General features: G+C 50.5%; 2 protein-coding genes and 1 pseudogene across 2 annotated transcripts; 1 reads left to right on the top strand and 2 right to left on the bottom strand.

Moving 5' to 3' along the window:
• Positions 1 to 14258: 14258 nt before the first annotated feature.
• LOC149744106 (sodium- and chloride-dependent creatine transporter 1-like) lies at positions 14259 to 17981 on the bottom strand. The gene is made up of 10 exons (XM_089903904.1): positions 17958 to 17981; positions 16548 to 16651; positions 16335 to 16459; positions 15594 to 15706; positions 15324 to 15461; positions 15142 to 15244; positions 14950 to 15050; positions 14543 to 14860; positions 14331 to 14423; positions 14259 to 14288 (listed from the first exon to the last, which is right to left on the bottom strand). Exons 1-10 carry the CDS (start codon positions 17979 to 17981, stop codon positions 14259 to 14261), a joined length of 1149 nt encoding a protein of 382 aa, XP_089760030.1.
• Positions 17982 to 35593: 17612 nt separating this feature from the next.
• LOC149744105 (sodium- and chloride-dependent creatine transporter 1-like) lies at positions 35594 to 39366 on the top strand. Its single transcript, XM_089903903.1, has 10 exons — positions 35594 to 35814; positions 35906 to 36050; positions 36863 to 36966; positions 37055 to 37179; positions 37808 to 37920; positions 38052 to 38189; positions 38269 to 38371; positions 38463 to 38983; positions 39091 to 39183; positions 39226 to 39366. The coding sequence occupies exons 1-10, from the start codon at positions 35594 to 35596 to the stop codon at positions 39364 to 39366; spliced, it is 1704 nt and encodes a 567-aa protein (XP_089760029.1).
• Positions 39367 to 41823: 2457 nt separating this feature from the next.
• Positions 41824 to 50233, bottom strand: LOC149744104 (olfactory receptor 10V1-like; annotated as a pseudogene).
• Between the last annotated feature and the right edge of the window lie 20399 nt (positions 50234 to 70632).

The raw sequence follows: 70632 nt of genomic DNA, 5'->3' as shown, positions 1-70632 counted from the left end.
AAAACACTCTTAGAAATCAGTACATAAAAGACAAACAATCCAATAGGGAATTGTACAAATGACGAGAACATGGCATTCATGGAATAAGAATTATAAACAGCCAAATTGGTACTTGATATGATCTTATTAATGTAAAAAAATATTGTAAATGCAGGTTAGCATATCCTAGGAAAAAATCTGGACGAATACACATAAAACTGCTCATAGTGGTTAGTGCAGACACATTATGAGAAAAAAATGTATTTATTCATTCATTTATTTATTTATTTTTGGCTGCCTTTGGTCTTTGTTGCTGCCCTTTGCGCAAGCAGGGACCACTCTTCTTTGCGGTTCACGGGCTTATTGCGGTGGCTTCTCTTGTTGCAGAGCACGGGCTCTAGGTGCGTGGGCTCAGTACTTGTGACTCATGAGCTCTAGAGCGCAGGTTCAGCAGTTGTGGCACACGGGCTTAGTTGTTCCGCGGCTTGTGGGATCTTCCCATACCAGGACTCGAACTGGTGTCCCCTGCATTGGCAGGGGGACTCTCAACCACTGTGTCACCAGGGAAGCCCCCTATGAGAAATTTTAACTTTCTAAGAGTGCACCTTTCTGTAAAGCATAAATGATTTTATTTATTTTATTAAATTTTTTTTAACCATTTAAAAAATTGAAGTATAGTTCATTTACAGTGTTAGTTTCAGGTGTATAGCAAAGTGATTCCATTACACACACACACATATTGTTTTATATATATATATATATATATATATATATATATATAGTCTTTTTCAGATTCTTTTCCACTATAGGTTATTACAAGATATTGAATATAGTTCCCTGTGCTATAGAGTAGGTCCTTGTTGTTTATCTGTTTTATATATAGTAGTGTGTATATGTTAATCTCAAACTCCTAATTTATCTCTCCCCCTCTCCCTCTGCTATCCTCTTTGGTAACCGTAAGTTTGTTTTTTATGGCTGTGAGTCCATTTCCGTTTTCTAAATAAGTTCATTTATATCATATTTTTAAAGACTCCACATATAAGTGATATCATATGATATTTGTCTTTCTCTGTGTTACTTCATTTAGTATGCTAATCTGTAGGTCCTTCCATGTTGCTGCAAATGGCACTGTTTCATTTTTTATGGCTGAGCAATATTCCATTGTATATATTCCCACATCTTCTTTATCTGTTTATCTGTCAATGGGCATTTAGGTTGTTTCCATGTCTTGGCTACTGTGAACAGCGCTGCTCTGAACATAGGGGTGCATGTATCTTATTGAAGTATACTTTTGCCTGGACATATGCCCAGGAGTGGGATTGCTGGATCATATGGTAGTTCGATTTTTAGTTTTTTAAGGAACGTCCTTACTGTTCTGCATAGTGGCTGCACCAATTTACATGCCCACCAACAGTGTAGGAGGCTTCCTTTTTCTCCACACCCTCTCCAGCATTTATTATTTGTAGACTTTTTTTTTTTTTTTTTTCCTGCATTGGGTCTCCATTGCCATGCGTGGGCTTTCTCTAGTTGCGGCTGTCGGGGGCTACGGTTCGTTGTGGTGCGCAGGCTTCTCATTGCGGTGGCTTCTCTTGTTGCGGAGCACAGGCTCTAGGTGCACAGGCTTCAGTAGTTGTGGCGCGTGGGCCCAGCTGCTCCATGGCCTGTGGGATCTTCCCGGACCAGGGCTCGAACCCGCGTCCCCTGCACTGGCAGGCGGATTCTTAACCACTGCGCCACCAGGGAAGTCCCCCCAGCAATGTTTTAACCAGTCCCGCCCCTGCCTTCTGGTGTCTCTGTTTGAGAGAACCACTGGCTTCAAGTACGACCTCTTCATTTCCTAGTGGCTTTCAACTCTTGCCCCAGAGCAGGAATGAGAGAAGCAGCAGACACAGACACAGACAGCTTTTCAGACGCTTCGTGACTGTAGGGTCCCAACATGAGAATGAGAGAGAAAGCGATTCACTCCAGTCCTAGGGAAAGAGGCTTTCCCCTCCCCCTCCTTGCTGGTCCCCAAGGCTGAAGTCACATCTCTGTCGTGTGACTCGCACTTTCACTTCCCACATGAGGGTTTTCGTGCCTTCATGCCGTTCGATTCTAAAAACAGTGCAGGGTCCTGGAAGCAGCGCCCACCTCTGCTCCTGTGAGGACATACGCTTGCCGTGCTCCGGTCACAGAGCAGACACACGAGAGGCCTGAGGCCACCTCCACCGAGGGCTTTGAAGGCCGCAGCCAAGGTCCTATCGACTCCAATCAGTGGACTCCAGACAATTTTGCTCACTTCCCTGCAAAAGAATTTTGTGAAACTATGACAGACACACACACACACACACACGCACACACATTTTTAAGATAGCATCGGAAATTGTTCATAAGTTTAAATAGTGGCAAAGATGTGATTTCTGGCTTACTGTGAATATTCACAATTTAAAGCTACCCCTCCCTGCCTGTGCCTTGGGAGGCCTTCATTTACCCCTAGCAGGGTGCCTGCCTACCAGGGTTTGAACGGCAGTCATGAAGACCACGCAGCTTTTCAGAAGCCACTGATGGGCCTGGTTCCACAGGAAGCTGGCGCCGTGTGCTGGGGCGTGGAATGGGCTAGTCCTTACAGAAGGTGGTGGCTTCTCGTTGCCATCGGGGCTGACTCTGGCCTCATGGAGTGGCGCTGTGTGAGCAGACTGAGCCGTCTGGAGGACTAAGGAGAGCAGCCTCTACGCACGCAAAAGTATCCTGTACCATTGAGATACTGGCAACATCGTCCCCGGGGAAAAGGCCCCAACATGCTCTTCACTGAGAACTCCATAGATGGCATCTATTTCCAAAAACGGCATTGCAGCCCCCAGGGCATGAGATGGAATTGCCATGAACTGCCTTTGTGAGATGGGCTGAGCAGCTCAGTGATGGGAGTAGAGAACATCAGAAGGAGAGCCCCTTCCTGCTCTGCCTTTGAGCCAAACTTTGTTTTCCTGAGATTAAACCTGCTTTGGGATGAACACAGTGAGATTTTCACCAGCCCTCTCTTGTCAAATCGTAACCTGTTTGCCTGATTTCAACAGTGCTCTGGCCAACCACGATGTCTTCACTTACCTGAAGTTTGGATTTCTAGTTCAGCTGGGAAATGGAAAGAACTGTAGTCTCTGTTCTGTGCGTGCTTTCCTTTAGACGAAAGCCGGTAGGCTCAATCATCTGTGCCTTGAGGAGCTTGATAGTAAGGCGTTAAAACAGCCTTGAGGACCTAAGAGCTGTAGATATCAGGAGTCAATGGTAGGTCCTTCCGGGACAGGACGCTTGATCAGGAACGCCCTTGCACTTCTGCAGAGCAGGCACCGACCGCAGCAGAGAATGAACATGTGGGCAGAGGTGAGTCCTTCTTTCCCAGGGGTGTAGTCTAAATTTTCACTCTTTCCATAGCTGTCAACATTTCCTGACTAGTTGGTCCCCAGATTCTGAGGTCCACCTGGGACAGGGGCAAAGGACGTCCCTCTGGGCACAAACTTGCCAGGGACTCTGGAGTCCTCTGCCTCTGAGTTCCCTTGTAGCCTGTGGCCGGCCTCCCATTGCCCAGCGGCTCAGGGCTGCAGTGAAGTCAGCATAGGTCATAAGAAAGTCCCGTCCTCTTGCTTGGGACACACAAAGGACAAGCATACCTGGCACATCTTCAGCTAGACCCACCCTCTAGGGAGAGAGCGGCACGTCCCCGAGTCACATGGCTCACAGTACGGCTCAGGAAAGGAATCCCAACTTTCCGATCTGCAGTCCGGGTTGGGGGTCACCTGTGCTGGCCCTTGTTAAGCAGAGAGAGATTTAGGAAACACAAAAGGATCTTGGCAAGAGAACCTCAGGGGAAACAATTAGAGGTGTATGCCAACCACATTACTGACGTGAGCAGCCTCTGTGATCCTTGACCACACACCAGCATTAATAGACTGAGAGCCATCATTTGCTGTATACCTCCTCTGTGCCAGGATGTATGGACGAATTTAGAGACTAATAGGGGACCAAACACAGACACGTGAAGCAGACAAGAGTCAAGCATTAGTCTGCTTACAGTGGAAACTGAGGCCAGACCTGACTGTGAGGTGGACCTGAGCTGGGGCCAGGCAGACCACCCGAGGCCCAACTCAACTCCACCCCTTCCCGGCTGGGTGGCTGCGGGGAAGCTAAGATGCTTCATCTCCCTCAGCTTTAGATTTGTCCTCTTCAACATGGAGCAAGTGATAGTGAGGGTGGTGAGGCCGGAGCCCAAGACGACTGCAGCACAGACGTTCTTTTTCTATCCTAGGGCAGTAGCCAGTCGGTCGGTTGGGCACAGTCCCCTCAGAAAGCCACTCCGTGGCAGTGCCCAGCTCTTGCCCTGACATCATCAGATGCGACCAGTATCAGGTGGACTTCTCCCCAGAAGGCTGCGTCCCCCTCCTCCGGCTGCCGAACCTCCAGCCCTGACCCTTCTCAGTCAGTGGGTGCAATTCCCCAAGGAGCTCTGCTCTCCTGCGCCCCTCGGCCCCCCATCATTTGTCGTTCCAGGAGAAATATGGACAGAGGACTTAGATCCATGTCAAGTCACGATTTGCCCAGAACGTCTAATTTTTCTGTGTTTTGTTGTATCGATGTTAAGATATCTTTATTAATCGTTCTGACCCAGAAGTCATACAGTTTCTCTATTCTGGGAAGGTGGCAGCAGAGGTGGTAACATCATTTTTGAATCTTCACAAAATCCTCATCTACTCTCCCAGCCCCGAAAGAGAAAGAGAAAGAGATACAGGAAACGATAGCAAACCCAAAAACCCAGGGTAACGTCCACAACAAAACTAGGTGACAAGGTATTCCCACAAACTCCAAAATCTGGGTTGGCTGAGACCAACCCATCCCGGCTCCAAGGTCTGTGGACGCTTATCCCCCGAGGGAAGGAAGCAGATGGGGGGAAATCAGGGGCACGGGGTGCCTGGTGGTCCTAGAAATCCGATGCTTACCTACCTACAGGTAATTTCAACTGTGGAACTCTTTGTGGTTGCCAAAATACAAGGCAGGAAAATAAAGAGAACCCATCAATCTGTCACTAAGAAGATTAAGAGGTACAAACTACTATGTACAAAATAAATAAGCTGCAAGGATATACTGTACAGTACAGGCAATGGAGCCAATATTTTATAATAACGATAGGTGGATTATAACCTTTAAAAACTGTGAATCACTATGCTGTGCACCTTGAAACTTATATAATACTGTACGTCAACTATACCTCAGTAAATCAAAACAACCATGAAGAGACTGTTAAGGGAAAAACAATCAACCAGATTGCTTCATCATCACGTCCTAACCGAATACAAGCACGTGGTTCCACGAAGAGGCCTAGTGTCCCGACCCACTGCCCGTAAGGTGAGGAAGCGGGAGCGGAGTTCCCTCCCTGAGAAATGAAGGGAATTCTGAGGCTCCCCACTCAGGACTGCATGCCTGCCTCCTTGGCAGCACAATTTCTAAGAAACTTAAATACAAATATGAGCACTTAAGTTGAGAATTTGGGGGAGTGAAGAAGGGCCAATAAATAGCATACCTCTTCCCTGCCGGAGTTCTGAACCCCTTGAGAAATACAAGAAAATTCCCAGCAGATGGGGAAGCAAAGCCTCTACACTGGTAAAGGCTGGTTTGTGAATACAGCTAATTCCCTATACCCCACACAGTTAGACTCAGAACAACCCATTGGAGGGAGTGGAAAGGGAAGGAGAAAGAGACCAAATACTCCACACTGAGAACCTCTGACAAACTCCCCCTGGTGAGGAAACGTGGACCTCTGGACGCTGCTCACCAACAGTGTATTTCACTGCATCTCCATGTGGCATCTCTTTCCTCGAGGAAACCAGGGGAGACACACAGAGTCTGTGATTGTGAGTGGTGTGGCAGCTGCGCTGACACTGCCTTAGAACATCTAGGAATTTGCAGAGGCGGCAGCCCCAGTTACTTAGGGCCCTTTTGACGTGCCTTTCTTCCAAAGTGCTGAATTTATGTTTAAAACCTCTTACTTGCCGTCCCTCCCTTCGGACCCCACGTGCCGGTAATGCTGGCACTAAGGTGGGCATGCGCATTAGCTGGAGGAAGACAGCATATCCTCAGCCCCGCGCTGCCGCCACATCAGGTCACTCATCGACGCTGGAGAGTTGCACGGTGCTTCTCTCCATTAGATGGCAGAAGAGCTTTTGTATTAGAAACTGGGGCCAAGAGGAGAAACAGGCCAGGGAGGAGGGAGAAGAAGGTGGAAAAGTGCCGTAGGCCCACCTTGGACTGTTGGCAGCCCCTCTGGGGTCATGATTAGAGGCAGAGACGACTGGAATGATTCAAGGGGAATTGTGTGTAATTCTGAGTACCCAGAGGGCTCTTGGGGGTCCTGTTTCCGGTTGCAGAGTGTGGCAGAATGCTGCGGGGCAGGCCTTGTCCCACTGCCGCCTGCAGGCCAGCACCGAGCTAGCCCTCCGAGGCTTTGGCCCGGGCAGGGCTATCCTCCAAAGGACGGCGGTGGAAAGGGGGTTTACTCTGAGCAAGCCTGTGGGCCGTGGAAGTGAAACCAAAGGAAGGCCCAGAGTGGCTGCAGGGGGAAGACTGGCTTTATGAATGTAGGCGAGACGTCGTTGGGGTCCTGCCTTACGAGGATGCGGGGCACGGTGCAGGTTGGACATCGGGCTGCACCTAGACCAGAACCGGGGAGATGAAAGTATTAGACAGAAGCCTGGGTCAGCTGAGTAGTAGCTTTCTCAAGCTTCCATAACCCTCAGTCCCCACTTCGTTCAATGAAGCTACTTTGATGACTCAGAGTTTGCAGATTAAAAATGGAATCCCCGATGGCCCTGATTAAGTCCCCTTGTAGACTCTCAGCTTTGGGGGCTGGGAGGCTTAGAAGCTCACCGATCTCGGGCTCCACTGCCCACTCTGCACTCCTCTCTAGCAAGGCCTGATGGCTTGATTCAAACCCAAGCAAACCTGTGCATTTCCTGCCTCTAAAATCAGCCTGAGGCCCATTCGCATACTGGTGACGGCACAGTGGGCCCGCAATTTCAGCAGATCTGAGTTAAACGACATTGTCAAGATCTAGACTGTTTTTTTCTTTTTCTTTTTCTTTTTTCTTTTTTTTTGGCAAGGAAAACCTGAGTAATTGAGTTTGGGCTTGGGTTCAGCTGTGTGACCTAGGGAAGGGCCTCCCCTCGGTGGGGTGGACCACAGGGACGGCCTCCTTCCCCACCTCTCCTCTAGGGCCAACGTAGCAGCTCCTCTAAGGACACTCCCTTCCTTCCAGCCATCAGACAGTGCTTCCGAGGGCTCGCTCCCCGTGGTCCGGACAGGCGGGAAAGCCACCGGCCAGGCTGCGGGAAGCTGTGCCACCGGGTCCAGGCCACTCGGCGCTGCCGCTGCTTCCCTGAAGATGGGCTTTCCTCCTCCTCGGGCTTCTCCCCGGTTTTCCGCTTCACGCGCTGACCTGTGCCTCCCAGGTAACAAAACCACATCTCTTCTCCGGGGCCGTTCCAGGCACGCGAGAAAAGAGCAGGAAGGATGCACGAGCCGTACTCACGCGGGGCCGCTGCTCCGCGCTCCACTCGGGGCTATGCTTTGGACCGTGGCGTGTGGTAAGAAACAAATAGAAACCACTGCAACACCGAAGTAATGAAAGACTGATTCAAGTCTCAGTTATTTTAATTATGTTTTATTTACTTTTGTGTATAGGTTTTATCTGTTATCGTGTGTTTGTTGTATTATTTCATTATACTTAATGACATTACAGTGCATCCATACTGTAGAATGCGGCAGTTGAAAGACTGAAGTATGATTCCCTTTGTCATAAAGCAGAAACTAACACACCATTGTAAAGCAACTGTACTCCAATAAAGATGTTAAAAAAAAGAAAAAGAAAAAAAGATTGACGTAAACCAGCTATGTGCTGACTGAAAACCTCTCCCGGACACATTATGCGGTGAAAACACTAAGGGCAGTCAGTTTATATGTGTAATATGATCCCATTTCAGCTTTTTTAATGTGTGACTGTGGTGAATGTTTATATACATACACGTGTGAGTGTGGGAATATGTGCATATATGCGTGCAGGTGTGTGTGAATGTATGCGCGCAGGTGGGTACTGTGTGTGTCCATACACGTGTGCACTGTGTGTGTCCATACACGTGTGCAGATGTGTGCGTACATGTGATCGTGTTTATGCTTGCGTGTGTAAGGTGTGTGCATGCCTGTTCCTGTGTACACGTGTGGGAGCGTGTGTGTGTGCGTATGCCCATTCGTGTGAGTGTGTGCGTGAAGTGTTTGCGTTTGTACGCACCGGACAAAGCAGGGAAGGAAGTGAGCCCCCCCGGCTGAGAGCGATGCTCTCTGGGAGAGCAGGGGGAGAAAGTCACACTGACTTTCACTTCTCGCTTTTCAACCGTTTGGATCATGTGTCTTTGAAAGTCTTTGACTTTCATCTTTGTGTTTTCAGTATTTTCAAGGTTTAGGGCCCAAATGAAACAAAGCAATCCCCACATGTCCGCAGCCCCGTCATGGGAAAAAAGAGAGGAAGTGATCAGCTGTGGCCAAGCCAGAGCCGAGGGTCCGAGTCCAAGGAAGAGAAACAAGAACCCGGAAAGGATGGCCTCACTCAGACCGCTGGCAGAGCAGGGCACTTAGTGTGATTTCCAGGCGGAGCTGGTGGCAGGGCTGGGAGCAGGGAAGGCGTCATCCGGGGAAGACGTCGTGACCATCGGCTCTGCGGTAACGAGTGGGCAAACGGCCCTCCAGGGACCCGTGCTGCTCAGAGACTCTAGGCGCCCATTTGGTCAGTGAACACCCAAAGAATAGTCAGTGTGACATGCAAGGGGCTGGAAAACTGGAAGCACAAACTCCGTCTGGGCCAAGCAAAACCATCAGCAGAATGGGTTTTCAGGTTTCAGTGAACACACTTCGAGTCTCACACTTTGGCCCCGGTCCAAATGGTACCTAAGTGAGCTCCTGTCCTTGAGGTGACAACTCCATTTCCACGAGGCGCTGAAAATGAAGAGAACCCATCTCAGTGACCTCAACAGGTCACTCCTGTTGAGTCTCGATGTGTTAGATCTCTAGACTCTTTAGCAATCTTCTCCTCTCCTCTGCTGTGAGAAAGGGATGCACAGGAAGGAATCGAAGCCTAGGCATAAGGCCTCCTACTTGTATCTTTGGTCCTACCGGGGAAGAGAGAAGCAAACGTGTCCCCCAAAGTCTGGGAAGGTGCCGACTATGTCCTAGTTCTGTCCTGCTTCCTCCCACCCTGGACGATCATGACCTCAGCATCCCCAATACGTCAAAGGTTCCCTGCTTTCACTTAACCATTAACTCAAGCATACGTGTTGGGCGCCTACTCAACGTCTGACTCTGCCCTAACTGCAGAGGATGCAGAAACGAGCAACAGACTTTTAGTCAACAGATCTTCACCAATAATACTAATATGTACCAGCCACTGTTTGAGAGCCTAAATAAGAAATCATTCTTGCCATCAGGGAGCCCACAGGCTTTTGGGGTAGCCAGAGAGAGAATCCGCCTGACTCAGCCCAGGGCTCAGAAGAGGTGTCTAGAGCAGGGTGACACGTAAGCCGGGGTCTCCCTGCGACTCAGCGGAGCTGAAACAGGGGAGGCTGCAGGAACCCTGGGAGTTTGGTGGGGAGGGGCGGTGGCGAGGGAGGGACAACATAGCCAACGCACAGAGTCAAAGTGTCTTTAAGACCAACTCGCCGGACCTTCCATCCCACGGGAATTCCCCACGGCGTCAATGACCCCGCCGGCCCGGCCTCTGTTCCAACCTAAGTAACATCACGCTCAGCACCCAACCCCTACCCTGAGGCCGCTCTTCAAAACGTAGTCAGAAGGAGGACTTTCGTTAGGGTCTGTTAAAGACAACTTCACTCATCTCGGCTCGTTTCTGTAATAACTCAACAGGTGAACTAAAGTGACGTCACCATCAGAGCGAGCACTCCGCCGCTCTCACTGAACAGAAGGCAGAATTCAAAAGGCTCACAGAATGGGGACAATGGCCATCTGTGGAGAGGGCTCCAGGGTCTCCCATGACTTAGAGAATTGCTAGAAAGCTGCCTTTTCCGGCCCAGGAGCTCGACAGAGGAGAACGCAGGATGGCCCCACTGCAGAAGCAGCACACCTTGAGCTCTGAATTCATTGTCTTGGGCTTTGGGGACCTGGCTGAATTACAAATCTCCATGTTTGGACTGTTTCTAATCATGCATCTTGTCACCCTAGCAGGGCACACGACTCTTGCGCTCATCACCCTCTTTGACTCCGCGTATTTCCTCCTTCGCAACCTGTCCACCATTGAAATCGGCTATATATGGGCCATCGTCCCCAGCATGCTGGCCAGTTTCCTGTCCGGGAGCCAGCGGATGCCCTTCCTGGGCTGAGCCCTGCAAATGCATCTCTTCAGTGCCCTGGGCAGGGCAGAGTGTTTCCTCGTGGCTGCGATGGCCTACGACCGCTTTGTGGCCGTCTGCAAGCCCCTGCATTACACAGTCATCATAGCCAGGACCCTGTGTCTGCAGATGCTGGCTCTGGCGTGAGTCAGCGGACTTGCGCTCTCCTTCACCCTCCCCACACTGATATCCCTCTTCCCCTTTGGTCAGTCTCATGAGATCAGTCACTTCTTCTGTGACATCCCCGCTGTGCTACTCCTGGCCTGCGCGGACGCACGCGGGCCAGTGAGGTCGCGGTCTTCCGCGTCTGCCTGCTCATCCTGTTGGTTCCCTTCCTGCTGACCCTGCTCTCCTGCGGGTTCATTATCGCTGCCGTCCTCAGAATCCACGTGGCTGAGGGCAGGAGCAAGGCCTTCTCCGCCTGTGCTGGGCACCTGCTGGTCTCCCTTCTGCACTACGGCTGCACGATATTCATCTACATTCGCCCCAAGTCATGCTACGCCCCAGAACAGGACAAAACTGTGTCCTTAATCTACACCAGTGTCACTCCCGTGCTCCACCCTATGATCTATAGTCTGAGGAGCAAGGAAGTCGAGGGGGCCCTCAAGAGACTCCTGGAGAGCCACGAGCAGACGAGGCCGGCGGTCCAATGCAAGGGGAGGGGGAAGAGGGGCTCCACGTGCCAGAGCCCAGTCGGTCATGTCCGTGCAGCCCTCGCAGCCCCACGCCTCCTCCCGAGGGCTGTGCTGTGGTTCTGCGGGCGCCTGGACCTTACCGGTAACCCCCTTTCCCGCCGTCACACGTGGAACAAACCCTGACGCTTTCCGAGATGGAGCAGCTCTGGGGGGGGTCAGTGAACGTTTCACGGCCCCTTCACGGACGATGACACCCAGACCCTGGAGCACCGTCAGACACTTCTCCGGCCAAAGAGCTAGAAGTACAAGGAGCGAGCTCCCAAGTCCAAATGAGGTAAAGGCAAGGGGGCAAAGGCAGAGCCAGCCCAGGGGCTGTACCCCACTCCACCCTCCTCCTGCGCGCCCTCCTCTCCGCCGCGTTTCCCGACCTACCCCGCTTCCAGCCTCTGGGCCAGCTGGCCCCTCCTCATGGTGCCATGGGTTCAAGGGCCGCTCACTCCTGGCGGCCTTGGGGAGTGCCCGTGCGCTCACTCATTACCTAGGGCTGAAGTGCTTTGCTCTCTCCCTGACTGGCCGAGAGGCTCCTTGAAGGCAAGAACTGTGATTAACCTGCCGCCCCGGCACCGCGCACATAACAGGTGTTCAATCAGCACTAATTGGACGCTGACCCCCCCCCGCCTCCCCCCCCCCCCGTGAGCTCTGGCATAGGAACAGCTTCAGACTCTGGCTGCTAATGGAAGGGAAGCCTTCAATATCCTGCTGAGCCTCCGAGATTCAGGGACTCAGGTCCGGCATTATGATCCCAAGGAAGTGTTTGCTGACCCCACGTCCACCCCACAGGCTGGGCGAGGTGCCCTGGATCCCTGCATCCTAGCACTTAGCAGCAAATAATTCTTGAATGAGTGAATGAGCACCTTGTGGGTACCAGGCACTGCCCATGGCACTGGGGATACGACAAAGCATAAGGCACAAAAGAGCTCACAAATGAGGCTGGCGAGTTGAGCACCTTATTTAAAAGACTAAAATAAAATGAATTATTTAGAAAATATACAATGGTTACGAGCTCTTCTTTCCTAGGCAGGAGTCATTCACCCAGCACCAAGCCTAGAACACCCACATGCTGTTTAAAAGGGTCAGGAAGGAAAGGGTCTGGGTCCTTGATGACCCTTCATTGGAAAACTCAACCACAACCATCATCACCTCCCTCTAGCCTTCGTGTTCGGTCAACAGTACACTTCCTCATAGTTTAAACCCCCAAAACCTTCCTCACCAAACCCCAACCTTGCCTACTCTCCTCAATTCATGTCTCCTACCACCTCCCTCATCATTCCTAGACGATGACCCCACCTCCTGCCACAGAGGGGCCCTCAGAGCCACCAGAGGGGCACTCCTCAATGGGAGTGGCAGATCTTGGAGGGCAGGAACCATGTGGGTAATTTTCCCTCGTGTCCAGCCCTACTTGCTCTCTGGCCTGCGCCCTCAGACCTAGGAAAGGGCAGAGCCTGGAGGGGCAGGAGGCGGTGCCATCATGAGGTCCTTGCAGGGAACCCAGATGGCGACTCCAGGTTGATCAAAGTGAAGGTGGGGTGATCGCTAGCTTCAGCGTATGTGGAGAGAGAACTGACGTGAAAGTCAGAGAGACAGCGGCCGAAACACCAGTAGCCGCTTGTTGCCGACCACATCCCGTTGCAACCCTACGCGGGCCCTGTGCTTCAGGGCCATGTGATACCCTTACGAGAGGGGTGCACGGGCACCCCTGTATTTGGACAAGCTTCGAGGGGTGCCTCTTCTTTTATCTCTTCAAGAGATATTATTTTCACTACTCTCACCCCTAAACCCTTCCTTATTTTCAAAATAAACTAGTGAAACGTTGGCAAGTGTTGAAGCCGGGTGAAAGGTAGGCGGATTTTTAAAAACACTATCCTCTCTCCTTGTGCGTACATGTGAAATGTCCGCAATAAAGACGCTAGAAAAGTCAAGGTACTGACCGGTCTCCCACCCTCGCCATTTATCTAAACTTCGCTCTTCCTTTAAGGCACAGCTCAGATGCCTCTGAGCCCCCGACCCCTTTTTAATGACCGCCTCGGTCGAGTTCGCACTTAAGGCAAGGGAATGCTGCTGACAGGAGAGCAGCCTCGGGTTCCCATCCACCACGGCCTTGCCGTGTGTGCACAGCACCGACCCACGTGTTCCTGTGCACGTGTGCACCCACACAAACGTGCACACACACAAGGCCCTGGGTGAGCAAGGGTGCAGAGACAGGGGGGTCCATCACTCCCAGGAGGTGGGGTGGGAGTCTGGCGGCACAGGGGGCCCCAGGGAGGAGGGAGACCCTCTCCTGGGTGCCGTGGGACAGGACGTGGGTCTGTGTGGTTGGGGCGTGATCCTGGGTGACATGACGATAACCCACTGACCCGCCCAGGGAGGAGGGGTTCCCAGAGAGCAGGCGCACAGCAGTCCGTCAGGTAAGAGATGACGCCCCCTTGGCGAAGAAATAGAGATCTATGTCTATAACCTATGTACTCACGCACACATGCACTCAAGCTCACACAACTGCTATTGGTGGCAGTTGGCTCAGGAACTGAAGGTTCCCTTGCTGGCTGGCTCTCTAAGCTTCTAGAGTAGGGACGGGGAGAGGGGTCTAGCCCAGCTGATATATTCGCCTTGGTTCCCCTGCCCCCCCTCGCCTGCCCCCTCTGCTCTCCAGTCCCCCTGTTCCCCGAGCTGCCACTGCTGTCCCTGGGGTGAGGGGCCACCCAAGGGTGTGCTGGGCACAGCCTGGAGAGAGGCAGGCAGGGCCTGGTAGGGTCAGGTGAGACGTGACGGTAGCGGGCACTGGAGGGCGGGCGGCAGGGCTTGGGAAGCAGCGTGGGCACCAGCTTGGTTAAGGGTGGTGGGGGAGGCATCTATTTTTGGTGGGTTGTGATATTTTTGGCATTTTATTAAAAATGGAAAAAGTTATTTTAGTTATAAGCAATCTGGTGCTTCCTCCCCTCCCCCCCCCAGGCAGACCCCCATAGGTGTCAGGGAAAGGCAAGCCCCCTGGGAGGTGGGGGGCTAGAGCAGTGGCTGCTATGGCTACGAGAGGGTGAGCTGGTGATGTGAGCCGGGGCACCTGTCACATGACGCTCTCCACCACCACCACCTTGCTGCTCTCAGACACTGGGGTCAGGGTGGTCAGGCCCCTGACATCCGAGTCCTGAGCTCTGTACTCCAAGTGGTGGAGGCCCTAGACGGGCTGCGTCAGGTGCTGCCGGCGCTGTGGGAGAGAGGGACACGTTGGGTCCCTGGGGAGGGGCACCTGCTTGTCCCTGGCCTCTCTCCGCTTCCCGCCACCTGCCACCAACTTGGGGCCCGGGGCCGTGCCCCTCCTGACCAGGCCCCGCTCCCTACGCTAGGGAAATAGGGGTTCAGTGGAGGGCCGAGTGGCTGCTAGAACAGAGGCTAGGGACAGGCCTCTCCTCCGCCGCCACCACCGAGCGAGGCCCTGGAGGGCCAACTCTCCTCCCGTACACCCCCCTCCGAGCTGGCCCAGAGGCTCTGGCACAACGGTCTGTCCCTCCCGGCGGGTGGGAGAAGGGGCAGGGCGCTCTGGACATCACGTCTCCACCCAACGGGAGGGAGGGATGGTGTGCGGGAGACGGGGCGCGGGGAACTGACCTCAGCCACGGTCCCCTTGGCCCTGAGGAGGCAGCCCAGGAGGTGGAGGGGCACACACAGCATGGAGGAGAGCGCGAAGCCCCAGCCCATGGCCTCGCCCCACCACGGGTACACGTAGGTGTTGTTGTAGACCAGCGGCTTGTAGTACACCGTGTGGAAGATGAAGACGCCCTGCGGGCGAGAAGCCTCGCGCTCAGCCGGCAGCCACCACTGCGAGCCCTCAGTGTCCCTCGCCCTGCCCAGCCTCTCCCGGCCCTTACCATGCACACCAGCGGGGTGAAGAAAGACCAGCACCATTTCATCCAGGGGCAAGGTCGGTACCCGATCATGCAGGCCACGTCGTCCATGAAGCGGTCGGCTCCTGGGGTCACGTGAGGCCGGAGGGCCAGGGCTAGAGACGCACAACCCCTGACCGCACCGCACCCCCGGCTTGCCTGTCGGCCCAGACCTACCGTACACCCAGGCGATCACCGCGCACTCCCAGAAGGCCTGCCAGAGCAGGGTGGTGCCGCTGGCTGAGTAGTAGTCAAACAGCTGGAAGACATACATCCCGCCCTGGGGATGGAGCCAGGTCAGGGAAGGTGGCAGCCGGCAGCCTGAGGCCAGGGGCATCCCTCACCCTGCCGCCACTCACATCGGTCACCATGGAGAGATCAATGACAAAGCAGAGGGCGCAGCAGAGGGCCACGGAGATCTCTCTTTGGAAACGGAAGTAGTAGGAGGCCGGGAGGAGGTCCAGCAGGCCGGTGATGAAGCCTTCCACACCTACAAACTGTGGCCGGGCAACTCAGGCCGTGCCCCTCCCCACCCACCTGCCATCTCCCGTCGCCCAGTGTGCCCTCTGCTCGCCAGCCCCCCTCCCCCCTACCTCCCAGTCCCCTCTCTTGCGTCCCCCCTCTCAAACCTGGCTGTCAAGGCCAAGCAGCAGCAGCATGAAGAAGAACAGAGCAGCCCAGAGCGGGGCCACAGGCATCAGCGTGACGGCCCGGGGATAGGCGATGAAAGCCAGGCCAGGCCCTGAGGGGGAAGGGGCAGGGTGTGGACACCTGGAGCCCCCCCACCCACGTCCTGTCCCCCTCCACACTGCACCACGGCACCAGAGGAGTGGACGATGCCAGGGCACCCTGTGGCCAAGGGCCTTTCGACTTCTGTCAAGACACTGCCGGGCCACTCAAGCCCTCGTGTTTGTGTGTGTGTGTGGGTGTGCGCGCGCATGTGCGCACCATACCAGGGGCTGGAAGGTTCCCGCAAGCCCTTGGTAGACCTGTACCCATAAGAGTGGCACGTCTGGCTCAGCCTTCTGTGCCTGGGTTCCGGCAGCTACTGTGGTCGCAGATCACCACTGACCCAGAAAAGGCCGACCTTTCCCTCTACAACACTCAGGCAAGTGTGAGGACATACCCCGAGGCCCCTGGATACAGACGGATGGGGGCTCGGGGCTCCACGTGGCCTGGCCTGAGGTGGCTGGACAGCTGTGCCTCGCAGCTGCTCAGCCAGGCCTCCTGGCCCAGAGTGATGGGACAAATTGAGTTTGAATTGTTCTCATTTCTCAGAACGTCATTCTGTGTGCGTTCGCGTACACGGTCCGTTACGACAGCAGCTACCGCTGCTCCGGAGGCCGGGCTGGGGCTTGGGGCGTCTTTACCTGATTCCGCCACCTTGGAGATGTGCACGCCCTGCTCTGTGGCCATGAAGCCCAGGATGGAGAAGACCACGAAGCCAGCAAAGAAGCTGGTCCCGCTGTTTATGAGTGCGAGGATGATGGCATCCCTGGGGGCAGAGGGGACCGTGTGGGCTGGTGAGACTGCCTGCTGGCCACGGGCAGGCAGGGCAGGGGTGGCAGGGCTGTAGTGCCTACTTGTAGCAGTTGTTGTTGAAGCGATTGTAGCCGCCCAGGGCCGTGAGGGCCCCCAGGCCAATGGCGTAAGAAAAGAAAATCTGGGTCCCGGCATCTATCCATACCTGGAGATGAGCGAGGGGAGAGCAGGTGTGAGGAGCCACGGCGAGCACAGGTCAGCTGCAGAGGGAGGGAGAAGCAGGGCCCTCCCCTGGCGGGGAGCAAGGCCGCAGCCCGCAGGCAGGTCCCACGCCTCCCGTGCCGACTCCAGGTCCTGGTCTGCAGAGAGGCGGGGGTCCTTGGTGCCGGGGATTAGAACTCAGCTAGCCAGAGACACAGGCAAGATCAAGACGACAGCAAAGGCCTCTGCCTCCCACGCAAGCAGCGCCAAGCGGCTGCTCTGCGGACCCTGCCGGAACGCTCCCGCCCTCCAGAGACCTGGCCGTGTCCCGCGTGTCCCGCAACCACCGGCAGGCTGTCTTATAGTGTGTCTGTTGACACAGTTGTCCCCACAACCTGACAGGGAGCCCCTGAGGGAGGGATGGGTCCACGCTCCCCGCTGGGTCCCCGAGGGCAGACAGGCAGGTGAGAGAGACAGACCGAGAAGGTCAAAAGCTGACACAGAGCCAGAACCGAGAGAAACTGGAAGGGAGGGAAGGCGAGCCAGGGAAGGCGAGCCACGGATGCCCCCCACCCCAGGGAAGGGGCAGCCGCTGCCGGGGCCACTCCACCTCCACTCGGGAGGGAAGGCTGCCGGGCCTGGAGGCGCAGGGTGGAGAGGACTCTCCAGTCAGGGGGTGGGGATCAAGTGGTCCGGACTGAAGTCCCTGCCCCTCCTCGGGCTCTGGCCCTGGTGCCGTCTCCTCCCGTGGCAGCAGTGGTCGCTGGCAGACACCCACACCCCACAGGCAGTGCTGTCCCCGGGCTTGCCGTCACCCCGGCTGTACCTTTTCTGATGACTTGACTCCTCTCAAGACAAAGACGTAGACCAGCACTCAGCAGGCCAGCAGACACAGGGTCTCCTCCCAGCTGAGGGTCCCTGGAACCTCTAGGCCCCCGGAGACCCTCAAGACTTTGTTCCTGAGGGAGGGAATGCCAATGAGGGCTGTGCCAGCAAAGGGCCAGGAGACTGCCGGTGGTCCTGGGGTGGCGCCCCCAGCCCCTCCTCCCCTCCCCTCCCACCTCCGTCCCCCCACCGCCACAGCCCTTCCGGCCACCCGGTCTCCCCCATGCACCTGGCCAGCCCGGGCCAAGCTTGCAGCCTGAACTAGCTGCAGTCTTTGGCCCCGGAGCCTTGGAGCCCCTGGCGGCCCGGCCCCACGCCGTCCCCAGCGGGCCCAGCAGCAGCCCCGCGCTTCCCTCCCCAGGCGGGCAGGCACCGCCCGCTCTGCATCCCTGGCCTCATCCCCGCAGGGCTGGGCCCCGACTCACGCACGCGTGCACACGAACAGACATGCAGACATGAGCTACGTGTGGGAGACCAGAGGGCTGGCTGGGCCTGGCCCAGAGGTGCCCGACTCCCTTCCAGAACTCGATGACAGGGACCTGCGCTCAGCACGCTGGTCACACGTGAAGTTGGCCAGGTTGGCACTGACACAGACTTCGAAGTGCACGGGGCTCGCCGTTCTCAGAGGACTTAGGAGATGGGGGTGGGGATCTGTTTGCTCATGCGCACTGGGAAGCTCCAGCCACACCACGCCGAGGAGCATCACCCGGAGGCCTCATGGCTAAGCCGCTTACGGGGAGCCTGGGCCCGAGGTAGGCCGGTTAGAGGGACCGGAAGATGTGGGTTTCTGTCTGCGCAGGCTCATTGGGGTTACACAGCTTTCTGGGGTGCGGAGCTTCGTAAGGGGGCGACCATTGGCTGGAAAGCCTGCAGGCTCTGTCGGTGGGAACCAATCACGAGTCAGGAGGCGTTACCAAGGGTCTGTTTGCGCAGGCGCTCTAGGAATCCCCACCTGAGTGGCCGTTAGAAGGTTGGTTTTGTGAGGGACCGTTTTTTTCTTCCCCCGCTCGTCGGGAGGGTGGAAGCGGTTCTAGATGGAGTCTGAGGCAGATGGTGAAGGAGCCATGAGGGCAGCAGAGGAAGGCGCAGGTGCCGCGGCCGTTGCAGTGGGAGCAGCACGTGGTGGCCAGGGGGACCGCGGTAACCCGGTTGATCCTGGCACCCCTGGAGACCCTGGCAACCCTGGCGTCGCTGGAGAGGCAGGTGGCGCAGCCGGTGGCCTTGTGCAGATCCAGTGGGCAGTCCACGCCACAGGGCCACGTGGAGACACAGGACGCGGGGCCGGAGGTCCGGGTCCACAGGCGCTACAGTGGTATCCTTTTGCAGGAGCACCCGTGGGCCGGGCGGCCAGGGGCTGGGCTGGAGGTGGTTTGTGGGGAGGGGCTGCAGGCGGTGGGGCCTGAAGTGTACAAGGAGGGAACTCTGAGCGGCTGGAGGGTATGGGCCAAGGGTGGTCTGGGCTGATGGGATGGTGGTGGGGCAAACCAACCTGAGGGAAACCAGAGGGTAGGGGTGGTGATGTCCAGGGTGGCCTCAGTGTATAGGTTGGGAGGTTGTGGGCGGCCTCAGGGGTGGTGTCGGGGGGAAGCCAGGATGTGTGGGGGGGAAGGCGGGTTTCAGTGAGGAGGAAGCCTGAGGCACGGGCGAAATCATTAGTGTGGGTGGTGCCTTAACCATATCTCCTCCAGCACCCTTACTGTGCATTTCCCATCGCCCATGGCCGCGGAGATCGCCCACCAGTGGCTGAGTGTATACTTTGTAGTCCCAGAGCCCATTCAGAAGGAGCTCATTGTGGAGGGCAACGTCCTGGTCATGTGGGTTCTAGAGGGGTCTAGGAAGGGGCTGGTGGCAGGTGGCCAGAGCCAGGCTCAGGCCAGGTGGAGCTGTAAGGCAGGGTTAAGCCTAAAGAAGAAGTGTGCTGCTCTGGGATTGTCGGTTTTGGTGGACAGGGAGGGACGTGCTTCTCCCCCGAACTTGAATTTTATTTTTCCCTCCCTTTTAGCCGATTGACTGCTGAAGACTTTGGCCAACTCCGAAGTTACATCATGTTCTGTGTGGACCAGCTTTCCTCGGTGGTTCACATTTTGCAGGACATTGTTACCCAGTTTTTCGTTTAGCGTCAGCAGGCCCCAGGGCGCTAACCCTAACTTATGTGTCGTGTCCTTGGCGTCCTTCCCTAGGGCATTGCTTTCTTCAGGGGTCACCACTTGTTGCGGCCTCGTCTTTTGCCTGTACTGGCCCTTGGCCGCTCAGGGTCCACGTATTTTGTTTGGTGATTAAATGTTAACTGCAGAAAATACAACTGACCTGCTGTTCTGTGTCTGAGTTTAGTTTTAGCTCCTGCACCTCCTAATATTCTTGCATTTGTGCTCAGGTTGGAGGGGAGGTCTGGGATTCAGCTATTCAAGTAGCGCACCTAATTGAAGACAATGTCAGAAATGGAACAAAAAGAAAATTGTGTCCTGCCATTCAGTGTTAATTTTGGAATATTTTCTTAGTTCTATAGTTACATTTTTATATTAACGTATAATGCCAGAATACTAAGTAAGAGTTTGTGGCTTACCGACCTTGTTTCAGGTCTGCAAAGAAAAGTGCTGGGGCAGTTGGTTAAGTGTTTGGGGTGAGGTGATAAGCTCCCTCTAAAACAGCTTGTATTCTGCAACCTTGCTAAACTCACCAGTTGATAGTAAAAGCTCTTTTTATAAATCCCATGGGCCTTTCTACATATACAGTCATTTTGTCTGTAAATAAAGGCCCATTTACTTCTTCCTTCCCAATCGATGCATTTTAACTGATTTCTGTCATAACGGTTTGGATGTTCCTGCTTCTTTGCATGCCCGGTAAGTTTAGATTGGATGCTAGGCATTATAAGATTTCCCTTGGGTGCTGGATGTGTTTCTATTCCTGAACTTATTCTTAAGCTTTGTTCTGGGATCCTATTAAGTGACTTGGAAACAGTTTGAACCGCTTGAGTCTTAGGTTTTTGTTTCCTTGTTTGTTTGTTTTTTTGCGTTACCCGGGCCTCTCACTGTTGTAGCCTCTCCCGTTGCGGAACACACGCTCCGGACGCGCAGGCTCAGCGGCCACGGCTCACGGGCCTAGCCACTCTGCGGCATGTGGGATCCTCCCGGACCGGGGCACAAACCCGTGTTCCCTGCATCGGCAGGCGGACTCTCAACCACTGCGCCACCAGGGAAGCCCCTGTATCTTAGTTTTTTAAGATTTGCTTTTTGGGACCAGAGCAGTTCTCACTGCAGGATTAAGTTTTTTTAACATCTTTTTTGGAGGATAATTGCTTTACAATGCTGTGTTAGTTTCTGCTTTATAACAAAGTGAATCACTTATACATATACATATGTTCCCATATCTCTTCCCTCTTGTGTCCCCCTCCCTCCCACCCTCCCTATCCCACCCCTCTAGGTGGTCACAAAGCACTGAGCTGATCTCCCTGTGCTATGCGGCTGCTTCCCACTAGGTATCTGTTTTACGTTTGGTAGTGTATATATGTGCATGCCACTCTCTCACTTTGTCACAGCTTACCCTTCCCCCTTCCCATATCCTCAAGTCCATTCTCTAGTAGGTCTGAGTCTTTATTCCCGTGTTACCCCTAGGTTCTTCATGACCATTTTTGTTTCTTAGATTCCATATTTATGTGTTAGCATACTGTATTTGTTTTTCTCTTTCTGACTTACTTCACTCTATATGACAGACTCTAGATCCATCCACCTCACGACAAATAACTCAGTTTCGTTTCTTTTTATGGCTGAGTAATATTCCATTGTATATATGTGCCACATCTTCTTTGGATTAATTTAATTAACTGAAATCTGTGTTTGAGAAGGCTATATTTAGAAACAAAGACTCACACACTATCAGAGTGGTGGTAGAATCTATCTGGACACTTGATTGGCATTTCCTCTTAAATATTAAGATATGCATATCCTTTGACCCACCTTTGGGAATCTATCACAGAAAAACTCTTGTGTATGTGAACAAGGCAGCATTGGCCATAGTGTTAATTACAGCATTGTTTGTCATTGTCAAAAACCGGTAGAATGTACATCAACAGGGGAAACGTTCAGTAAATCACAGCAAGTCCGTCCTGGTGGAGTACCATACGGCAGTCAGAGCAAAGTAGATAGCTGGGAACTAATATGGAAACAGATGAAAGCAAATTGCAGAATTCTGGGTATGGCATATTCCTGTTTTTGAATACATTCTGACCATATGACCATGTGGGGAAAGGCAGAGTCACCACCTGGAATGAGCCACCCTGCTTCCAATGTCATCACTGGGCATTAGGGAGGAAACCTTTCACTATTTAGATTTTAGATTTCCATGTTGTTTAAATATTTTCATAAGGAATTATTAGTTTTGAAATCTTTTTCTTTTGGAAAACAATAGTCTGCTCCATTGTTTTCCTTTTAAAAGCACTTACTTAACAAACTTTAATTCAGCAAAATTCTGTGTGAGAGGATTAGGCAGAGGACACCCCCGTGAAGTGGATGTGGAAGCCCAGAGTCAGGGTATGGGAGCTGATGGGAGGGCCAGTAACGGGGCACATGCTCTATTAGGAGAAGAATCTGTCGTACTCTTGGTTTTTTAAAACAACCACTAGAAATACATTTTGAATTTGATGAAAAGTCTGCACCACTGTAGAGGATATCTGTGGGTTTTGTCACCCAGCATCCGTGTCCTTTCTCTTGGTACTGGTATCGTCATGTCACCCTAGAAATTCTCCCCTTTCCTTTTCTCTCGGCCATTATGGTTCTGATAGAGTTGACGTCACCTCTGATTCCAGGGCTGGGCATGTGGATCAGGCCTGGCCAATCGGAGCACTGCTTTCCTCCGGCCGTGGTGATCCCATCCAACCAGTGACACTTTTGGGGCTGCAGGAGGGCAGACTCGTAATGGACAGAGAGGAAGCTAGAGCAAGAAGAAGACACATCTCAGAGAACCAAATCCTGGATCCAGCCATGCCTGAAGACAGGAACTACCTCTGTACCTTTCGGTTATACAGACCCAGAAATTCTCCCTTTGGCTCAAGCCAATGGGAATATTTTTGATTGTTTCTGTTCTACTTTTTTTCACTTGCAATAGCAAAGTCTTGACTATTAATGAATTGAGGGAATCATAATTTTATTTATTTAACTACTGTGGTCTGAGGACTTGGCCCACCTTTATTACCTCAAGGGAGAAATAGGCCTCTTTTCTTGTTAAGGGATTAGCTCCTTGCTGATCAACTCATATTGTGGTAGAAAAGGAGACAAATGAGTCAAAGGAGGGGACGGACTGCAAGGGGCAGCTGGAGGAAAGGGACAAGGAGAAGGACCTTCCTTTTCCAGACAGGGCACCCAAAATTGGCCCAGAAGTGGACCACATAGTGGATATGGAGAAGCCTGTGCCTTCCACATTATTTTCAATAGCTGTATAATATTCCACAGAATGTGTATACCATAGTTATTTTAACCAATCTCTTGTACATAGGCCTTTAGGCTACTTATAATTTTTCAGTATTATGAACCATGCTGAAATTAATACCCTGGTACATTTGTTATTGTGTAACACATTATGTACCATAGGATTTTAGAAGGAGGCTTGTTGGGTCAAAGAGTAATCTCTTTTTAAAGTGTTTGATATGTATTACCAAGTTGCCCTCCAAAACGTTTGCATCAATTTAACTCCAACCAACTGTGTATGAAAGTGTCCATTTTCTTACTTCCTACCCTCTATTTGTCAGCTTAGCCCGCCATAATAAAATAATAATAAAATACCACAGACTAGGTGTCTTAAACAGCAGAAATTTTTTTCTCATAGTTCTGGAGACTTGAAGTCCAAGATCAAGGTGCCAGCAGGTTGGTTTCTGGTGAGGCCTCCTCCTTGAGTTATAGACAGACACCTTCTCGCTGTGTCCTCACATGTCCTTTGTGTGTGTGTGTGTGTGTGTGTGTGTAGGGAGAGAAAGAGAGAGCTCTTTGGTGTCTTGTTCCTCTTCTTATCAGGACACCAGACCTATTGGATTAGGTACCCACACTTATGACCTGATAAATATAACCTTAATTACCTCTTTAAAGTCCCTATCGCCAAATACTGTCACATTAGACAATAGGATTTCAACATACGAATTAAGGGGGGATACAATTCAGCCCATAATGCACACCAAGCAGGACATTTTCAATCTTTTAAATCTTTGCCCATAGAGTAAGCAAAATCATATCTCAGTAGTGTTTCACTTTCTTTTGATTTCTAAACTGGTTTAACAATATTCATATGACACCTGGCCACTGGTAACTCCTCTTCTGAGAACTGTCTTTTCATATCCTTTTTTTCTATTTTTTAATTGTAATAGTTATATTTCACTTATTGATTTGAGAGTGCTCTTTATATGTTAAAGATATCAAATCTTTGGTGTAATTTGAAAACGCTTTCCTTCCTCATTGCTTCATGTTAACTTTGGTCATAGTTCTTTACTATATAGAAGGTTTTTTAAAACTTTTAAAATGTATTTAAGTCATCGATCTTTTCATTATGATTTCTGTAGTTTATGTCCAATAGAAAGCCTTACCCACTGTAAAACTCTAAAATTTGTCACTCATAACGTCTTCTAGTACTTTAAAATTTTAATCCACTAGGAATTTATCTGGGTGCAAAAAATGACATTGATGTGATTTTGTTTTGCCCCCAAAGGTTAGTCAGGTGTTGGAACGTTATTTATTTATTTATTTATTTATCTTTAGTTTTTGCAGTACGCGGGCCTCTCACTGCTGTGGCCTCCTCCGTTGCGGAGCACAGGCTCCGGTTGCCCAGGCTCAGCGGCCATGGCTCACGGGCCCAGCCTCTCCGCGGCATGTGGGATCTTCCCGGACCGGGGCACGAACCCGTGTCCCCTGCATCGGCGGGCGGACTCTCAACCACTGCGCCACCAGGGAAGCCCTGGAACGTTATCTATTTATAACGTTTATAATCCGTATTTCTCGACTGAGTTGAAATGTTATCGTCACCAAAGTTTAACCCCCACCTTTGTTTATTCTTGCAATTTGTTCTTCTAGCTAATTTGGGTTGAGTGATCTGGGATGGCCTCTCTGAGGAAGTGACCTGAAGGATTCAGTACAGAAAGTTGGGATTGGGGAGCGAGAAGAAAGAGACAGAGAAAGACAGACAGACATTTGATTGGTTCAGCTTAAGTTGCCTTCCCAAGAATGCAGGGAATAACGTGAGGACAAGAAGGGGATGAGAGAGAGGAGATTAAAGCATCAATGGATTAGAGGACTGTTGAGTTGGGGATACTTGAACATTTGAGTTTCTCTATTTTCTACTATTATAAATAATGTTGTTGTGAATATTTTGTTTAAAAGGGTTGCATACACACATGTGCAAATATACACAGCCCGAGGTTTAGTGATGAGAGAGTTTTCAGGTGGAGTTCATAAGTTTGCAAGAACTATGCATTCCCACATGACATATTTTTCCAGGTCTCTGTAATTATAGCATATTACCTGGTTAGGGAATGAGGGAACATTACTCTACCATGTAGTAGTGTGAAGGATAGGTGGAGAAAGGCCAAGATATGTGTCTGCAAATTTGACGTCCAAAATAAAAAACAAGTTCCATATTCTCACGGGAAGGTAGGGTTTATCAGCCAGGATGCCAGCAGTTGTGTCTAAGGGACCAAGCCAGAGATGTGACTGGAGAGAAAATGCAAAATTAAGTCAGAAGTCAGAGTGAAACCGAAATTGAAAGAGTACATAAAGAACAATGGTGAAATTACTTGGATTACACAAGTCAGAAGAAAGCTGGTCTAGATTTTACTTTTCACAGAAAAATTAATTTCCAAAAGAATTAAACTTGAAATGGGAATAAATGAAAGCATACAATTAAATAGAAAATATGAAACCATAAAAATGAAAGGAGAAAACATTGATGAAGCCATTTATGCATGATACAAAACCCAGAAGCCATGCATGAGTAAATATGAATCAATGTCTGAACACAAAGAAATGTGAAACGTATTTATGGCAGAAAACACCGTGAAAGCATCAAATTGGGAATCAATTGGGATGATTCTTTATAAACCAGATAGTAAAAAATGCAGGAGGGCTTCCGTGGTGGTACAGTGGTTGAGAGTCCACCTGCCGATGCAGGGGACAGAGGTTCGAGCCCTGGTCCGGGAAGATCCCACATGCCGCGGAGCAACTAGGCCCGTGACCCACAACTACTGAGCCTGTGCGTCTGGAGCCTATGCTCCGCATCGAGATAGGCCGTGATAGTGAGAGTCCCGCGCCCTGTGATGAAGAGTGACCCCCGTTTGCCACAACTAAAGAAAGCCCTCGCACAGAAACGAAGACCCAACACAGCAAAAAATAAAATTAATTAATCAATAAACTCCTACACCCAACATTTTAAAAAAAATTTAAAAAAATGCAGCATAGAAAGTGCAGAAAGCAAAACATAAAATAAAAGCAATGTCTAATTATACAAAAATGTTAAACTCTGTTATGAACAAAACACCCTAAATAAGATGAAAAGACAAACGAGTTAGGAAATAATCAGTGATACAAATAGTAAACTAAAGAAAATATCTTTAAAATGTGAAAAAAAAACCCAAAGAACTCTTAGAAATCAGTACATAAAAGACAAACAATCCAATAGGGAATTGTACAAATAACAAGAACATGGCATTCATGGAATAAGAATTATAAACAGCGAAATTGGTACTTGATATGATCTTATTAATGTAAAAAAATATTGTAAATGCAGATTAGCATATCGTAGGAAAAAATCTAGACGAATACACATAAAACTGCTCATAGTGGTTAGTGCAGACACATTATGAGTAAAACAATTTATTTATTTATTTTTCCCTGCGTTTGGTCTTTGTTGCGGCTCGTTGCACAAGCAGGGGCCACTCTTCGATGCAGTACACGGGCTTATTGCAGTGGCTTCTCCTGTTGGAGAGCATGGGCTCTATGTGCATGGGCTCAGTACTTGTGGCTCGTGGGCTCTAGAGAGCAGGCTCAGCAGTTGTGGCACACGGGCTTAGTTGCTCCGCGGCATGTGGGATCGTCCCAGACCAGGACTCGAACCCGTGTCCCCTGTATTGGCAGGCGGACTGTCAACCACTGTGTCACCAGGGAAACCCCCTATGAGAAATTTTAACTTTCTAAGAATGCACCTTTATGTAAAGCATAAATGATTGTATTTATTTCATTAAATTTTTTTTAACCATTTAAAAACTTGAAGTATAGTTCGTTTACAGTGTTGTGTTAGTTTCAGGTGTATAGCAAAGTGATTCCGTTACACACACACACACATATTGTTTTATATATATATATATTCTTTTCCACTATAGGTTATTACAAGATATTGAATATAGTTCCCTGTCCTATACAGTAGGTCCTTGTTGTTTATCTATTTTATATATAGTAGTGCGTGTATGTGAATCCCAAACCCCTAATTTATCTTTCCCTGTCTCCCTCTGCTATCCTCTTTGGTAACAGTAAGTTTGTTTTTTATGGCTGAGAGCCCATTCCTGTTTTCTAAATAAGTTCATTTATATCATTTTTTAAAGACTCCACGTATAAGTGATATCATATGATATTTGTCTTTCTCTGTGTTACTTCACGTAGTATGCAATCAAAAATATTCCCATTGGCTTAAGTGAGAAGGAGAATTTATGGGTCTGTATAACTGAAAGGTTCAGAGGTAGTTCCTGTCTTCAGGCATGGCTGGATCCAGGATTTGGTTCTCTGAGATGTGTCTTCTTCTTGATCTAGCTTCCCCTCTGTCCATTACCAGTCTGCCCTCCTGCATCCTCAAAAATGTCATTGGTTGGATGGGATCACCATGGCCGGAGGAAAGCAGTGCTCCGATTGGGCAGGCCTTAGCCACATACCCAGCCCTGGAATCAGAGGTGACGTCACCTCTATCAGAACCATAATGGCCGAGAGAAAAGGAAAGGGGAGAATTTCTAGGGTGACATGAGGATACCAGTACGAAGAGAAGGGACACGGATGCTGGGTGACAAAACCCATAGATGTCCTCTACAGTGGTGCAGACTTTTCATCAAATTCAAAATCCATTTCTAATGGTTTTTTAAAAAAAACCAAGACTACGAAACATTCTTCTCGGAATAGAGCATGTGCCCTGTTACTGGCCCTCCCATCAGCTCCCATCTCCTGACTCTGGGCTTCCACATCGACTTCAGGGGGGTGTCCACTGCCTAATCCTCCCACACAGACCTTTGCTGAATTAAAGTTTGTTAAGTAAGTGCTTTTATAGGGAAACGAATGGAGCAGACTATTGTTTTCCAAAAGAAAAACATTTCAAAACTAATAATTCCTTATGAAAATATTCAAACAACATGGAAATCTAAAATCTAAATAGTGAAAGCTTTCTTCCCTAATGCCCAGTGATGACATTGAAAGCAGGGTGGCTCATTCCAGGTGGTGACTCTGCCTTTCCCCACATGGTCATATGGTCAGAATGTATTCAAAAACAGGAATATGCCATTCCCAGAATTCTGCAATTTGCTTTCATCTCTTTCCTTATTAGTTCCCAGCTATCTACTTTGCTCTGACTGCCGTATGGTACTCCACCAGGACGGACTTGCTGTGATTTACTGAACGTTTCCCCTGTTGATGTACATTCTACCGATTTTTCACAATGACAAAAAATGCTGTAATTAACACTGTGGTCAATGCTGCCTTGTTCACATACACAAGAGTTTTTCTGTGATAGATACCCAAAGGTGGGTCAAAGGATATGCATATCTTAATATTTAAGAGGAAATGCCAATCAAGTGTCCAGATAGATTCTACCACCACTCTGATAGTGTATGAGTCTTTGTTTCTAACTATAGCCTTCTCAAACACAGGAGATTTCAGTTAATTAAATTAATCCAAAGAAGATGTGGCACATATATACAATGGAATATTACTCAGCCATAACAAGAAACGAAACTGAGTTATTTGTAGTGAGGTGGATGGATCTAGAGTCTGTCATATAGAGTGAAGTAAGTCAGAAAGAGAAAAACAAATACAGTATGCTAACACATAAATATGGAATCTAAGAAACAAAAAATGGTCATGAAGAACCTAGGGGTAACACGGGAATAAGGACTCAGACCTACTAGAGAATGGACTTGAGGATATGGGAAGGGGGAAGGGTAAGCTGTGACAAAGTGAGAGAGTGGCATGCACATATATACACTACCAAACGTAAAACAGATACCTAGTGGGAAGCAGCCGCATAGCACAGGGAGATCAGTTCAGTGCTTTGTGACAACCTAGATGGGTGGGATTGGGAGGGTGGTAGGGAGGGAAATGCAAGAGGGAAGAGATATGGGAATATATGTATATGTATAAATGATTCACTTGGTTATAAAGCAGAAACTAACACAGCATTGTAAAGCAATTATCCTCCAAAAAAGATGTTAAAAAAAAATTAATCCTACAGTGAGACCTGCTCTGGTCCCAAAAAGCAAATCTACAAAAACTAAGACTCAGAGGCTTCCCTGGTGGCACAGTGGTTGAGAATCCGCCTGCCGATGCAGGGGATGTGGATTTGTGCCCCGGTCCGGGAGGATCCCACATGCCACGGAGCGGCTGGCCCCGTGAGCCATGGCTGCTGAGCCTGGGCGACCAGAGCCTGTGCTCTGCAATGGAGGAGGCCACAGCAGTGAGAGGCCCGCGTACTGCAAAAACTAAAGATAAATAAATAAATAATTAAATAACGTTCCAACACCTGACTAACCATTGGGGGCAAAACAAAATTAGATCAATGTCATTTTTTGCACCCAAATAAATTCCTAGTGGATTAAAATTTTAAAGTACTAGAAGACGTTATGAGTGACAAATTTTACAGGTTTACAGTGGGTAAGGCGTTCTATTGGACATAAACTACAGAAATCATAATGAAAAGATCGATGACTTAAATACATTTTAAAAGTTTTTAAAAACCTTCTATATAGTAAAGAACTATGACCAAAGTTAACATGAAGCAATGAGGAAGGAAAGCGTTTTCAAATTACACCAAAGATTTGATATCTTTAATATATAAAGAGCACTCTCAAATCAATAAGTGAAATATGACTATTACAATTAAAAAATAGAAAAAAAGGATATGAAAAGACAGTTCTCAGAAGAGGAGTTACCAGTGGCCAGGTGTCATATGAATATTGTTAAACCAGTTTAGAAATCAAAAGAAAGTGAAACACTACTGAGATATGATTTTGCTTACTATATGGGCAAAGATTTAAAAGATTGAAAATGTCCTGCTTGGTGTGCATTATGGGCTGAATTGTATCCCCCCTTAATTCGTATGTTGAAATCCTATTGTCTAATGTGACAGTATTTGGCGATAGGGACTTTAAAGAGGTAATTAAGGTTATATTTATCAGGTCATAAGTGTGGGTACCTAATCCAATAGGTCTGGTGTCCTTATAAGAAGAGGAACAAGACACCAAAGAGCTCTCTCTTTCTCTCCCTACACACACACACACACACACACACACACAAAGAACATGTGAGGACACAGCGAGAAGGTGTCTGTCTATAACTCAAGGAGGAGGCCTCACCAGAAACCAACCTGCTGGCACCTTGATCTTGGACTTCAAGCCTCCAGAACTATGAGAAAATAAATTTCTGCTGTTTAAGACACCTAGTCTGTGGTATTTTATTATTATTTTATTATGGCGGGCTAAGCTGACAAATAGAGGGTAGGAAGTAAGAAAATGGACACTTTCATACACAGTTGGTTGGAGTTAAATTGATGCAAACGTTTTGGAGGGCAACTTGGTAATACATATCAAGCAGTTTAAAAAGAGATTACTCTTTGACCCAACAAGCCTCCTTCTAAAATCCTATTGTACATAATGTGTTACACAATAACAAATGTACCAGGGTATTAATTTCAGCATGGTTCATAATACTGAAAAATTATAAGTAGCCTAAAGGCCTATGTACAAGAGATTGGTTAAAATAACTATGGTATACACATTCTGTGGAATATTATACAGCTATTGAAAATAATGTGGAAGGCACAGGCTTCTCCATATCCACTATGTGGTCCACTTCTGGGCCAATTTTGGGTGCCCTGTCTGGAAAAGGAAGGTCCTTCTCCTTGTCCCTTTCCTCCAGCTGCCCCTTGCAGTCCGTCCCCTCCTTTGACTCATTTGTCTCCTTTTCTACCACAATATGAGTTGATCAGCAAGGAGCTAATCCCTTAACAAGAAAAGAGGCCTATTTCTCCCTTGAAGTAATAAACGAGGGCCAAGTCCTCAGACCACAGTAATTAAATAAATAAAATTATGATTCCCTCAATTCATTAATAATCAAGACTTTGCTATTGCAAGTGAAAAAAAGTAGAACAGAACCAATCTAAAATATTCCCATTGGCTTAAGCGAAAGGGAGAATTTCTGGGTCTGTATAACCGAAAGGTACAGAGGTAGTTCCTGTCTTCAGGCATGGCTGGATCCAGGATTTGGTTCTCTGAGATGTGTCTTCTTCTTGCTCTAGCTTCCCCTCTGTCCATTAACCTTCTGCCCTCCTGCAGCCTCAAAAGTGTCATTGGTTGGATGGGATCACCATGGCTGGAGGAAAGCAGTGCTCCGATTGGCCAGGCCTGATCCACATGCCCAGCCCTGGAATCAGAGGTGACGTCAACTCTATCAGAACCATAATGGCCGAGAGAAAAGGAAAGGGGAGAATTTCTAGGGTGACATGAGGATACGGGTACCAAGAGAAGGGACACGGATGCTGAGTGACAAAACCCACAGATGTCCTCTACAGTGGTGCAGACTTTTCATCAAATTGAAAATCCATTTTTAATCGTTTTTTTAAAAAACCAAGACTAGGAAAAATGCTTCTCATAATAGAGCACGTGCCCTGCTACTGGCCCTCCTATCAGCTCCCATCCCCTGACTCTGGGCTTCCACATCCACTTCAGGGGGGTGTCCTCTGCCTAATCCTCACACACAGACCTTTGCTGAATTTAAGTTAGTTAAGTAAGTGGTTTTAAAGGGAATAAAATGGAGTAGACTATTGTTTTCCAAAAGAAAAACATTTCAAAACTAATAATTCCTTATGAAAATATTTAAACAACATGGAAATCTAAAATCTAAATAGTGAAAGGTTTCCTCCCTAATGCCCAGTGATGACATTGGAATCAGGGTGGCTCATTCCAGGTGGTGACTCTGCCTTTCCCCACATGGTCATATGGTCAGAATGTATTCAAAAACAGGAATATGCCATACCCAGAATTCTGCAATTTGCTTTCATCCCTTTCCATATTAGTTCCCAGCTATCTACTTTGCTCTGACTGCCGTATGGTACTCCACCAGGACGGACTTGCTGTGATTTACTGAACGTTTCCCCTGTTGATGTACATTCTACCGATTTTTCACAATGACAAACAATGCTGTAAATAACACTATGGCCAATGCTGCCTTGTTCACATACACAAGAGTTTTTCTGTGATAGATTCCCAAAGGTGGGTCAAAGGATATGCATATCTTAATATTTAAGAGGAAATGCCAATCAAGTGTCCAGATAGATTCTACCACCACTCTGATTGTGTATACGAGTCTTTGTTCCTAAATATAGCCTTCTCAAACACTGAAGATTTCAGTTAATTAAATTAATCCAAAGAAGATGTGGCACATATATACAATGGAATATTACTCAGCCATGAAAAGAATCGAAACTCAGTTATTTGTAATGAGGTGGATGGACCTAGACTCTGTCATACAGAGTGAAGTAAGTCAGAAAGAGAAAAACAAATACGGTATGCTAACACATATATATGGAATCTAAGAAAAAAAAAGTCATGAAGAACCTAGGGGTAAGACCGATAAAAAGACACAGACTTCCTAGAGAATGGACTTTAGGATATGGGAAGGGGGAAGGAGAAGCTGTGACAAAGTGAGAGAGTGGCATGCACATATATACACTACCAAACGTAAAACAGATACCTAGTGGGAAGCAGCCGCATAGCACAGGGAGATCAGCCAAGTGTTATGCAACCACCTAGAGGGGTGGCATAGGCAGCGTGGGAGGGCGGGAGATGCAAGAGGAAAGAGATGTGGGAACATACGTATATGTATAAGTGATTCACTTGGTTATAAAGCAGAAACTAAAACACCATTGTAAAGCAATTATACTTCAAAAAAGCTGTTAAAATGTATTAATCCTACAGTGAGACCTGCTCTGGTCCCAAAAAACAAATCTTATAAAACTAACACTCAGGGGCTTCCCTGGTGGCACAGTGGTTGAAAGTCCGCCTGCCAATGCAGGGGACACGGTTACGTGCCCCGGTCCGGAAGGATACCACATGCCTCGGAGCGGCTGGCCCCGTGAGCCATGGCCACTGAGCCTGCGCGTCCGAAGCGTGTGGTCCACAACGGGAGAGGCCACAACAGTGAGAGGCCCGTGTAATGCAAAAAAACAAACAAACAGAAAAACAAAAAACTAAGACTCAAGAGGTTCAAAGTATTTCCAAGTCACTTAATAGGATCCCAGAACAAAGCTTAAGAATAAGTTCAGGAATAGAAACACATCCAGCACCCCAGGGAAATTTTATAATGCCTAGCATAAAGTCTAAACTTACCGGACATGCAAAGAAGCAGGAACATCCAAACCGTTATGACAGAAATCTGTTAAAATGCATCGATTGGAAAGGAAGAAGTAAATGTGCCTTTATTTACAGACAAAATGACTGTATATGTAGAAACGCCCATGGGATTTATAAAAAGAGCTATTACTATCAACTAGTGAGTTTAGCAAGGTTGCAGAATACAAGCTGTTTTAGAGGGAGCTTATCACCTCACCGCAAACACTTAACCAACTGCCCCAGCACTTTTCTTTGCAGACCTGAAACAAGGTCGGTAAGCCACTATCTCTTACTTAGTATTCTGGTGTTATACGTTAATATAAAAATGTAACTATAGAACTAAGAAAATATTCCAAAATTAACACTGAATGGCAGGACACAATTTTCTTTTTGTTCCACTTCTGACATTGTCTTCAATTAGGCGTGCTACTTGAATAGCTGAATCCCAGACCTCCCCTCCAACCTGAGCACAAATGCAAGAATATTAGGAGGTGCCGAAGCTAAAATTAAACTCAGACACAGAACAGCAGCTCAGTTGTATTTTCTGCAGTTAACATTTAATCACCAAACAAAATACGTGGACCCTGAGCGGCCAAGGGCCAGTACAGGCAAAAGACGAGGCCGCAACAAGTGGTGACCCCTGAAGAAAGCAATGCCCTAGGGAAGGACGCCAAGGACACGACACATAAGTTAGGGTTAGCGCCCTGGGGCCTGCTGACGCTAAACGAAAAACTGGGTAAAAATGTACTGCAAGATGTGAACCACCCAGGAAAGCTGGTTCACACAGACGATGATGGAACTTCGGAGTTGGCCAAAGTCTTCAGCAGTGAATCGGCTAAAAGGGAGAGAAAAATAAAATTCAAGTTTGGGAAGGCACACGTCCCGCCATGTCCACCCACACCGACAATCCCAGAGCAGCACACTTCTTCTTTAGGCTTAACCCTCCCTTACAGCTCCACCTGGCCTGAGCCTGGCTCTGGCCACCTGCCACCAGCCCCTCCCTAGACCCCTCTAGAACCCACATGACCAGGACGCGGCCCTCCACAATGAGCTCCTTCTGAATGGTCTCTGGGACTAGAAAGTATACACTCAGCAACTGGTGGGCGACCTCCGCGTCCATGGGTGATGGGAAATGCACAGTAAGGGTGCTGGAGGAGATATGGTTAAGGCACCACCCACACTACTGATTTCGCCTGTGCCTCAGGATTCCTCCTCACTGAGACCCGCCTTCACCCCCCCACCCACCGGCTTCCCCGCCAGACCACCCCTTAGGCCGTCCACAACCTCCCACCCTATACACTGAGGCCACCCTGGACATCACCACCCCTACCCTCTGGTTTCCCTCAGGTTGGTTTGCCCCACCACCATCCCGTCAGCCCAGACCACCCTTGGGCCATACCCTCCAGCCGCCCAGAGTTCCTTCCTTCTACACTTCAGGCCCCACCGCCTGCAACCCCTCCCCACAAACCACTTCCAGCCCAGCCCCTGGCCGCCCGGCCCACGGGGGCTCCTGCAAAAGGATACCAGTGTAGGGCCTGCGGACCCGGACCTCCTGCCCCGGGTGCTGCGTCTCTACGTGGGCCTGCTGCGTGGGCTGCCCACTGGATCTGCACAAGGCCACTGGCAGCGCCACCTGCCTCTCCTGCAATGCCAGGGTTGCCAGGGTCGCCAGGATCAACCGGGTCACCGGGGTCACCCTGGCCACCACGTGCTGCTCCCACTGCAACGGCCGCGGCACCTGCGCCTTCGTCTGCTGCCCTCATGGCTCCTTCACCATCTGCCTCAGACTCCATCTAGAACCGCTTCCACGCTCCCTACGAGCGGGGGAAGGAAAAAACGGTCCCTAACAAAACCAACCGTCTAACGGCCCCTGAGGTGGGGATTCCCAGAGCGCCTGCGCAGACCCCTGGTAACGCCTCCTGACTCGTGATTGGTTCCCACCAACAGAGCCTGCAGGCTCTCCAGCCAATGGTCGCCCCCTTACTAAGCTCCACACCGCAGAGCGCTGTGTAACCCCAATGAGCCTGCGCAAACACACACCCACATCTTCCGGTCCCTCTAACCGGCCTACCTCGGGCCCAGGCTCCCCGTAAGTGGCTTAGCCTTGAGGCCTCCAGGTGACGCTCCTCCCCGTAGTGTGGCTAGAGCTCCCCAGTGCGTATGTGCAAACAGAGCCCCGCCCCACCTCCTCAGGCCTCTGAGAACGGAAGTTTCCCTGCCAAGCCTGCAAACCCCAGGCGAGCCACGTGCAGTTCGAAGTCTGTGTCAGTGCCAGCCTGGCCAACTTCACGTGTGACCAGCCTGCTGAGCACAGGTCCCTGTCATCGAGTTCTGCAAGTGAGTCGGGCACCTCTGGGCCAGGCCCGGCCAGCCCTCTGGTCTCCAACACGTAGCTCGAGTCTGCATGTGTGTTCGTATGCACGTGTGCGTGTGTGGGGGCCCGGCCCTGCGGGGATGAGGCCAGGGATGCAGAGCGGGCGATGCCTGCCCGCCTGGGGAGGGAAGCGGGGGGCTGCTGCTGGGCCTGCTGGGGACGCCGTGGGGCCGAGCTGCCAGGGGCTCCAAGGCTCCGGGGACACAGATTTCAGCGACTTCAGGCTGCAGGCTAGGCCCGGGCTGGCCTGGTGCATGGGGGAGACCGGCTGGACGCAAGGGCTGCGGCGGCGGGGGATGGGGTGGGGGAGGGGCGAGGGCCCCTACCCCAGGACCACCCCCAGTCTCCTGGGCATTTGGTGGCACAGACCTCATGGGCTTTCCCTTCCCCAGGAACAAAGTATTGCGGCTCTCCGGGGGCCTGGAGGGCCTGGGGGCCCTTAGCTGGGAGGTTACCCTGTGTCTGCTAGTCTGCTGGGTGCTGGTCTACTTCTGTATCTGGAACGGGGGTCAAGTCAACAGAAGAGGTACAGCCAGGGTGACGGCAGGCCCGGGGGCAGCACTGCCTGGGGGGATGTGGGTGTCTGCCAGCAAACACTGCTGCCACGGGAGGAGACGGAACCAGGGCCAGAGCCCGAGGAGGGGCAGGGACTTCAGTCCGGACGACTTGATCCCCACCCCCTGACTGGAGAGTCCTCTCCACCCTGCGCCTCCAGGCCCGGCAGCCTTCCCTCCCGAGTGGAGGTGGAGTGGCCCCGGCAGCGGCTGCCCCTTCCCTGGGGTGGGGGGCATCCGTGGCTTGCCTTCCCTGGCTCGCCTTCCCTCCCTTCCAGTTTCTCTCGGTTCTGGCTCTGCGTCAGCTTTTAACCTTCTCGGTCTGTCTCTTTCACCTGCCTGTCTGCCCTCGGGGACCCAGCGGGGAGCGTGGACCCATCCCTCCCTCAGGGGCTCCCTGTCAGGTTGTGGGGACAACTGTGTCAACAGACACACAATAAGACAGCCTGCCGATGGTTGCGGGACACGCGGGACACGGCCAGGTCTCTGGAGGGCGGGAGCGTTCCGGCAGGGTCCGCAGAGCAGCCGCTTGGCGCTGCTTGCGTGGGAGGCAGAGGCCTTTGCTGTCGTCTTGATCTTGCCTGTGTCTCTGGCTAGCTGAGTTCTAATCCCCGGCACCAAGGACCCCCGCCTCTCTGCAGACCAGGACCTGGAGTCGGCACGGGAGGCGTGGGACCTGCCTGCGGGCTGCGGCCTTGCTCCCCGCCAGGGGAGGGCCCTGCCTCTCCCTCCCTCTGCAGCTGACCTGTGCTTGCCGTGGCTCCTCACACCTGCTCTCCCCTCGCTCATCTCCAGGTATGGATAGATGCCGGGACCCAGATTTTCTTTTCTTATGCCATTGGCCTGGGGGCCCTCACGGCCCTGGGCGGCTACAATCGCTTCAACAACAACTGCTACAAGTAGGCACTACAGCCCTGCCATCCCTGCCCTGCCTGCCCGTGGCCAGCAGGCAGTCTCACCAGCCCACACGGTCCCCTCTGCCCCCAGGGATGCCATCATCCTCGCACTCATAAACAGCGGGACCAGCTTCTTTGCTGGCTTCGTGGTCTTCTCCATCCTGGGCTTCATGGCCACAGAGCAGGGCGTGCACATCTCCAAGGTGGCGGAATCAGGTAAAGACGCCCCAAGCCCCAGCCCGGCCTCCGGAGCAGCGGTAGCTGCTGTCGTAACGGACCGTGTACGCGAACGCACACAGAATGACGTTCTGAGAAATGAGAACAATTCAAACTCAATTTGTCCCATCACTCTGGGCCAGGAGGCCTGGCTGAGCAGCTGCGAGGCACAGCTGTCCAGCCACCTCAGGCCAGGCCACGTGGAGCCCCGAGCCCCCATCCGTCTGTATCCAGGGGCCTCGGGGTATGTCCTCACACTTGCCTGAGTGTTGTAGAGGGAAAGGTCGGCCTTTTCTGGGTCAGTGGTGATCTGCGACCACAGTAGCTGCCGGAACCCAGGCACAGAAGGCTGAGCCAGACGCGCCACTCTTATTGGTACAGGTCTACCAAGGGCTTGCGGGAACCTTCCAGCCCCTGGTATGGTGCGCACATGCGCGCGCACACCCACACACACACACAAACACGAGGGCTTGAGTGGCCCGGCAGTGTCTTGACAGAAGTCGAAAGGCCCTTGGCCACAGGGTGCCCTGGCATCGTCCACTCCTCTGGTACCGTGGTGTAGTGTGGAGGGGGACAGGACGTGGGTGGGGGGGCTCCAGGTGTCCACACCCTGCCCCTTCCCCCTCAGGGCCTGGCCTGGCTTTCATCGCCTATCCCCGGGCCGTCACGCTGATGCCTGTGGCCCCGCTCTGGGCTGCTCTGTTCTTCTTCATGCTGCTGCTGCTTGGCCTTGACAGCCAGGTTTGAGAGGGGGGACGCAAGAGAGGGGGCTGGGAGGTAGGGGGTGGGGGGCTGGCGAGCAGAGGGCACACTGGGCGACGGGAGATGGCAGGTGGGTGGGGAGGGGCACGGCCTGAGTTGCCCGGCCACAGTTTGTAGGTGTGGAAGGCTTCATCACCGGCCTGCTGGACCTCCTCCCGGCCTCCTACTACTTCCGTTTCCAAAGAGAGATCTCCGTGGCCCTCTGCTGCGCCCTCTGCTTTGTCATTGATCTCTCCATGGTGACCGATGTGAGTGGCGGCAGGGTGAGGGATGCCCCTAGCTTCAGGCTGCCGGCTGCCACCTTCCCTGACCTGGCTCCATCCACAGGGCGGGATGTATGTCTTCCAGCTGTTTGACTACTACTCAGCCAGCGGCACCACCCTGCTCTGGCAGGCCTTCTGGGAGTGCGCGGTGATCGCCTGGGTGTACGGTAGGTCTGGGCCAACAGGCAAGCTGGGGGTGCGGTGCGGTCAGGGGTGGTGCGTCTCTAGCCCTGGCCCTCCGGCCTCACGTGACCCCAGGAGCCGACCGCTTCATGGACGACGTGGCCTGCATGATCGGGTACCGACCTTGCCCCTGGATGAAATGGTGCCGGTCTTTCTTCACCCCGCTGGTGTGCATGGTAAGGGCCGGGAGAGGCTGGGCAGGGCGAGGGACACTGAGGGCTCGCAGTGGTGGCTGCCGGCTGAGCGCGAGGCTTCTCACCCACAGGGCGTCTTCATCTTCCACACGGTGTACTACAAGCCGCTGGTCTACAACAACACCTACGTGTACCCGTGGTGGGGCGAGGCCATGGGCTGGGGCTTCGCGCTCTCCTCCATGCTGTGTGTGCCCCTCCACCTCCTGGGCTGCCTCCTCAGGGCCAAGGGGACCGTGGCTGAAGTCAGTTCCCCGCGCCCCGTCTCCCGCACACCATCCCTCCCTCCCTTTGGGTGGAGACGTGATCTCCAGAGCGCCCTGCCCCTTCTCCCACATGCCGGGAGGGACAGACCGTTGTGCCGGAGCCTCTTGGCCAGCTCGGAGGGGGGTGTACGGGAGGAGAGTTGGCCCTCCAGGGCCTCGCTCAGGTGGTGGCGGCGGAGGAGAGGCCTGTCCCTAGCCTCTGTTCTAGCAGCCACTCGGCCCTCCACTGAACCCCTATTTCCCTAGCGTAGGGAGCGGGGCCTGGTCAGGAGGGGCGCGGCCCCGGGCCCCAAGTTGGTGGCAGGTGGCGGGAAGTGGAGAGAGGCCAGGGACAAGCAGGTGCCCCTCCCCAGGGACCCAACGTGTCCCTCTCTCCCGCAGCGCCGGCAGCACCTGACGCAGCCCGTCTGGGGCCTCCACCACTTGGAGTACAGAGCTCAGGACTCGGATGTCAGGGGCCTGACCACCCTGACCCCGGTGTCTGAGAGCAGCAAGGTGGTGGTGGTGGAGAGCGTCATGTGACAGGTGCCCCGGCTCACATCACCAGCTCACCCTCTCGTAGCCATAGCAGCCACTGCTCTAGCCCCCCACCCCCCAGGGGGCTTGCCTTTCCCTGACACCTATGGGGGTCTGCCTGGGTGGGGGGGAGGGGAGGAAGCACCAGAGTGCTTATAACTAAAATAACTTTTTCCATTTTTAATAAAATGCCAATAATATCACAACCCACCAAAAGTAGATGCCTCCCCCACCACCCTTAACCAAGCTGGTGCCCACGCTGCTTCCCAAGCCCTGCCGCCCGCCCTCCAGTGCCCGCTACCGTCACGTCTAACCTGACCCCACCAGGCCCTGCCTGCCTCTCTCCAGGCTCTGCCCAGCACACCCTTGGGTGGCCCCTCACCCCAGGGGCAGCAGTGGCAGCTTGGGGAACAGGGGGACTGGAGAGCAGAGGGGGCAGGCGAGGGGGGGGCAGCAGAACCAAGGCGAATATATCAGCTGGGCTAGACCCCTCTCCCTGTCCCTACTCTAGAAGCTTAGAGAGCCAGCCAGCAAGGGAACCTTCAGTTCCTGAGCCAACTGCCACCAATAGCAGTTGTGTGAGCTTGAGTGCATGTGTGCGTGAGTACCTTCGTTATAGACATAGATCTCTATTTCTTCGCCAAGGGGGCGTCATCTCTTACCTGACGGACTGCTGTGCGCCTGCTCTCTGGGAACCCCTCCTCCCTGGGCGGGTCAGTGGGTTATCGTCATGTCACCCAGGATCACACCCCAACCACACAGACCCACGTCCTGTCCCACGGCACCCAGGAGAGGGTCTCCCTCCTCCCTGGGGCCCCCTGTGCCGCCAGACTCCCACCCCACCTCCTGGGAGTGATGGACCCCCCTGTCTCTGCACCCCTGCCCACCCAGGGCCTTGTGTGTGTGCACGTTTGTGTGGGTGCACACGTGCACAGGAACACGTGGGTCGGTGCTGTGCACACACGGCAAGGCCGTGGTGGATGGGAACCCGAGGCTGCTCTCCTGTCAGCAGCATTCCCTTGCCTTAAGTGCGAACTCGACCGAGGCGGTCATTAAAAAGGGGTCGGGGGCTCAGAGGCATCTGAGCTGTGCCTTAAAGGAAGAGCGAAGTTTAGATAAATGGCGAGGGTGGGAGACCGGTCAGTACCTTGACTTTTCTAGCATCTTTATTGCGGACATTTCACATGTACTCACAAGGAGAGAGGATAGTGTTTTTAAAAATCCGCCTACCTTTCACCCGGCTTCAACACTTGCCAACGTTTCACTAGTTTATTTTGAAAATAAGGAAGGGTTTAGGGGTGAGAGTAGTGAAAATAATATCTCTTGAAGAGATAAAAGAAGAGGCACCCCTCGAAGCTTGTCCAAATACAGGGGTGCCCGTGCACCCCTCTCGTAAGGGTATCACATGGCCCTGAAGCACAGGGCCCGCGTAGGGTTGCAACGGGATGTGGTCGGCAACAAGCGGCTACTGGTGTTTCGGCCGCTGTCTCTCTGACTTTCACGTCAGTTCTCTCTCCACATACGCTGAAGCTAGCGATCACCCCACCTTCACTTTGATCAACCTGGAGTCGCCATCTGGGTTCCCTGCAAGGACCTCATGATGGCACCGCCTCCTGCCCCTCCAGGCTCTGCCCTTTCCTAGGTCTGAGGGCGCAGGCCAGAGAGCAAGTAGGGCTGGACACGAGGGAAAATTACCCACATGGTTCCTGCCCTCCAAGATCTGCCACTCCCATTGAGGAGTGCCCCTCTGGTGGCTCTGAGGGCCCCTCTGTGGCAGGAGGTGGGGTCATCGTCTAGGAATGATGAGGGAGGTGGTAGGAGACATGAATTGAGGAGAGTAGGCAAGGTTGGGGTTTGGTGAGGAAGGTTTTGGGGGTTTAAACTATGAGGAAGTGTACTGTTGACCGAACACGAAGGCTAGAGGGAGGTGATGATGGTTGTGGTTGAGTTTTCCAATGAAGGGTCATCAAGGACCCAGACCCTTTCCTTCCTGACCCTTTTAAACAGCATGTGGGTGTTCTAGGCTTGGTGCTGGGTGAATGACTCCTGCCTAGGAAAGAAGAGCTCGTAACCATTGTATATTTTCTAAATAATTCGTTTTATTTTAGTCTTTTAAATAAGGTGCTCAACTCGCCAGCCTCATTTGTGAGCTCTTTTGTGCCTTATGCTTTGTCGTATCCCCAGTGCCATGGGCAGTGCCTGGTACCCACAAGGTGCTCATTCACTCATTCAAGAATTATTTGCTGCTAAGTGCTAGGATGCAGGGATCCAGGGCACCTCGCCCAGCCTGTGGGGTGGACGTGGGGTCAGCAAACACTTCCTTGGGATCATAATGCCGGACCTGAGTCCCTGAATCTCGGAGGCTCAGCAGGATATTGAAGGCTTCCCTTCCATTAGCAGCCAGAGTCTGAAGCTGTTCTTATGCCAGAGCTCACGGCGGGGGGGGAAGGCGGGGGGGGGGGGTCAGCGTCCAATTAGTGCTGATTGAACACCTGTTATGTGCGCGGTGCCGGGGCGGCAGGTTAATCACAGTTCTTGCCTTCAAGGAGCCTCTCGGCCAGTCAGGGAGAGAGCAAAGCACTTCAGCCCTAGGTAATGAGTGAGCGCACGGGCACTCCCCAAGGCCGCCAGGAGTGAGCGGCCCTTGAACCCATGGCACCATGAGGAGGGGCCAGCTGGCCCAGAGGCTGGAAGCGGGGTAGGTCGGGAAACGCGGCGGAGAGGAGGGCGCGCAGGAGGAGGGTGGAGTGGGGTACAGCCCCTGGGCTGGCTCTGCCTTTGCCCCCTTGCCTTTACCTCATTTGGACTTGGGAGCTCGCTCCTTGTACTTCTAGCTCTTTGGCCGGAGAAGTGTCTGACGGTGCTCCAGGGTCTGGGTGTCATCGTCCGTGAAGGGGCCGTGAAACGTTCACTGACCCCCCCAGAGCTGCTCCATCTCGGAAAGCGTCAGGGTTTGTTCCATGTGTGACGGCGGGAAAGGGGGTTACTGCTAAGGTCCAGGCGCCCGCAGAACCACAGCACAGCCCTCAGGAGGAGGCGTGGGGCTGCGAGGGCTGCACGGACATGACCGACTGGGCTCTGGCACGTGGAGCCCCTCTTCCCCCTCCCCTTGCATTGGACCGCTGGCCTCGTCTGCTCGTGGCTCTCCAGGAGTCTCTTGAGGGCCCCCTCGACTTCCTTGCTCCTCAGACTATAGATCATAGGGTGGAGCACGGGAGTGACACTGGTGTAGATTAAGGACACAGTTTTGTCCTGTTCTGGGGCGTAGCATGACTTGGGGCGAATGTAGATGAATATCGTGCAGCCGTAGTGCAGAAGGGAGACCAGCAGGTGCCCAGCACAGGCGGAGAAGGCCTTGCTCCTGCCCTCAGCCACGTGGATTCTGAGGACGGCAGCGATAATGAACCCGCAGGAGAGCAGGGTCAGCAGGAAGGGAACCAACAGGATGAGCAGGCAGACGCGGAAGACCGCGACCTCACTGGCCCGCGTGCGTCCGCGCAGGCCAGGAGTAGCACAGCGGGGATGTCACAGAAGAAGTGACTGATCTCATGAGACTGACCAAAGGGGAAGAGGGATATCAGTGTGGGGAGGGTGAAGGAGAGCGCAAGTCCGCTGACTCACGCCAGAGCCAGCATCTGCAGACACAGGGTCCTGGCTATGATGACTGTGTAATGCAGGGGCTTGCAGACGGCCACAAAGCGGTCGTAGGCCATCGCAGCCACGAGGAAACACTCTGCCCTGCCCAGGGCGCTGAAGAGATGCATTTGCAGGGCTCAGCCCAGGAAGGGCATCCGCTGGCTCCCGGACAGGAAACTGGCCAGCATGCTGGGGACGATGGCCCATATATAGCCGATTTCAATGGTGGACAGGTTGCGAAGGAGGAAATACGCGGAGTCAAAGAGGGTGATGAGCGCAAGAGTCGTGTGCCCTGCTAGGGTGACAAGATGCATGATTAGAAACAGTCCAAACATGGAGATTTGTAATTCAGCCAGGTCCCCAAAGCCCAAGACAATGAATTCAGAGCTCAAGGTGTGCTGCTTCTGCAGTGGGGCCATCCTGCGTTCTCCTCTGTCGAGCTCCTGGGCCGGAAAAGGCAGCTTTCTAGCAATTCTCTAAGTCATGGGAGACCCTGGAGCCCTCTCCACAGATGGCCATTGTCCCCATTCTGTGAGCCTTTTGAATTCTGCCTTCTGTTCAGTGAGAGCGGCGGAGTGCTCGCTCTGATGGTGACGTCACTTTAGTTCACCTGTTGAGTTATTACAGAAACGAGCCGAGATGAGTGAAGTTGTCTTTAACAGACCCTAACGAAAGTCCTCCTTCTGACTACGTTTTGAAGAGCGGCCTCAGGGTAGGGGTTGGGTGCTGAGCGTGATGTTACTTAGGTTGGAACAGAGGCCGGGCCGGCGGGGTCATTGACGCCGTGGGGAATTCCCGTGGGATGGAAGGTCCGGCGAGTTGGTCTTAAAGACACTTTGACTCTGTGCGTTGGCTATGTTGTCCCTCCCTCGCCACCGCCCCTCCCCACCAAACTCCCAGGGTTCCTGCAGCCTCCCCTGTTTCAGCTCCGCTGAGTCGCAGGGAGACCCCGGCTTACGTGTCACCCTGCTCTAGACACCTCTTCTGAGCCCTGGGCTGAGTCAGGCGGATTCTCTCTCTGGCTACCCCAAAAGCCTGTGGGCTCCCTGATGGCAAGAATGATTTCTTATTTAGGCTCTCAAACAGTGGCTGGTACATATTAGTATTATTGGTGAAGATCTGTTGACTAAAAGTCTGTTGCTCGTTTCTGCATCCTCTGCAGTTAGGGCAGAGTCAGACGTTGAGTAGGCGCCCAACACGTATGCTTGAGTTAATGGTTAAGTGAAGGCAGGGAACCTTTGACGTATTGGGGATGCTGAGGTCATGATCGTCCAGGGTGGGAGGAAGCAGGACAGAACTAGGACATAGTCGGCACCTTCCCAGACTTTGGGGGACACGTTTGCTTCTCTCTTCCCCGGTAGGACCAAAGATACAAGTAGGAGGCCTTATGCCTAGGCTTCGATTCCTTCCTGTGCATCCCTTTCTCACAGCAGAGGAGAGGAGAAGATTGCTAAAGAGTCTAGAGATCTAACACATCGAGACTCAACAGGAGTGACCTGTTGAGGTCACTGAGATGGGTTCTCTTCATTTTCAGCGCCTCGTGGAAATGGAGTTGTCACCTCAAGGACAGGAGCTCACTTAGGTACCATTTGGACCGGGGCCAAAGTGTGAGACTCGAAGTGTGTTCACTGAAACCTGAAAACCCATTCTGCTGATGGTTTTGCTTGGCCCAGACGGAGTTTGTGCTTCCAGTTTTCCAGCCCCTTGCATGTCACACTGACTATTCTTTGGGTGTTCACTGACCTAATGGGCGCCTAGAGTCTCTGAGCAGCACGGGTCCCTGGAGGGCCGTTTGCCCACTCGTTACCGCAGAGCCGATGGTCACGACGTCTTCCCCGGATGACGCCTTCCCTGCTCCCAGCCCTGCCACCAGCTCCGCCTGGAAATCACACTAAGTGCCCTGCTCTGCCAGCGGTCTGAGTGAGGCCATCCTTTCCGGGTTCTTGTTTCTCTTCCTTGGACTCGGACCCTCGGCTCTGGCTTGGCCACAGCTGATCACTTCCTCTCTTTTTTCCCATGACGGGGCTGCGGACATGTGGGGATTGCTTTGTTTCATTTGGGCCCTAAACCTTGAAAATACTGAAAACACAAAGATGAAAGTCAAAGACTTTCAAAGACACATGATCCAAACGGTTGAAAAGCGAGAAGTGAAAGTCAGTGTGACTTTCTCCCCCTGCTCTCCCAGAGAGCATCGCTCTCAGCCGGGGGGGCTCACTTCCTTCCCTGCTTTGTCCGGTGCGTACAAACGCAAACACTTCACGCACACACTCACACGCATGGGCATACGCACACACACACACTCCCACACGTGTACACAGGAACAGGCATGCACACACCTTACACACGCAAGCATAAACACGATCACATGTACGCACACATCTGCACACGTGTATGGACACACACAGTGCACACGTGTATGGACACACACAGTACCCACCTGCGCGCATACATTCACACACACCTGCACGCATATATGCACATATTCCCACACTCACACGTGTATGTATATAAACATTCACCACAGTCACACATTAAAAAAGCTGAAATGGGATCATATTACACATATAAACTGACTGCCCTTAGTGTTTTCACCGCATAATGTGTCCGGGAGAGGTTTTCAGTCAGCACATAGCTGGTTTACGTCAATCTTTTTTTCTTTTTCTTTTTTTTAACATCTTTATTGGAGTACAGTTGCTTTACAATGGTGTGTTAGTTTCTGCTTTATGACAAAGGGAATCATACTTCAGTCTTTCAACTGCCGCATTCTACAGTATGGATGCACTGTAATGTCATTAAGTATAATGAAATAATACAACAAACACACGATAACAGATAAAACCTATACACAAAAGTAAATAAAACATAATTAAAATAACTGAGACTTGAATCAGTCTTTCATTACTTCGGTGTTGCAGTGGTTTCTATTTGTTTCTTACCACACGCCACGGTCCAAAGCATAGCCCCGAGTGGAGCGCGGAGCAGCGGCCCCGCGTGAGTACGGCTCGTGCATCCTTCCTGCTCTTTTCTCGCGTGCCTGGAACGGCCCCGGAGAAGAGATGTGGTTTTGTTACCTGGGAGGCACAGGTCAGCGCGTGAAGCGGAAAACCGGGGAGAAGCCCGAGGAGGAGGAAAGCCCATCTTCAGGGAAGCAGCGGCAGCGCCGAGTGGCCTGGACCCGGTGGCACAGCTTCCCGCAGCCTGGCCGGTGGCTTTCCCGCCTGTCCGGACCACGGGGAGCGAGCCCTCGGAAGCACTGTCTGATGGCTGGAAGGAAGGGAGTGTCCTTAGAGGAGCTGCTACGTTGGCCCTAGAGGAGAGGTGGGGAAGGAGGCCGTCCCTGTGGTCCACCCCACCGAGGGGAGGCCCTTCCCTAGGTCACACAGCTGAACCCAAGCCCAAACTCAATTACTCAGGTTTTCCTTGCCAAAAAAAAAGAAAAAAGAAAAAGAAAAAGAAAAAAACAGTCTAGATCTTGACAATGTCGTTTAACTCAGATCTGCTGAAATTGCGGGCCCACTGTGCCGTCACCAGTATGCGAATGGGCCTCAGGCTGATTTTAGAGGCAGGAAATGCACAGGTTTGCTTGGGTTTGAATCAAGCCATCAGGCCTTGCTAGAGAGGAGTGCAGAGTGGGCAGTGGAGCCCGAGATCGGTGAGCTTCTAAGCCCCCCAGCCCCCAAAGCTGAGAGTCTACAAGGGGACTTAATCAGGGCCATCGGGGATTCCATTTTTAATCTGCAAACTCTGAGTCATCAAAGTAGCTTCATTGAACGAAGTGGGGACTGAGGGTTATGGAAGCTTGAGAAAGCTACTACTCAGCTGACCCAGGCTTCTGTCTAATACTTTCATCTCCCCGGTTCTGGTCTAGGTGCAGCCCGATGTCCAACCTGCACCGTGCCCCGCATCCTCGTAAGGCAGGACCCCAACGACGTCTCGCCTACATTCATAAAGCCAGTCTTCCCCCTGCAGCCACTCTGGGCCTTCCTTTGGTTTCACTTCCACGGCCCACAGGCTTGCTCAGAGTAAACCCCCTTTCCACCGCCGTCCTTTGGAGGATAGCCCTGCCCGGGCCAAAGCCTCGGAGGGCTAGCTCGGTGCTGGCCTGCAGGCGGCAGTGGGACAAGGCCTGCCCCGCAGCATTCTGCCACACTCTGCAACCGGAAACAGGACCCCCAAGAGCCCTCTGGGTACTCAGAATTACACACAATTCCCCTTGAATCATTCCAGTCGTCTCTGCCTCTAATCATGACCCCAGAGGGGCTGCCAACAGTCCAAGGTGGGCCTACGGCACTTTTCCACCTTCTTCTCCCTCCTCCCTGGCCTGTTTCTCCTCTTGGCCCCAGTTTCTAATACAAAAGCTCTTCTGCCATCTAATGGAGAGAAGCACCGTGCAACTCTCCAGCGTCGATGAGTGACCTGATGTGGCGGCAGCGCGGGGCTGAGGATATGCTGTCTTCCTCCAGCTAATGCGCATGCCCACCTTAGTGCCAGCATTACCGGCACGTGGGGTCCGAAGGGAGGGACGGCAAGTAAGAGGTTTTAAACATAAATTCAGCACTTTGGAAGAAAGGCACGTCAAAAGGGCCCTAAGTAACTGGGGCTGCCGCCTCTGCAAATTCCTAGATGTTCTAAGGCAGTGTCAGCGCAGCTGCCACACCACTCACAATCACAGACTCTGTGTGTCTCCCCTGGTTTCCTCGAGGAAAGAGATGCCACATGGAGATGCAGTGAAATACACTGTTGGTGAGCAGCGTCCAGAGGTCCACGTTTCCTCACCAGGGGGAGTTTGTCAGAGGTTCTCAGTGTGGAGTATTTGGTCTCTTTCTCCTTCCCTTTCCACTCCCTCCAATGGGTTGTTCTGAGTCTAACTGTGTGGGGTATAGGGAATTAGCTGTATTCACAAACCAGCCCTTACCAGTGTAGAGGCTTTGCTTCCCCATCTGCTGGGACTTTTCTTGTATTTCTCAAGTGGTTCAGAACTCCGGCAGGGAAGAGGTATGCTATTTATTGGCCCTTCTTCACTCCCCCAAATTCTCAACTTAAGTGCTCATATTTGTATTTAAGTTTCTTAGAAATTGTGCTGCCAAGGAGGCAGGCATGCAGTCCTGAGTGGGGAGCCTCAGAATTCCCTTCATTTCTCAGGGAGGGAACTCCGCTCCCGCTTCCTCACCTTACGGGCAGTGGGTCGGGACACTAGGCCTCTTCGTGGAACCACGTGCTTGTATTCGGTTAGGACGTGATGATGAAGCAATCTGGTTGATTGTTTTTCCCTTAACAGTCTCTTCATGGTTGTTTTGATTTACTGAGGTATAGTTGACGTACAGTATTATATAAGTTTCAAGGTGCACAGCATAGTGATTCACAGTTTTTAAAGGTTATAATCCACCTATCGTTATTATAAAATATTGGCTCCATTGCCTGTACTGTACAGTATATCCTTGCAGCTTATTTATTTTGTACATAGTAGTTTGTACCTCTTAATCTTCTTAGTGACAGATTGATGGGTTCTCTTTATTTTCCTGCCTTGTATTTTGGCAACCACAAAGAGCTCCACAGTTGAAATTACCTGTAGGTAGGTAAGCATCGGATTTCTAGGACCACCAGGCACCCCGTGCCCCTGATTTCCCCCCATCTGCTTCCTTCCCTCGGGGGATAAGCGTCCACAGACCTTGGAGCCGGGATGGGTTGGTCTCAGCCAACCCAGATTTTGGAGTTTGTGGGAATACCTTGTCACCTAGTTTTGTTGTGGACGTTACCCTGGGTTTTTGGGTTTGCTATCGTTTCCTGTATCTCTTTCTCTTTCTCTTTCGGGGCTGGGAGAGTAGATGAGGATTTTGTGAAGATTCAAAAATGATGTTACCACCTCTGCTGCCACCTTCCCAGAATCGAGAAACTGTATGACTTCTGGGTCAGAACGATTAATAAAGATATCTTAACATCGATACAACAAAACACAGAAAAATTAGACGTTCTGGGCAAATCGTGACTTGACATGGATCTAAGTCCTCTGTCCATATTTCTCCTGGAACGATAAATGATGGGGGGCCGAGGGGCGCAGGAGAGCAGAGCTCCTTGGGGAATTGCACCCACTGACTGAGAAGGGTCAGGGCTGGAGGTTCGGCAGCCGGAGGAGGGGGACGCAGCCTTCTGGGGAGAAGTCCACCTGATACTGGTCGCATCTGATGATGTCAGGGCAAGAGCTGGGCACTGCCACGGAGTGGCTTTCTGAGGGGACTGTGCCCAACCGACCGACTGGCTACTGCCCTAGGATAGAAAAAGAACGTCTGTGCTGCAGTCGTCTTGGGCTCCGGCCTCACCACCCTCACTATCACTTGCTCCATGTTGAAGAGGACAAATCTAAAGCTGAGGGAGATGAAGCATCTTAGCTTCCCCGCAGCCACCCAGCCGGGAAGGGGTGGAGTTGAGTTGGGCCTCGGGTGGTCTGCCTGGCCCCAGCTCAGGTCCACCTCACAGTCAGGTCTGGCCTCAGTTTCCACTGTAAGCAGACTAATGCTTGACTCTTGTCTGCTTCACGTGTCTGTGTTTGGTCCCCTATTAGTCTCTAAATTCGTCCATACACCCTGGCACAGAGGAGGTATACAGCAAATGATGGCTCTCAGTCTATTAATGCTGGTGTGTGGTCAAGGATCACAGAGGCTGCTCACGTCAGTAATGTGGTTGGCATACACCTCTAATTGTTTCCCCTGAGGTTCTCTTGCCAAGATCCTTTTGTGTTTCCTAAATCTCTCTCTGCTTAACAAGGGCCAGCACAGGTGACCCCCAACCCGGACTGCAGATCGGAAAGTTGGGATTCCTTTCCTGAGCCGTACTGTGAGCCATGTGACTCGGGGACGTGCCGCTCTCTCCCTAGAGGGTGGGTCTAGCTGAAGATGTGCCAGGTATGCTTGTCCTTTGTGTGTCCCAAGCAAGAGGACGGGACTTTCTTATGACCTATGCTGACTTCACTGCAGCCCTGAGCCGCTGGGCAATGGGAGGCCGGCCACAGGCTACAAGGGAACTCAGAGGCAGAGGACTCCAGAGTCCCTGGCAAGTTTGTGCCCAGAGGGACGTCCTTTGCCCCTGTCCCAGGTGGACCTCAGAATCTGGGGACCAACTAGTCAGGAAATGTTGACAGCTATGGAAAGAGTGAAAATTTAGACTACACCCCTGGGAAAGAAGGACTCACCTCTGCCCACATGTTCATTCTCTGCTGCGGTCGGTGCCTGCTCTGCAGAAGTGCAAGGGTGTTCCTGATCAAGCGTCCTGTCCCGGAAGGACCTACCATTGACTCCTGATATCTACAGCTCTTAGGTCCTCAAGGCTGTTTTAACGCCTTACTATCAAGCTCCTCAAGGCACAGATGATTGAGCCTACCGGCTTTCGTCTAAAGGAAAGCACGCACAGAACAGAGACTACAGTTCTTTCCATTTCCCAGCTGAACTAGAAATCCAAACTTCAGGTAAGTGAAGACATCGTGGTTGGCCAGAGCACTGTTGAAATCAGGCAAACAGGTTACGATTTGACAAGAGAGGGCTGGTGAAAATCTCACTGTGTTCATCCCAAAGCAGGTTTAATCTCAGGAAAACAAAGTTTGGCTCAAAGGCAGAGCAGGAAGGGGCTCTCCTTCTGATGTTCTCTACTCCCATCACTGAGCTGCTCAGCCCATCTCACAAAGGCAGTTCATGGCAATTCCATCTCATGCCCTGGGGGCTGCAATGCCGTTTTTGGAAATAGATGCCATCTATGGAGTTCTCAGTGAAGAGCATGTTGGGGCCTTTTCCCCGGGGACGATGTTGCCAGTATCTCAATGGTACAGGATACTTTTGCGTGCGTAGAGGCTGCTCTCCTTAGTCCTCCAGACGGCTCAGTCTGCTCACACAGCGCCACTCCATGAGGCCAGAGTCAGCCCCGATGGCAACGAGAAGCCACCACCTTCTGTAAGGACTAGCCCATTCCACGCCCCAGCACACGGCGCCAGCTTCCTGTGGAACCAGGCCCATCAGTGGCTTCTGAAAAGCTGCGTGGTCTTCATGACTGCCGTTCAAACCCTGGTAGGCAGGCACCCTGCTAGGGGTAAATGAAGGCCTCCCAAGGCACAGGCAGGGAGGGGTAGCTTTAAATTGTGAATATTCACAGTAAGCCAGAAATCACATCTTTGCCACTATTTAAACTTATGAACAATTTCCGATGCTATCTTAAAAATGTGTGTGCGTGTGTGTGTGTGTGTGTGTCTGTCATAGTTTCACAAAATTCTTTTGCAGGGAAGTGAGCAAAATTGTCTGGAGTCCACTGATTGGAGTCGATAGGACCTTGGCTGCGGCCTTCAAAGCCCTCGGTGGAGGTGGCCTCAGGCCTCTCGTGTGTCTGCTCTGTGACCGGAGCACGGCAAGCGTATGTCCTCACAGGAGCAGAGGTGGGCGCTGCTTCCAGGACCCCGCACTGTTTTTAGAATCGAACGGCATGAAGGCACGAAAACCCTCATGTGGGAAGTGAAAGTGCGAGTCACATGACAGAGATGTGACTTCAGCCTTGGGGACCAGCAAGGAGGGGGAGGGGAAGGCCTCTTTCCCTAGGACTGGAGTGAATCGCTTTCTCTCTCATTCTCATGTTGGGACCCTACAGTCATGAAGCGTCTGAAAAGCTGTCTGTGTCTGTATCTGCTGCTTCTCTCATTCCTGCTCTGGGGCAAGAGTTGAAAGCCACTAGGAAATGAAGAGGTCGTACTTGAAGCCAGTGGTTCTCTCAAACAGAAACACCAGAAGGCAGGGGCGGGACTGGTTAAAACATTGCTGGGGGGACTTCCCTGGTGGCGCAGTGGTTAAGAATCCGCCTGCCAGTGCAGGGGACGCGGGTTCGAGCCCTGGTCCGGGAAGATCCCACAGGCCGTGGAGCAGCTGGGCCCACGCGCCACAACTACTGAGCCTGGGCTCTAGAGCCTGCGTGCCACAACTACTGAGCCCACGCGCCACAACTACTGAAGCCTGTGTGCCTAGAGCCCGTGCTCCGCAACAAGAGAAGCCACCACAATGAGAAGCCCGCACACCACAACGAACAGTGGACCCCGACAGGTGCAACTAGAGAAAGCCCACGCACGGCAATGGAGACCCAATGCAGCAAAAAAAAAAAAAAAAAAAAAAAAAAGTCTACAAATAATAAATGCTGGAGAGGGTGTGGAGAAAAAGGAAGCCTCCTACACTGTTGGTGGGCATGTAAATTGGTGCAGCCACTATGCAGAACAGTATGGAGGTTCCTTAAAAAACTAAAAATCGAACTACCATATGATCCAGCAATCCCACTCCTGGGCATATGTCCAGGCAAAAGTGTGATTCAATAAGATACACGCACCCCTATGTTCAGAGCAGCGCTGTTCACAGTAGCCAAGACATGGAAACAACCTAAATGCCCATTGACAGATAAACAGATAAAGAAGATGTGGGAATATATACAATGGAATATTGCTCAGCCATAAAAAATGAAACAGTGCCATTTGCAGCAACATCGAAGGACCTACAGATTAGCATACTAAGTGAAGTAACACAGAGAAAGACAAATATCATATGATATCACTTATATGTGGAGTCTTTAAAAATATGATATAAATGAACTTATTTAGAAAACGGAAATGGACTCACAGCCATAAAAAACAAACTTACGGTTACCAAAGAGGATAGCAGAGGGAGAGGGGGAGAGATAAATTAGGAGTTTGGGATTAACATATACACACTACTATATATAAAACAGATAAACAACAAGGACCTACTCTATAGCACAGGGAACTATATTCAATATCTTGTAATAACCTATAGTGGAAAAGAATCTGAAAAAGACTATATATATATAAAACACAATATGTGTGTGTGTGTAATGGAATCACTTTGCTATACACCTGAAACTAACACTGTAAACGAACTATACTTCAATTTTTTAAATGGTTAAAAAAAATTTAATAAAATAAATAAAATCATTTATGCTTTACAGAAAGGTGCACTCTTAGAAAGTTAAAATTTCTCATAGGGGGCTTCCCTGGTGACACAGTGGTTGAGAGTCCCCCTGCCAATGCAGGGGACACCGGTTCGAGTCCTGGTATGGGAAGATCCCACAAGCCGCGGAACAACTAAGCCCGTGTGCCACAACTGCTGAACCTGCGCTCTAGAGCTCATGAGCCACAAGTACTGAGCCCACGCACCTAGAGCCCGTGCTCTGCAACAAGAGAAGCCACCGCAATAAGCCCGTGAACCGCAAAGAAGAGTGGTCCCTGCTTGCGCAAAGTGCAGCAACAAAGACCAAAGGCAGCCAAAAATAAATAAATAAATGAATGAATAAATACATTTTTTTCTCATAATGTGTCTGCACTAACCACTATGAGCAGTTTTATGTGTATTCGTCCAGATTTTTTCCTAGGATATGCTAACCTGCATTTACAATATTTTTTTACATTAATAAGATCATATCAAGTACCAATTTGGCTGTTTATAATTCTTATTCCATGAATGCCATGTTCTCGTCATTTGTACAATTCCCTATTGGATTGTTTGTCTTTTATGTACTGATTTCTAAGAGTGTTTTGGTGTTTCTTTTCACATTTTAAAGATATTTTCTTTAGTTTACTATTTGTATCACCGATTTTTTCCTGACTCGTTTGTCTTTTCATCTTATTTATGGTGTTTTGTTCATAACAGAGTTTAACATGTTTGTATAATTATACATCGATTTTATTTTATTTTTTTGCCTTCTGCACTTTGTATCCTGCATTTAAAAAAAATTTTTTTTTTAAGATGTTGGGTGTAGGAGTTTATTAATTAATTAATTTTATTTTTTTGCTGTGTTGCGTCTTCGTTTCTGTGCGAGGGCTTTCTCTAGTTGTGGCAAGCAGGGGCCACTCTTCTTCGCAGTGCACGGGCCTCTCACTATCACGGCCTCTCTTGTTGCGGAGCACAAGCTCCAGACGCACAGGCGCAGTAGTTCTGGCTCACGGGCCTAGTTGCTAGCGGCATGGGGGATCTTCCCGGACCAGGGCTCGAACCTGTGTCCCCTGCATCGGCAGGTGGACTCTCAACCGCTGCGCCACCAGGGAAGCCCTCCTGCATTTTTTATTATCCGGTTTATAAAGAATTATCCCAATTGATTCCCAATTTGATGCTTTCACGGTGTTTTCTGCCATAAATACGTTTCACATTTCTTTGTGTTCAGACATTGATTCATATTTACTCATGCATGGCTTCTGGGTTTTGTATCATGCATTAATGACTTCATCAATGTTTTCTCCTTTCATTTTTATGGTTTCATATTTTCTATTTAACTGTATGCTTTCATTTATTCCCATTTCAAGTTTAATTCTTTTGGAAATTAATTTTTCTGTAAATAGTAAAATCTAGACCAGCTTTCTTCTGACTTGTGTAATCCAAGTAATTTCACCATTGCTCTTTAGGTACTCTTTCAATTTCGGTTTCACTCTGACTTCTGACTTAATTTTACATTTTCTCTCCAGTCACATCTCTGGCTTGGTCCCTTAGACACAACTGCTGGCATCCTGGCTGATAAACCCTACCTTCCCGTGAGAATATGGAACTTGTTTTTTATTTTGGACGTCAATTTTGCAGACACATATCTTGGCCTTTCTCCACCTAGCCTTCACCCTACTACATGGTAGAGTAATGTTCCTTCATTCCCTAACCAGGTAATATGCTATAATTACAGAGACATGGATAAATATGTCATGTGGGAATGCATAGTTCTTGCAAAATTATGAACTCCACCTGAAAACTCTCTCATCACTAAACCTCGGACTGTGTATATTTGCACATGTGTGTATGCAACCCTTTTAAACAAAATATTCACAACAACATTATTTATAATAGTAGAAAATAGAGAAACTCAAATGTTCAAGTATCCCCAACTCAACAGTCCTCTAATCCATTGATGCTTTAATCTCCTCTCTCTCATCCCCTTCTTGTCCTCACGTTATTCCCTGCATTCTTGGGAAGGCAACTTAAGCTGAACCAATCAAATGTCTGTCTGCCTTTCTCTGTCTCTTTCTTCTCCCTCCCCAATCCCAACTTTCTGTACTGAATCCCTCAGGTCACTTCCTCAGAGAGGCCATCCCAGATCACTCAACCCAAATTAGCTAGAAGAACAAATTGCAAGAATATACAAAGGTGGGGGTTAAACTTTGGTGACGATGACATTTCAACTCAGTCGAGAAATACGGATTATAAACGTTATAAATAGATAACGTTCCAGGGCTTCCCTGGTGGCGCAGTGGTTGAGAGTCCGCCCGCCGATGCAGGGGACACGGGTTCGTGCCCCGGTCCGGGAAGATCCCACATGCCGCGGAGAGGCTGGGCCCGTGAGCCATGGCCGCTGAGCCTGGGCGACCGGAGCCTGTGCTCCGCAACGGAGGAGGCCACAGCAGTGAGAGGCCCGCGTACTGCAAAAACTAAAGATAAATAAATAAATAACGTTCCAACACCTGACTAACCTTTGGGGGCAAAACAAAATTAGATCAATGTCATTTTTTGCACCCAAATAAATTCCTAGTGGATTAAAATTTTAAAGTACTAGAAGACGTTATGAGTGACAAATTTTACAGTTTTACAGTGGGTAAGGCTTTCTATTGGACATAAACTACAGAAATCATAATGAAGAGATCGATGACTTAAATACATTTTAAAAGTTTTTAAAAACCTTCTATATAGAAAAGAACTATGACCAAAGTTAACATGAAGCAATGAGGAAGGAAAGCGTTTTCAAATTACAGCAAAGATTTGATATCTTTAACATATAAAGAGCACTCTCAAATCAATAAGTGAAATATGACTATTACAATCAAAAAATAGAAAAAAAGGATATGAAAAGGCAGTTCTCAGGAGTTACCAGTGGCCAGGTGTCATATGAATATTGTTAAACCAGTTTAGAAATCAAAAGAAAGTGAAACACTATTGAGATATGATTTCGGTTACAATATGGGCAAAGATTTAAAAGATTGAAAATGTCCTGCTTGGTGTGCATTATGGGCTGAATTGTATCCCCCCTTAATTCGTATGTTGAAATCCTATTGTCTAATGTGACAGTATTTGGCGATAGGGACTTTAAAGAGCTAATTAAGGTTATATTTATCAGGTCATAAGTGTGGGTACCTAATCCAATAGGTCTGGTGTCCTGATAAGAAGAGGAACAAGACACCAAAGAGCTCTCTCTTTCTCTCCCTACACACACACACACAAAGGACATGTGAGGACACAGCGAGAAGGTGTCTGTCTATAACTCAAGGAGGAGGCCTCACCAGAAACCAACCTGCTGGCACCTTGATCTTGGACTTCAAGTCTCCAGAACGATGAGAAAATAAATTTCTGCTGTTTAAGACACCTAGTCTGTGGTATTTTATTATTATTTTATTATGGCGGGCTAAGCTGACAAATAGAGGGTAGGAAGTAAGAAAATGGACACTTTCATACACAGTTGGTTGGAGTTAAATTGATGCAAACGTTTTGGAGGGCAACTTGGTAATACATATCAAGCACTTTAAAAAGAGATTACTCTTTGACCCAACAAGCCTCCTTCTAAAATCCTATTGTGTTACACAAAACACAATGTGTTACACAAAAACAAATGTACCAGGGTATTAATTTTAGCATGGTGCATAATACTGAAAAATTATAAGTAGCCTAAAGGCCTATGTACAAGAGATTGGTTAAAATAACTATGGTATACACATTCTGTGGAATATTATACAGCTATTGAAAATAATGGGGAAGGCACAGGCTTCTCCATATCCACTATGTGGCCCACTTCTGGGCCAATTTTGGGTGCCCTGTCTGGAAAGGGAAGGTCCTTCTCCTTGTCCCTTTCCTCCAGCTGCCCCTTGCAGTCCCTCCCCTCCTTTGACTCATCTGTCTCCTTTTCTACCACAATATGAGTTGATCAGCAAGGAGCTAATCCCTTAACAAGAAAAGAGGCCTATTTCTCCCTTGAAGTAATAAACGAGGGCCAAGTCCTCAGACCACAGTAGTTAAATAAATAAAATTATGATTCCCTCAATTCATTAATAGTCAAGATTTTGCTATTGCAAGTGAAAAAAAGTAGAACAGAAACAATCAAAAATATCCTCTCAATTATAAATAAATATAATTATGAAAATAAATAAATTTATGATTTATGATTAAATAAAATTATGATTCCCTCAATTCATTAATAGTCAAGACTTTGCTATTGCAAGTGAAAAAAAGTAGAACAGAAAGAATCTAAAATATTCCCATTGGCTTAAGCGAAAGGGAGAATTTCTGGGTCTGTATAACCGAAAGGTACAGAGGTAGTTCCTGTCTTCAGGCATGGCTGGATCCAGGATTTGGTTCTCTGAGATGTGTCTTCTTCTTGCTCTAGCTTCCCCTCTGTCCATTACGAGTCTGCCCTCCTGCAGCCCCCAAAGTGTCACTGGTTGGATGGGATCACCACGGCCGGAGGAAAGCAGTCCTCCGATTGGCCAGGCCTGATCCACATGCCCAGCCCTGGAATCAGAGGTGACGTCAACTCTATCAGAACCATAATGGCCGAGAGAAAAGGAAAGGGGAGAATTTCTAGCGTGACATGACGATACCGGTACCAAGAGAACGGACACGGATGCTGGGTGACAAAACCCATAGATGTCCTCTACAGTGGTGCAGACTTTTCAGCAAATTCAAAATCAATGTCCAATGTTTTAAAGGAACAAGACTAGGAAAGATTATTCCTTAATCTAACAGAACAGTATTTGTACTTTCCCAAAATAAAAATACTTATGTCAGAAGGAATACATACGTGATGAAAATATTTAAACAATACGTACGTGTGAAACTTACCAGGTGGAGTTTCTTTCCCTAATGCTAATGTCTGGAGATGAGCATTCCTGATGGTGGAGGTGGCTCACTCTAGGTAGTTACTATGCATATCCCCACACATTCACATGGTGGCAGCACAGTGTGACAACAGAACATACCGTACAGAGAACACAGCATATACCACGCAGAGATTCTCAACTTGTTTTAATCTTTCTTAGTACCCAGCTATCTACCTTGCTCTTTCTCTAACTGCCACACGGTTTTCCACTAGGATGGGCTTACTGTAATTTACTGAATCTTTACTCAGTTGAAGCTTTTTTACTCAATGCTGTAATTAACATTCTGGTTAATTCTGCCTTGTTTGCATATGCAAGAGTTTCTCTCTGAAAGATTCCCAAAGGTAGGCCAAAGGGTAAGAACAGCTTAAACTTCAATATAAAATGCCAAATAAACGTCCCGATAGCTTTACTAACACTCCAACTGATAAGGTATAAAAGTCTTTGTTTGTAACAAATATTGGAGGTTGTTAATTAGTTAAATTATTCCTACACTAAAACCTGCCCTGTTCTCACCCAAAGGAAGACTTGAAAGGCTCAAATTGTTCCCAAGTAACTTAAGAGAGTCCCAGAAAAAAGCTCAAGAATATGTTTGGGAACACCAATATCCAGCATCCAAGGTAAAATTTCACAATGTCTGGCATCCAATACAAAATCACCAGGCACGAAAAGCAGCAGGAAAATCCAGTCCCATTAGGAGAGAAATCAATCACAAAGAGGCATCCCAAGTGGAACGGAAAAAGTAAAACTACCTTATCTGCAGACCACCTGATCATGTACATAGAAAATATGATGTAATTCACAGAAGAGCTACGAAAACTATAAGGGAATTTAGCGAGGTTGCAGGAAACACTATACATTAGAGGGGGCTAACTCCTCCCCCAAAGACTTAACTAATTGTCCCAAAACTTTTCTTCACTCGTCTGAAACAAGGTCAGTCGACCACAAAGTTCCAGTTCCAGTGTTTCTGGGTTGTTTGATCTTCTGCAAACTAAGCTTTTTATTTTGGCAGGAATCAGACCTACTGGTGCAAGGTGGTGGGCAAACTAGAATTCTGGTGGGAGGGCACACTTTCTGAGCAGCGACCATGTACTGTACACCAACAGCCTTAAAAAATCAATAGAAAAGTGAATTTTTACCTCAGCAATTCTACCCTTTGGAATCTACCTTGAGGACATAACCAGTCAGGCAAATACTTACACAGAAGAATTCCACTGACTCGTTTCTTATAATAGGGAAAAATGGAAACGTATTAAATGTTAACGCTTATAGTACCTCTTTTATGCAACCAAGTACGTGTTTTTGAAGACATTTTAGGGGGAAAAAAAGCTCATCCGTTAAATGAAAATAATTCAGGAAAAAAATTAACCATGAACTTGCAAAAATTACACTATCTTCTTGCTATATATAAATGAAAGTATAAAACTAAGAAAATATTCCAAAATACTGATAGTAGCTAACGCTGAATGACACGACATAATGCATTTTACTTTTCTTCCATCTCCTACACCGTCTTCAATTACCTTGTACTGCTAGAATACCTGAAGCCCAGAACCTTCCCTTGAAAGCAAGGACAAAGCAAGAAACCGTGGAGGCGCAGTACCTGAAAATATACTCAGACACGGAGTAGTAGTTCAGTTTTATTTTCTGCCGTAACAAACGTTTCAGCACCTCCTCCTCCAGCAACAGGGAAACAACAGGGCCAAGCGGGCGCAAGACCAATGCAAGCAAACAATTAGAGCCCCAGAATAAAGTGGCAACTAGTGTAGGAATCAACGCACTGGGGAGGGACGCCCTGCCTAGGAAGAGAGGCTAGGTTAGTCCTACGCCCCCTTTCCTGGCCCGGGCTTCGTGAAAACATGGAGCACAAAGCGCTGCATGGTCCGCAGCAACAGAGAAGGCTGGTTGAGACCGGAGGTGATGGAAATCTGGAGTCAGCCCGGGTCCTCAGCACTCACTGGGCTAAAAGGGAGAGCAAGAGAAAACCCAGTGAAATGTGGTAACCGTGAGCCTAATGCTCTGCCCCCTCAGCGCGCGGCAGGCTCGGCGCGCAGGTCTACGTCCTCAGGCCCCGCCTCTGGGGGTCTCCAATTCACGCTTAGAACCAGCCCGGCCACCTGCCACCGCCCCCCACCGGGGCCCCTCGGAGAACTAACACGGCTAGGGTGCTGCCGCACACCGCGAGCTCCTTCCACACCGCCCCTCGGTGGCGCTGGGCATGTGGCGCCGGGGGCTGGCAGGCCCTCTCTGCCTCCACGGGCCATCGGAGGGGCACCGGGAAGGAGCCGGTGGCGGCACGGCCAAGGAACCGGCTCCCGACCTGGCCTGTGCCGCAGGCCTGCGTGCCCTCAGGCTGCTCTCACTTGTCTCGGCCCCCTCCAGGTCTGCTCCGACCCCTTCTGGTCCCTCAGGCCGTCTCCCCCCGCGCCCCCCCCACCCTGCCGCCTCTCCCCGGCCGCGCTGTCCCCTCCCCCACGAGGCCAGGGCCTCCAACGGTCTTGCACCCCCTTCCCCCACCCCTCCACATCCCCGGGCTGACCCCCTTCTCCCCCTTCCACTGGCTCCCGAAGGCGCATCCCTCGGCCTCTCCTCAAACAGAATATAACCGGAGCAGTTGGCTTCCGGATCCTCTGCCCACGGGCCCGACAAACCCACCCAGCCCTGAGGCGGCGTGTCCACCTGGTCCCGGCGCGGCGTGTCCACCTGGTCCCGGCGCGGCGTGTCCAGCTGGTCGCTGCTCGGCGTGTCCACCTGGTCCCGGCACGGCTTGTCCACCTGGGTGCGGTGCGGGTTGGCCACCAGGCCGTGGGACGGCGTGGGGACGGAGACGCCATATTCGGTGTCTGCCCGCCCCGGGCAAACCATCTCCTCTTGGCCCAGGAGCAGGCGGCAGCTGCAAGGCCTGTGGACCTCCGACCTCTTGTGCGACACCTCTGGCTCCATCTGGCTCGCCCTGGCCTTCACCACCTGTCGCCACGCCGCCGCCATCGCCTTGGTCTGCGGCCTCCATGCTGCCACAGGCTTCGCTTCTGCCCTCCACGCCCAGCACGAGCTTCTGAGGGAACGAGGCCCCCACAGGAAGCTCCGCCCCTCGGCGGCTGACGTCACTGGGGCTCCCAGGGCACCTGCGCAAACAGGCCCCGCCGCCATTCCCCGGATGTCACGCTTGCGAGGCCTCTGGGCACGTGACTGCTTCCCAGCAAACCGGCAAACCCCAGACGAGCCGCATGCACCTCAAAGTCTGGGCTGGTGCCAGCTGAGCCACCCTCACGTGTGACCAGCCTGCTGAACGCAGGCCCCTGTCATCGAGTTCTGGAAGGGAGTCGGGCACCTCTGGGCCAGGCCCGGCCAGCCCTCTGGTCTCCCACACGTAGCTCGAGTCTGCATGTGTGTGCGTGGGCACGAGTGCGTGTGTCGGGGCCCGGCCCTGGGGGGAAGGTGCCAGGGATGCGTAGCAGGCGGTGCCTGCCCGCCTGGGGAGGGAAGCGGGGGGCTGCTGCTGGGTCCGCTGGGGACGGCATGGGGCCGGGCCGCCAGGGGCTCCAAGGCTCCGGGGACACAGACTGCAGCGGCTCCAGGCTGCAGGCTTGGCCCGGGCCAGCCAGGTGCATGGGGGAGACCGGGTGGCCGGAAGGGCTGTGGCGGTGGGGGGGGGAGGTGGGAGGGGAGGGGAGGAGGGGCTGGGGGCGCCACCCCAGGACCACCAGCAGTCTCCTGGCCCTTTGCTGGCACAGCCCTCATTGGCATTCCCTCCCCCAGGAACAAAGTCTTGAGGGTCTCCGGGGGCCTAGAGGTTCCGGGGACCCTCAGCTGGGAGGAGACCCTGTGTCTGCTGGCCTGCTGAGTGCTGGTCTACGTCTTTGTCTTGAGAGGAGTCAAGTCAACAGAAAAGGTACAGCCGGGGTGACGGCAAGCCCAGGGACAGCACTGCCTGTGGGGTGTGGGTGTCTGCCAGCGACCACTGCTGCCACGGGAGGAGACGGCACCAGGGCCAGAGCCCGAGGAGGGGCAGGGACTTCAGTCTGGGCCACTTGATCCCTACCCCCTGGCTGGAGAGTCCTCCCCACCCTGCGCCTCCAGGCCCGGCAGCCTTCCCTCCCGAGTGGAGGTGGAGTGGCCCCGGCAGCGGCTGCCCCTTCCCTGGGGTGGGGGGGCATCCCTGGCTCGCCTTCCCTCCCTTCCAGTTCCTCTCGGTTCTGGCTCTGAGTCAGCTTTTGACCTTCTCGGTCTGTCTCTCTCACCTGCCTGTCTGCCCTCGGGGACCTAGCGGGGAGCCTGGACACATCCCTCGCTCAGGGGCTCCCTGTCAGGTTGTGGGGACAACTGTGTGAACAGACACACAATAAGACAGCATGCCGGCGGGAGGGAGGGAGACACAAGAGGGAAGAGATATGGGAACATATGTATATGTATAACTGATTCACTTTGTTATACAGCAGAAACTAACACACCATTGTAAAGCTATTATACTCCAATAAGATGTAAAAAAAAAAAATACGCAAGGGGAAAGGGGAAGGGGAAGGGACGAAGCCAGAGAGGATACAGGCTGGATCACGTAGGACTTTTCAGGCCACCGTAAGGCTTTGTTTTCAACTCTGACAGGGAGCCCCTTGGAGGGTTTGGAACCGAGTTGAACAGAAACAGTCAAAAATATCCACATTGGCTTAAGCCAAAGGGAGAATTTCTGGGTCTGTGTAACTGAAATGTACAGAGGTAGTTCCTGTCTTCGGGCATGGCTGGATCCAGGACTCGGTTCTCTGAGATCTGTCTTCTTGCTCTAGCTTCCCCTCTGTCCATTGCCAGCCTGCCTCCCCTGCAGCCCCCAAAGTGTCACTGGTTGGATGGGATCACCGCGGCCGGAGGAAAGCAGTGCTCCGATTGGCCAGGCCTGAGCCGCATGCCCACCCTTGGAATCAGAGGTGACGTCAACTCTATCAGAAGCATAATGGCCGAGAGAAAAAGAAAGGGGAGATTTTCTAGGGTGACATGAGGATACCAGTACCAAGAGAAGGGGCACGGTTGCTGGATGACAAAACCCATAGATGTCCTCTACAGTGGTGCAGACTTTTCATCAAATTGAAAATCCATTTCTAATGGTTTTTTTTTAAAAAAAAAACCAAGACTACGAAACATTCTTCTCGTAATAGAGCATGTGCCCTGTTACTGGCCCTCCCATCAGCTCCCATCCCCTGACTCTGGGCTTCCACATCCACTTCAGGGGGGTGTCCTCTGCCTAATCCTCCCACACAGACCTTTGCTGAATTTAAGTTTGTTAAGTAAGTGCTTTTAAAGGGAAAAGAATGGAGCAGACTATTGTTTTCCAAAGGAAAACATTTCAAAACTAATAATTCCTTAGGAAAATATTTAAACAACATGGAAATCTAAAATCTAAATAGTGAAAGCTTTCTTCCCTAATGCCCAGTGATGACATTGAAAGCAGGGTGGCTTATTCCAGGTGGTGACTCTGCCTTTCCCCACATGGTCATATGGTCAGAATGTATTCAAAAACAGGAATATGCCATTCCCAGAATTCTGCAATTTGCTTTCATCTCTTTCCATATTAGTTCCCAGCTATCTACTTTGCTCTGACTGCCGTATGGTACTCCACCAGGACGGACTTGCTGTGATTTACTGAACGTTTCCCCTGTTGATGTACATTCTACCGATTTTTCACAATGACAAACAATGCTGTAATTAACACTGTGGTCAATGCTGCCTTGTTCACATACACAAGAGTTTTTCTGTGATAGCTTCCCAAAGGTGGGTCAAAGGATATGCATATCTCAATATTTAAGAGGAAATGCCAATCAAGTGTCCAGATAGATTCTACCACCACTCTGATAGTGTATGAGTCTTTGTTTCTAACTATAGCCTTCTCAAACACAGACGATTTCAGTTAATTAAATTAATCCAAAGAAGATGTGGCACATATATACAATGGAATATTACTCAGCCATAAAAAGAAACGAAACTGAGTTATTTGTAGTGAGGTGGATGGACCTAGACTCTGTCATACAGAGTGAAGTAAGTCAGAAAGAGAAAAAGAAATATGGTATGCTAACACATATATATGGAATCTAAGAAAAAAAAAACAGGTCGTGAGGAACCTAGGGGTAAGACGGGAATAAAGACACAGACCGACTAGAGAATAGACTTGAGGATATGGGGAGGGGGAAGGATAAGATGTGACAAAGTGAGAGAGTGGCATGCACATATATACACTACCAAACGTAAAACAGATACCTAGTGGGAAGCAGCCGCATAGCACAGGGAGATCAGCTCAGTGCTTTGTGACCACCTAGAGGGGTGGGATAGGGAGGGTGGGAGGGAGGGGGACGCAAGAGGGAAGAGGTATGGGAACATATGTATATGTATAAATGATTCACTTGGTTATAAAGCAGAAACTAACACACCATTGTAAAGCAATTATACTTCAAAAAAGATGATAAAATGTATTAATCCTACAGTGAGGCCTGCTCTGGTCCCAAAAAGCAAATCTTATAAAACTAAGACTCCGGGGCTTCCCTGGTGGTGCAGTGGTTGAGAGTCCGCCTGCCGATGCAGGGGACACGGGTTCGTGCCCCGGTATGGGAAGATCACACATGCCGCGGAGCGGCTGGCCCCGTGAGCCATGGCCGCTGAGCCTGCGCGTCCGGAGCGTGTGCTCCACAACGGGAGAGGCCACAACAGTGACAGGCCCGCGTAACGCAAAACAAACAAACAAACAAAAAACAAAAACTAAGACTCAAGAAGTTCAAAGTGTTTCCAAGTCACTTAATAGGATCCCAGAACAAAGCTTAAGAATAAGTTCAGGAATAGAAACACATCCAGCACCCAAGGGAAATCTTATAATGCCTAGCACCCAATCTAAACTTACCGGGCATGCAAAGAAGCAGGAACATCCAAACCGTTATGACAGAAATCAGTTAAAATGCATCGATTGGAAAGGAAGAAGTAAATGTGCCTTTATTTACAGACAAAATGACTGTATATGTAGAAAGGCCCATGGGATTTATAAAAAGAGCTATTACTATCAACTGGTGAGTTTAGCAAGGTTGCAGAATACAAGCTGTTTTAGAGGGAGCTTACCACCTCACCCCAACACTTAACCAACTGCCCCAGCACTTTTCTTTGCAGACGTGAAACAAGGTCGGTAAGCCACAAACTCTTACTTAGTATTCTGGCGTTATACGTTAATATAAAAATGTAACTATAGAACTAAGAAAATATTCCAAAATTAACACTGAATGGCAGGACACAATTTTCTTTTTGTTCCACTTCTGACATTGTCTTCAATTAGGTGCGCTACTTGAATAGCTGAATCCCAGACCTCCCCTCCAATCTGAGCATAAATGCAAGAATATTAGGAGGTGCAGAAGCTAAAACTAAACTCAGACACAGAACAGCAGCTCAGTTGTATTTTCTGCAGTTAACATTTAATCACCAAACAAAATACGTGGACCCTGAGCGCCCAAGGGCCAGTACAGGCAAAAGACGAGGCCGCAACAAGTGGTGACCACTGAAGAAAGCAATGCTCTAGGGAAGGACGCCAAGGACACAGCACATAAGTTAGGGTTAGCGCCCTGGGGCCTGCTGATGCTAAACGAAAAAGCGGGTAAAAATGTACTGCAAGATGTGAACCACCGAGGAAAGCTGGTTCACACAGAAGACGATGGAACTTCGGAGTTGGCCAAAGTCTTCAGCGGTCAATCGGCTAAAAGGGACGGAAAAATAAAATTCAAGTTTGGGGAGGCACACGTCCCTCCCTGTCCCCCCAGACCGACAAACCCAGAGCAGCACACTTCTTCTTTAGGCTTAACCCTCCCTTACAGCTCCACCTGGCCTGAGCCTGGCTCTGGCCACCTGCCACCAGCCCCTCCCTAGACCCCTCTAGAACCCACATGACCAGGACGCGGCCCTCCACATTGAGCTCCTTCTGAATGGGCTCTGGGACTAGAAAGTATACACTCAGCAACTGCTGGGCGAGCTCCGCGTCCATGGGCGATGGGAAATGCACAGTAAGGGTGCTGAAAGAGATATGGTTAAGGCACCACCCACACTACTGATTTCGCCTGTGCCTCAGGCTTCCTCCTCACTGAGACCCGCCTTCACCCCCCCACCCACCGGCTTCCCCGCCAGACCACCCCTTAGGCCTTCCACAACCTCCCACCCTATACAGTGAGGCCACCCTGGACATCACCACCCCTACCCTCTGGTTTCCCTCAGGTTGGTTTGCCCCACCACCATCCCGTCAGCCCAGACCACCCTTGGCCCATACCCTCCAGCCGCCCAGAGTTCCCTCATTCTACACTTCAGGCCCCACCGCCTGCAGCCCCTCCCCACAAACCACCTCCAGCCCAGCCCCTGGCCGCCGGGCCCACCGGGCCTCCTGCAAAAGGATACCACTGTAGCGCCTGGGGACCCGGACCTCCGGCCCCGGGTCCTGCGTCTCTACGTGGCCCTGCTGCGTGGGCTGCCCACTGGATCTGCACAAGTCCACCGGCTGCGCCACCTGCCTCTCCAGCGACGCCAGGGTTGCCAGGGTTGCCAGGGTCGCCAGGATCAACCGGGTCACCCGGGTCACCCTGGCCACCACGTGCTGCTCCCTCTGCAACGGCCGCGGCACCTGCGCCTTCGTGTGCTGCCCTCATGGCTCCTTCACCATCTGCCTCAGACTCCATCTAGAACCGCTTCCACCCTCCCTATGAGCGGGGAAAGGAAAAAACGGTCCCTCACAAAACCAACCGTCTAACGGCCCCTGAGGTGGGGATTCCCAGAGCGCCTGCGCAAACAGACCCCTGGTAACGCCTCCTGACTCGTGATTGGTTCCCACCGACAGAGCCTGCAGGCTCTCCAGCCAATGGTCGCCCCCTTATGAAGCTCCACCCCGCGGAGCGCTGTGTAACCCCAATGAGCCTGCGCAAACATACACCCACATCTTCCGGTCCCTCTAACCGGCCTACCTCGGGCCCAGGCTCCCCGTAAGCGGCTTAGCCATGAGGCCTCCAGGTGACGCTCCTCCCAGTAGTGTGGCTGGAGCTCCCCAGTGCGCGTGTGCAAACAGAGCCCCGCCCCACCTCCTAAGGCCTCTGAGAATGTAAGTTTCCCTGCCAAGCCTGCAAATCCCAGGCGAGCCCCGTGCACTTCGAAGTCTCTGTCAGTGCCAGCCTGGCCAACTTCACGTGTGACCAGCCTGCTGAGCGCAGGTCCCTGTCATCGAGTTCTGAAGTCCCTGCAGTCTGTGTCCCTGGAGCCTTGGAGCCCCTGGCGGCCCGGCCCCATGCCGTCCTCAGCGGGCCCAGCAGCAGCCCCCTGCTTCCCTCCCCAGGCGGGCAGGCACCGCCCGCTCTGCATCCCTGGCCTCATCCCCGCAGGGCCGGGTCCCGACACACGCACACGTGCACACGAACACACATGCAGACTCGAGCTTCGTGTGGGAGACCAGAGGGATGGCCGGGCGTGGCCCACAGGTGCCCAACTCCCTTCCAGAACTTAAGAAATTAATTAATTAATTTTATTTTTTTGCTGTGTTGGGTCGTTTCTGTGTGAGGGCTTTCTCTAGTTGTGGCAAGCAGGGGCCACTCTTCATCGCAGTGCGCGGGCCTCTCGCTATCACGGCCTCTCTTGTTGCGGGGCATAGGCTCCAGACGCACAGGCGCAGTAGTTCTGGCTCACGGGCCTAGTTGCTAGCGGCATGGGGGATCTTCCCGGACCAGGGCTCGAACCTGTGTCCCCTGCATCGGCAGGTGGACTCTCAACCGCTGCGCCACCAGGGAAGCCCTCCTGCATTTTTTATTATCCGGTTTATAAAGAATTATCCCAATTGATTCCCAATTTGATGCTTTCACGGTGTTTTCTGCCATAAATACGTTTCACATTTCTTTGTGTTCAGACATTGATTCATATTTACTCATGCATGGCTTCTGGGTTTTGTATCATGCATTAATGACTTCATCAATGTTTTCTCCTTTCATTTTTATGGTTTCATATTTTCTATTTAATTGTATGCTTTCATTTATTCCCATTTCAAGTTTAATTCTTTTGGAATTAATTTTTCTGTAAAAAGTAAAATCTAGACCAGCTTTCTTCTGACTTGTGTAATCCAAGTAATTTCACCATTGCTCTTAATGTACTCTTTCAATTTCGGTTTCACTCTGACTTCTGACTTAATTTTACATTTTCTCTCCAGTCACATCTCTGGCTTGGTCCCTTAGACACAACTGCTGGCATCCTGGCTGATAAACCCTACCTTCCCGTGAGAATATGGAACTTGTTTTTTATTTTGGACGTCAATTTTGCAGACACATATCTTGGCCTTTCTCCACCTATCCTTCACCCTACTACATGGTAGAGTAATGTTCCTTCATTCCCTAACCAGGTAATATGCTATAATTACAGAGACCTGGATAAATATGTCATGTGGGAATGCATAGTTCTTGCAAACTTATGAACTCACCTGAAAACTCTCTCATCACTAAACCTCGGACTGTGTATATTTGCACGTGTGTATGCAACCCTTTTAAACAAAATATTCACAACAACATTATTTATAATAGTAGAAAATAGAAAAACTCAAATGTTCAAGTATCCCCAACTCAACAGTCCTCTAATCCATTGATGCTTTAATCTCCTCTCTCTCATCCCCTTCTTGTCCTCACGTTATTCCCTGCATTCTTGGGAAGGCAACTTAAGCTGAACCAATCAAATGTCTGTCTACCTTTCTCTGTCTCTTTCTTCTCCCTCCCCAATCCCAACTTTCTGTACTGAATCCCTCAGGTCACTTCCTCAGAGAGGCCATCCCAGATCACTCAACCCAAATTAGCTAGAAGAACAAATTGCAAGAATATACAAAGGTGGGGGTTAAACTTTGGTGACGATGACATTTCAACTCAGTCGAGAAATACGGATTATAAACGTTATAAATAGATAACGTTCCAGGGCTTCCCTGGTGGCGCAGTGGTTGAGAGTCCGCCCGCCGATGCAGGGGACACGGGTTCGTGCCCCGGTCCGGGAAGATCCCACATGCCGCGGAGAGGCTGGGCCCGTGAGCCATGGCCGCTGAGCCTGGGCGACCGGAGCCTGTGCTCCGCAACGGAGGAGGCCACAGCAGTGAGAGGCCCGCGTACTGCAAAAACTAAAGATAAATAAATAAATAACGTTCCAACACCTGACTAACCTTTGGGGGCAAAACAAAATTAGATCAATGTCATTTTTTGCACCCAAATAAATTCCTAGTGGATTAAAATTTTAAAGTACTAGAAGACGTTATGAGTGACAAATTTTACAGTTTTACAGTGGGTAAGGCTTTCTATTGGACATAAACTACAGAAATCATAATGAAAAGATCGATGACTTAAATACATTTTAAAAGTTTTTAAAAACCTTCTATATAGAAAAGAACTATGACCAAAGTTAACATGAAGCAATGAGGAAGGAAAGCGTTTTCAAATTACAGCAAAGATTTGATATCTTTAACATATAAAGAGCACTCTCAAATCAATAAGTGAAATATGACTATTACAATCAAAAAATAGAAAAAAAGGATATGAAAAGGCAGTTCTCAGGAGTTACCAGTGGCCAGGTGTCATATGAATATTGTTAAACCAGTTTAGAAATCAAAAGAAAGTGAAACACTATTGAGATATGATTTTGGTTACTCTATGGGCAAAGATTTAAAAGATTGAAAATGTCCTGCTTGGTGTGCATTATGGGCTGAATTGTATCCCCCCTTAATTCGTATGTTGAAATCCTATTGTCTAATGTGACAGTATTTGGCGATAGGGACTTTAAAGAGCTAATTAAGGTTATATTTATCAGGTCATAAGTGTGGGTACCTAATCCAATAGGTCTGGTGTCCTGATAAGAAGAGGAACAAGACACCAAAGAGCTCTCTCTTTCTCTCCCTACACACACACACACAAAGGACATGTGAGGACACAGCGAGAAGGTGTCTGTCTATAACTCAAGGAGGAGGCCTCACCAGAAACCAACCTGCTGGCACCTTGATCTTGGACTTCAAGTCTCCAGAACGATGAGAAAATAAATTTCTGCTGTTTAAGACACCTAGTCTGTGGTATTTTATTATTATTTTATTATGGCGGGCTAAGCTGACAAATAGAGGGTAGGAAGTAAGAAAATGGACACTTTCATACACAGTTGGTTGGAGTTAAATTGATGCAAACGTTTTGGAGGGCAACTTGGTAATACATATCAAGCACTTTAAAAAGAGATTACTCTTTGACCCAACAAGCCTCCTTCTAAAATCCTATTGTGTTACACAAAACACAATGTGTTACACAAAAACAAATGTACCAGGGTATTAATTTCAGCATGGTGCATAATACTGAAAAATTATAAGTAGCCTAAAGGCCTATGTACAAGAGATTGGTTAAAATAACTATGGTATACACATTCTGTGGAATATTATACAGCTATTGAAAATAATGGGGAAGGCACAGGCTTCTCCATATCCACTATGTGGCCCACTTCTGGGCCAATTTTGGGTGCCCTGTCTGGAAAGGGAAGGTCCTTCTCCTTGTCCCTTTCCTCCAGCTGCCCCTTGCAGTCCCTCCCCTCCTTTGACTCATCTGTCTCCTTTTCTACCACAATATGAGTTGATCAGCAAGGAGCTAATCCCTTAACAAGAAAGGAGGCCTATTTCTCCCTTGAAGTAATAAACGAGGGCCAAGTCCTCAGACCACAGTAGTTAAATAAATAAAATTATGATTCCCTCAATTCATTAATAGTCAAGATTTTGCTATTGCAAG

This window comes from Delphinapterus leucas, chromosome X (assembly GCF_059928025.1).
Source record: "Delphinapterus leucas isolate spDelLeu-1000000601 "Yukka" chromosome X, BTC_Dleu_Yukka2, whole genome shotgun sequence".
In the NCBI taxonomy this organism is placed as follows: Eukaryota; Metazoa; Chordata; class Mammalia; order Artiodactyla; family Monodontidae; genus Delphinapterus; species Delphinapterus leucas.
Note: the sequence above shows the minus strand (reverse complement) of the source record. Positions and strands in the feature narration are given on the sequence as shown.

What these genes read in the sequence shown, in the direction of transcription:
- LOC149744105 (XM_089903903.1), top strand. Translation starts at nt 35,594, where the DNA reads ATGAGGCCAGGGATGCAGAGCGGGCGATGCCTGCCCGCCTGGGGAGGG. An exon ending in CTCCAAGGTGGCGGAATCAG is followed by an intron (nt 37,180 to 37,807) that starts GTAAAGACGCCC and finishes CTTCCCCCTCAG; the next exon opens with GGCCTGGCCTGGCTTTCATC. An exon ending in GGTGATCGCCTGGGTGTACG is followed by an intron (nt 38,372 to 38,462) that starts GTAGGTCTGGGC and finishes ACGTGACCCCAG; the next exon opens with GAGCCGACCGCTTCATGGAC.
- LOC149744106 (XM_089903904.1), bottom strand. Translation starts at nt 17,981, where the DNA reads ATGTCTGTTCGTGTGCACGCGTGC. An exon ending in CTGTTCGTGTGCACGCGTGC is followed by an intron (nt 16,652 to 17,957) that starts GTGAGTCGGGGC and finishes GCTCATCTCCAG; the next exon opens with GTATGGATAGATGCCGGGAC. An exon ending in CTCCAAGGTGGCGGAATCAG is followed by an intron (nt 15,707 to 16,334) that starts GTAAAGACGCCC and finishes CTTCCCCCTCAG; the next exon opens with GGCCTGGCCTGGCTTTCATC.